This window comes from Styela clava, chromosome 9 (assembly GCF_964204865.1).
Source record: "Styela clava chromosome 9, kaStyClav1.hap1.2, whole genome shotgun sequence".
Lineage (NCBI taxonomy): Eukaryota > Metazoa > Chordata > Ascidiacea > Stolidobranchia > Styelidae > Styela > Styela clava.
Window position 1 is genome coordinate 23405266 of NC_135258.1, and position 72089 is coordinate 23477354.

The following is a 72089-nucleotide window of genomic DNA, read 5'->3' on the forward strand; positions in this document are numbered from 1 at the left end:
ATAATTGCGTTTCTTTGCTAAAAACTGTCAAAAATATAATCCTTTGGTAAATCTAATTATTCTCTCCCCCCTAGGAACCCAATGGTGATGTTTTCAGATTGCACTTCCTTTTACTTTATTCTTCAGTAACGGATTGCCGATATGGAGGCCCAGACTGTCTCGCAGGGTCATAACCCCCCCTTTGAAAACAATTTTTGATGCGAAATTTTTTCTACAAAAAAGCAACAGCGCCATTTAACGGTTGCGCATCATGGTTTTGCGGCCATACGATATTATTCTGTGTGTTATCACAGACCAGACTTTTTTCGTCTTTACATCATGCTATCTTTGAATTGGCGCTGATAATGATAAATAAGAAGGTGTAATCGTTGATTGCAATTCAGTAAGGCACATTTTCCCTCCTCTCCACGAAACAGACATGAAAAGAATTTAACCGCCGTTATGGGCGCTCAAAAGGAGAGAAGGGTGATCAACTAATTTAAGGACTCTCTTTTTCCGGCGCAATCACTCAAATCAATCACAGCGCATTGAAAAGAAAAATTGAATTTATTAGAGGGTAAGAATTTACCGACGGCTATCTCTAACAGGTAGAAACGATTAATGTGGAAATGTTTTCTTCCTTCCCTTTTTCACGCCCATCATATTTTTCAATTCCTAACTTTGCATAAAGCGCGTCAACATCGCAATGACAAAAAATTTACTGCAGCCTTCGATTATGACAAATTTAGGAAATAAAACATTGTTACTGGATTTTTCAGTCTTCCGAAAAAATTCCCAAAAAAAAAAAAATTATTGTCACGACGATCGTTTTGGCAGCCGACATCTCAATGATGTTGTTCAAAATGACAATACTCATTATTCGGTGTTCATTAAAATCATCGAATAACCCGATTAGAAAGTACGATTTTGCACGCCACTCTATCAAGACCATGGCACATGTAAAAAATCATTAAATGGCTATAAAAATTACCTTCATTAACATTAAATTTCAAGTAATAGTTTCACATTTCTTTAAAATTAATTTTAGCGATTTTTAATGTTTTTATTTCTAACTACAGTTGCCCACTGACTACGGATTAATGGTCGATGTTTGAAATAGGACTTGCAAAATATGCACCATACACCGCCAGGCAAAGAGAGGCGGGCTACACACGTAACGAATTTCGCTGTGAACGACGCATACCTTTCAGTTTATAAATGCATTACATCATCGTGAACTGCCCTTTTGATGCACTGTTTTGATTTCACCGTAACCCCCCGTTGAAAAATCCTGGCTGCGCCCCTGGTTCCTAGTACTAAAGCTCCTCTCACACAAATTTTTTCACAGCATTCGAACCTGCACAGGGTACTGTAATTCAGAATACAGTAATTAGAAGTGCGATGGTAGATTGGCAGGCGGGGGTCAGACCCAAACGATCCACCGAGCTTTTTTTTTGCTAATAACGTAAATCAGTTTACTACTCATACATTCATAAACACAATTAAAACATAGAATACACACGTAGACTAAGCCATATCCTATTACCTTTTTTAAATGAGGACCCATCTTGGAACATACAGTCAGGGTTGCCAGATTTCAGCGATCAAAAAAAGCCAAATCAAGACATAAAATAGCCAGAAATAGCCAAAAATTTTACTTTTACTAAATACAGAAGTACAAAAGCCCCATGATTTGTCAGATTTGAAGCCCTTGGCACAATACCGATGCTGATGTAGAGCCATCAGTTCATTTAGTGATCCGCACAAATGTCTTTTCCCATTTAAAGTTGTATTTTCGGTTGCTATCATGGCGATTTCCACTTCGGCTGGACGAAGTGTTTAAAAGTGAAAAAGATTAATTGAATGGCAGCACCAGAATCTACATTCGGCACAATCAGACAATACCGGTACAGCAGTAGACTGCAGTCGAGATCTACAGATCTAGGCTATATGAAAAAGTTAAAAAAAATATCAAAAAACCAAATAAAAAGAAATATCAAGCGAACAGCTATATTTTACAATTCAATACTGCAATATGGCCTAGCCTATACAATACAGGGTGTCGCTTCAGTACAGCAGTATGTGATATATGTACCCACATGTTTCTACCTAAACTTGTGATATACCGGTACCGTTACCTTAAAAATTTCTCCCTAGCTATCCTATATAGCTGTATACCGTACTTAACTATAGAAAAATTTTTCACTTTTTGAATTTTGAAACCATTAATTTCATTAAAAAATTATGTCAGAATGTTCACAATCCTATTTCTGTACTTGAATCCAGGAATCTGTCTGAGCGTCTGCAGAAACTGCAATTATTTCTTAATCGTTAAGGTAATAAACAAGGAAATTGATGCTCGGGAAATCCAAATTTTAAGTACCGGTAGTCTAGCTAAGCAATACAGCAATAGGCTATTGTTACACACTAAATATTGTATTTAATATGATTTTAAGAATAGACCAGTAGACACTAGAATTTGAGAATAGACGTAAAAAAGTCAAACAGAAATTCTGACGCCAAACGTGTTTGAAGAGCCAAAAATCTGAAAATGGCAAATTTAGCATTAAAAAACGTGCCTCTTAGCTCCTACAGCTGTACAGGTAGTTAATTTTAGCGTAATTAATCACATCGCTGGTGAAACTCAATTCTGATTACTGCAACTAAACTAAAGCCCTACATATGACATATTGAAAATTAAGTTATACAACTATTTTTTGGAAACAGAACTAAAAACTGACAAATAGCCTAACACACAAAACTATAAAAACGAGGCAATGTCAGAATGTTCACAACCCTACCCTACTTCTGTACTTGAATCTGTCTGAGTCTGCAGAAACAGCAATTATTTCTTATTGGTTAATCGTTAAGGTAAAAAACAAGGAAATCGATGCTCGGGGAAATCCAAATTTTAAGTAGTCTAGCTAAGCAATACAGCAATAGGCTATTGTTACACACTACTGCACTAAATATTGTATTTAATATGATTTTAAAAATAGACACTAGAATCTGAGAATAGACTTAAAAAAGTCAAAAAAAAGCCAAACGGAAATTCTGACGCCAAACGTGTTTGAAAAGAGCCAAAGATGGCAAATTTGGAGTTAAAAAAGCCAATATGACAACCCTGCATACGGTACGGTACAGTATAAAAGAGCGATGCTCAAATACATGAACGAAGCGAAGCAGAATACAGTACCGTAACGTACGGCACTAACGGCAGCACGGCGTACCTTTATCTTACGCAGTGGTTCCAAACTGTGGGTCGCGACCCCAGGCGTGGTCGCTACTCGTTTATTAAAGATTTTCCGGGGTCGCTGAACGTACAATACGGCACACAAAAGTCGCTCGAATTTAATAGCGGAAAAATGAAATTCGCTATTTTTAAAATAGGAAATGACATTTACATGCCAATCTTTTGCCTTCTTCAAGTTGTCTTTTGCTAGCTTGGCCTTTATCCATAATTTAGGTTTATTTAATAAATAAGGAAAATTTATTTTCTATGCTTCAACCAAATAGGTAGATGGGCGCCAACAATATGCTAACGACGCCATTTTGTGGCACTTTAGGCAATGCTGAACAATGGAATCGGTAATACGGGAATTTTCGGAACAAAATTTCAGCTACGGTCAAGATACATACATACAAAACGTCATGGCACCAGAAAATCCGACATCATAATACTTGTTTTTAGTGAGATCTGGCATAGTAAAAATTGTGTCTAATAATGCTTACATTCTTTGTTGCTTATATGAATCAGTATATATATATATTGAAATTGAAATACTTTGTTTTTAAGGTTAAATGGATAGATTTTTTTAAGTTAATCAGATTCATTTAATCGGTCGTATTTCAATTTTTTAAACGATAAATATTTGAAATTATTAACTTGATTAAATATCTGACATTATTCCTTCTGATTGTCAAGGCCCTCGAGGTTAGGGCCTCTAGGCTGTAGCCTACCTTCCCAATGGTGTATACCCGAGCCTCGTTCGAATCCCATGACTGATGACTGAAAAAACTTGATTTCAAACAATTGTTTTAATACAATTTTTATTGAACAAATTCCCATTTCTAAAGATAACGCAATGCACGAACTAATTTTGGTTTAGCCAGAATCATAAAATTTTATCTCAATTTTTTTTAAGCACAAATAGGTAATGAATATCATCTGTTGATTATGTCCGCAACCACACATGATGTACTTTAAGCTTCAAGCAAGAATTTCGATATATATATATAGGTCAAATTATATTAATTTATTTGAAATTTAGTGCATATGAGGAAACACCATACAATTTTATCACGAACCACGCTTTATAGCAGGGGTCACCAACGCGTTGCCCGCGGGCACCAAGTCGCCCGCGAAGATCATATGAGTCGCCCGGCGGTCTGTTCCAAACTAAGCTTAATAACGGCTCTTATAAGTAAGCTGGATCAATTAAATTTTTTCCTGCTATTTTAGTATAAATCACACTTATATGGGAACTGGAAATGACACTATATTAATATTTGTAACCATCAACCTTATTTTTGTTTGACCTCAGTAATGTGACGGGTCAATTTACGCTCTTCCAATTATGACATAACACCGATATCACTTTCCACGAACCCGCACTTTTTCTTGTCCGTTGGTTTGTGGAGCAGCAATAATACAATTATTGATTCCAAAGAAAAATGGCAGAAAAGCGATGAAAAACTCCTCATTTTCACAATAAAATCATTTTTACCACCATGAAAAAAGCCTGCGTGTGTCTCATTAGTGGAGCGATCGTAGCGACGGCAAAGCGGAGAGATATTTCACATCTTGTCACGCAATCTATTGTGGCGTACCAAAATTGATATCACCACTCAGGTTCTTTCTGCCAGCTTCTTGGACACTGAAGTTGCAATAGATGTCGATCACAAAATAATCTTCTTGCGGTTCCAACCACAGCAGAGTAACTAAGTTAACTAACTAGATTAATTATACACCTGTAAGAACTTAATACAACCAAATACTCCAATAAGAAATACAATAAACAAATAAAAACACAGTACAAATACCGTAGGATACATACGTAACACAAGATACGGAAATGGGTCTATGACGTCACAGTCATGAACTATTTACTTATAATGGGATACTAAAAACCGGGTAAAACATACCTAGATATACATAAAAATAACTAGTATGACACTAAAGATACAACACAAATCCTATCTTATCGACAAACACGTAATATACATGGAAATACGCATAGAAATCACACAGGAAATAAACTGCGAAAATAGACTAGTTACGGAAGTGTTAAATACAAGCTAACTAGTGAACAGAGCTATGCCAAACTGGAGAAATAGTAAACCTGTACTACTAATATCATTTTACAACAAGAATTACACAGATTAACGGCACTAAACACTATAATAATAACCTAAAACACAGAGGAAATATCTACACTGCCGGCAGTCTGACAAACCAGCAGAAAGAGAATGTTACACAGCTGCTCACTAGTGACTCAAGTGGTAAGAATAAATATGGGCGAACAGAATAAAACAGGGTTATAGACGTGGTCGTCTCACTATCCACTGGTCAGCGCAGTACGGGCAGAAAAAGCTCGCGATTCAAATCATACAGCAATCCTATTTTACGAGACCATCGTTTGGTTCAACCTATCTTCGTGAATCAACATTTTTGACATAAACTCAGGATAGGAGGAGATTTACATATTTATCCCGGGGGAGAAGATAGCCGATAAGACGACTCAACCATATGACGACCACGGCCTCTCGCCCAGTTACCAGTCCATGTCGGGTATGAGATTAGTTAGTTATTTGTTTGCGGATGCATGGACTTGATGGCGAATGAAGCCGTAATCGGCCAGCGGTTACGTGAACCACCCTACGGCGTCGAGGAGTCCAACAATCCTTTAGTACATAACTATTCCCGCATGGAATTCTAACCTGCGAACCTAACGCTTAACACGATGGGCCACAGCGCAGCGACTCATTCCACCAGGAACAAACACGGAACACGCCTCACTGATGAAAATCTGCAACACTTGCTCAGAGTTACGGTGTCAAGTTACACGTCGAAGTATGATACTCTGCAACATTTGATAGTATAACTGTTAAGTACATTTTATCTTAAACTTGCGCAGAGTGTTGAAAATCAATTTGAAAACACTCAGTCTCGAAATGCAAGCGTCATAGATAAAAATTTATCTGCTACGTTGTGATAATCGTTTGATTCCCTGAAGAATCCTAAAGTTTATTAGTGTCTCTACTTCACTAAATACCAGTAATTATACCAATAATTGAAGCTTAATCGGGCAACTGACTTTTTCAGAAGTGTACATTGAACTGGTAGCCCGCAGCTCAATCTGTACCCAAAAAGTAGCCATCGGCCTCGAAAAGGTTGGTGACCCCCGCTTTATAGTATCTTCATCTAGCGCGGCGGTGTGGCTCAACGGGCTAAGCGTTAGGAATACGCTCGCCACCGCACCTCTAATTACTCTGCGTGGATTCGCAGGTTCGAATCCCAGGCAGAGATGGTTATGTGCGATAAGATTGCTGGACTCCTCGCCGTCGTTGGGTGGTTCACGTAACCGCTGGTCGGTTACGGCTTCCTCCACCACCAAGTCCATGCTTCCGAAAACAAACAATATAACTAATCCCATACCCGACTTGGAATGGTAACCGGACGAGAGGCCGTGGTTCGCCATATGGATAAGCCGTCTTATCGGCTTTCCTCTCCCCCGGGATAAATATGTAAATCCTATCCTATTCTTCAGCACGCCAGTTATTGGAACAGCAGTCCGAATCAATGATTTGATGTAAAATTCCAGAGTTTTGGGCGAGTTTATTTGTCTGGTATGATTAGCGATACCGTGTTCTCTTCAGAAATTTCAAATGTACAACCAACAAGCTGAACCTTCGTTTACAATGCTTTAAAAACGGACTCGCTATGTGGGCAATTGGTGATATAACTATCACTTGAGTAGTTACTAGAGTAGGTGCCTGCCTCCAATGTATTCTGAAAACTGACTTGTCCCAGGAATTATGTCCCATAATTTGAAAGAATATTTGACCTAATTAATAACATATGTTATACATATTGTGGACGGAATGTATTTTATAGCATAGGAAAATAGTACACAGGTTCAGGTTGAATAGATAAGTTACGACATTATATTTATTAGAAATTGGCTATTAATAGGCATTATGTTAACTTTTCCAAGTATAATCTTTAATCGATTAAAAATCTAGAATGTTGATCCTATCATCAAGTGCTTTGAACAGTTTTGGTAGTAATGGTTCACAAATCTTTTTCAGGTAATTGTTTGTGACTGATTGTTTTTCGAAAATCTTAATCCTGTACTAGAGATATCAAGTTTCGAAGCCTTGTTGCTCAACTGCCTAATGTTTAATTTAGCTTTTCATTGACTCTAATCTCAGATAAAGCATATCGTTCCATTCTAACACATCAGTATACACCGGTCTTGGTTGGATTTGAATAGTGCCGAACTTTGGCCCTATGTAAATGAAGTCGTTGAACTGTCCCTCGCTGAAAGGCCTTCCAAGATATTAATCTCCAATAGGACTCGTGAAGATCGCTTTCTGAAGGGTATGGGTGTTCCTGTAAATTAACGGTGTGAAATCTGAGATTAACTTATCGATAGGCTTACAAAGAACATCATCAAATCTAACCACAGTTACAAGATTCACACATGCCTAATGCACGACCCATAATGCAAGCAGTCTTTTCCGAGAAAAAAAAAAAAAGATTTGAATAAATATCGATTGGAATATTATCGGGTCGAAGGCTCCGCGTTCAATAATACAATCCGTTAAATTAACAATGCGAGTTTTTTACTGGTGCAGTGAGCGATTCTCAGAAATAAAAGCAATATTTTAGATTTAATTAAACACATCGCGAGTTATCGATGATGCTCTTCCTTTTTCCAATTATACTGCGTCGCCAACATAGATAGAGATATATGATAAGATAACACACTATTTGACTTGAATGAAAACTCCATAAAAACAAAACGTTTTTTGAAAACAGTGATAAAATTTCAAAATATTATTTGTACACGAATGTACAAGCTGAACGACTCACATTAATTAGCAAGTAATTTAGGGATCAAGGTAACAAATTTTAAAATATCCTCATTTTGGTATTACGATTCGGTTTTTCATATCGATCATTCGAAAATTATGACAGCTTGTCACTATCGGCTCAGTCAATAACAATCAATATTATTTCAAGGGCTTCTATTGCTCAGGGTATATGATGTTAGCAATAATTAGGACCAGTTTGTCACCCGTGGGAATGCAACACAGATATGGAAAATTTTCAGTGTTTGCTTGGAATGTATTGTATACTCGTTTCCAACATATTGAACTTATAGTTTTCAAGTTCCAATCATCATAAGTGCGCAGTAAACGTTGTAGGTGTGTGCATCAAAAGCCACCCTGATAATCGATTTTATTTGGGCTGATGAAAAATGACATTTTTAATATGTATTAATAAAAACATACGGACCTCCTGTAGTATGCGCACCAAGATGGCGCACAAACTGGACTCAGGTTGTGTACCAGGTTAGGATTCAGGACCAGGTTATGCGACATCTTGGTGCGCATACTTCAGGAGTACCAAACATACACTATTCCCTAACCGCAAACATATGATTATATATTGATAAAAGAGTTGCGAATGACACGCTAGGTGCAATACATCTGATCTGATGTTTCAAGCGTGTCGGTAAATATCAGCAATAGTCGACAATAGAGAGACTTAATCAACCACAACAAAGTGCAGATAAATTTTGTATTAAACTACTTTGTAAACCAGCCAGTTTTGCAACAATCATACTTATTGGATATTTCATTCAGCGAGAAAGCTCAAATTAGCCGCAGATGCACCGACACAGTTACGGGAGAAATCAATGATTTCTACCGATAAATATGCATTCAGAGGAGCAATATCTAAGCTCGCGACTTCATTAAGGCATTTTGTGAACAGACATAAAATATTAGGTGATTCTGACAGCTCGTTTTTTGACATTTTAGTTAGTGCGTCGTTAACCTGCCTGTGTCGTTCCGATTGGTTCGTGGGTATTTTATAAAAATAAAAATAAAATGTTTGAGTTACTTACAGTATCGCGCAAATTCTTTAAAGACTCATCGGACATATTGTCAAGATAAAATTTCTTGTTGAGAACCAAACACTCCGCACCGTTGCTTATCAATGCCAAACTTGGCTGTTCGTTAAAAAGAACAGAACCAAGTCCGAAGCTGTTCCCTCTCGTCAGTTTTCGTATATTTACATACACCTTCTTTAACTTTCGATCGTCAGCAGCAGGCACATCTTCTTCAGAATCCGATGATGACTGTAAAATGAGGAGAAAATGCTTATGTCTTTTTTACTCGAATTGAAATTAGAAAAATGAATATCGTAGGTAAAAGCCTTACGTCCAACTTCGACAAAAAATCGTCTGCAGACAACGTGTCAACTACATATGCTGGCTTATTTGCTTCTTTTTCCGATTTTTCAGGCATCTGATGCAAAGTAGCTTCTAGGCCTGTTCCAGCGGAATGTTTGTTGTGATTTCGACGCGACCCGTCTTCTTGAGGTGAAGATATACCGGTTTGTAAATAGGCAGCTTTCATTGGGCTTGGTGTGCGTGGTGTACCCGCTCTGTCAGACACTCTGCTCATACGAAATTCTGTGTCTGTTTGTGCTGGAGCAACATAAGCATCTATGTCGCCCCCTGTTATATTCATTGTAACTGTATTTTCCTTTTTGTTGTTAAGAACATCTCGTTCATGAATATTTATTTTTCCTGACTCCCCTTCCTCATCATCCTCTTCACTGACAGGTGTAAGAAATCCCTCTTTAATGTCGATGTTGAGTTCTTTCAGTAGAGACGCTATAGAAGGGCAAAATGACGATTTTAGTCATAGTATAGACAAGTCGACGGACAATGATATGTAAATTGTATCTCACCCATTTCAATTTGTTTGTAAGATGTTGCAACACTCACTTGATCTGCTTTTACATTATCTTCAATATTCTGGATTTTATTTAAATGATCTGACAAAATAAAATAGATACAAACATGGGTACATATCGCTGGTTTGGTGGGAATACAATATATATGCTTTCTGGGGATATGTACGTACATGTATTTTCTGCACTAAAAAGTTGACTAATGTATAACCGCATGCAAATGAAACCCCGTATTCGAGATTAGAGGTTCTTTCCAATAATTCAGAGTTATCCCTTTCATTTCCTTACAGGTCACATGTCGTGATTTTCTATATAATTCATCTATATATATACCCAAATAATTGGTGAATATAACTTTACTCAGTCATTTTGTCTAATCATTTCATTCAAGAATGCTCAGAGCTATTTCTTTCATTGCCTTATAGGTCAGGTGTGGTTTTTTATATAAATATAATTTAAATATATACAACTAATTTGTGGATATAACTTTACTCAGTCATTTCGCAAAGTCTTTTCGTTTGAGAATACTTGCTAAACATCAACGTCCACGCCTATAAGTGTATGCACTACATTTTGAGTCACGTTAACATTATTAGCTTTTTTAAAATCAGGACGAAATATGGATTTATATCAAAATTACGGTCACCATAATGTATAGTCGATATTAAAATTTTAAGGTGGATTTCCAAATTTTCAGCGATGAATGCTGAGGCGATACCTTCTTCGTTGACTTCTTCTTGTTTTTCTACAAGATGCGTCATTAAATGTGATGGTAAAATAGCTGTTTGTTCTGCCATTTGTTTACGGAATATTTGGTGAAGTGTTAGATTCTGCACTTTTAGAGGTTTTAGAACAGAGCAGCTTCCCTGTAAACAATTTCAATATTAACAAGTTCAGAATAATTTTAAAAACTAAAGAGAATGAAATATGAGAAGTAGGTTTTTTGTTTTGATTTCTAAAAAACATTTTTTTTAACAAGAAGGGCTCATTTTAAATAAACTTCATTGAAATACCCCCTGCATTGCTGTGAAACTACGGCGAAATGGTGCGTTTTGGCAGCCTTACAACCTGTCGGAATAATATTTTCAAAATAGTGAAAAGAATTTGCTTCGCGTCGCATTATTGCCAACTTAGTAAATACTCCAAAGTCATAAGATAATAACTGCAACGTTTATTCGGGATATTAGAGAGACACTTCGAGTAGAAGGGTAAGAAAAAAACCATGAATTGCTCACGGGCTCGCTAAACACAATCTAAAATCAAGCGGATCGGATGCCCGCTCAACGTCTAAGTCTTGTAAAACCAGTGTGATGGAATAAAGGAGGTTATAATTGCATCGGTGGCACCCTACGCTACGTGTCCACGTGGCCCCAAATCCAATGACGTATATGACAACGTGCGAGAAAAGTGCTCTACCTCTCTAGGTCGCAAATCGGTTCACGTAATGGGTTATCGTTAACGGCTTTCTCCGCTAAACAAGTGTGAGGACGAATTGTGCCTGAAAGGACGAGTACGCGCAAGTCATCAATACCTGTGGCGTTTGGGAGGGTATACAGATGATGAGAATAGTTAGGCAAGTTTTAACACTCACTTTTTTGTAATCTATTTAACACAAAAAGAACAAATAAAACAACCAATTTAAACAAAACAGGTAAAAAAACGTGATTAATAAAATTGCCTCAAAACAAATCTTTTCAAACAATTCAAATATACGCAATTATATATATTACTATTGCTTTGGAAATAGCTTCTTCGCACTACAGCTTACAGTACGTGAAAGATCTGATTGCATGAAATGTATATTTAGGCAATAACGCCCATATTTGAATGAAGGCGCTATTGAATATAATTTGCAGTTTGACGGTTTTCTAAAAGTTGAGGCAGCACCCAATTTGAAGCTGGTCTTTGTCAATGAATAATACTAGTGTTTAGTATTCAAATATTAATTTACCGATTTAACTACAAATATCCAATCGCTTTCTGCGCTGTCTTTAGCAAGAAGTGTTCCTCTTTTGTAATACCTGAATAAGCATCTGTTTGGATTCGCATCAAGTTTTTGAGTCGGCCAACCTCGGAAAAGAGTCAAATTTCTGAAACAGAGTATGCGGTTCACATACAGTGTTGTTGCATTAGGGTTAGGGTTATGGTTAATTTCAATGAAAAAAATAACTGTGTTTGTTCCTGGGTATATACTTGGTTGAAATAAAGATACATTTTCAAATTAAATACATTTTCAGTTATTCATATTGTTATATTTTTCAATACCCACTCTTAATTATCGCATGATTTATACACAGACATATAATGTCAACGACGCTTCAAACAAAATATTAATAATTACCTGAGAAAAGATCCTCGGTCAGGATCATTGAGAATCCCACCACTCCCACCTGCTAAAAATATTCTCACGTATTCCTGTTTGTCAAGAAGTAAAAATTCACATGGATCTACAGTTACAACGCTCCAGCCCCAATTGCTGTTGTCGAGAATTTCATGTTCCTGAGAGATGAGATAAAAACACTTTCATCATTTCATACAAGTTATGTGCGAATCGGTCATTTTCACCACTAGGTCGTAATATGATTAATGTCACCATATACTCGAATTAAAATTGTTGAAAAAGTTACCCCAAATATATCGCCTCGTTTCAAGAAGGAAACGGGATTTGTGTTTCCATTTTCATCCTGCTTAATGACGACTGCAGACCCCGCAAGTAAAACATAAAAATTGAGAGGGCAACGATTCTCCAATACAACCACTCGTTTGCTTTCAAACCTGTTCAAAATTATATATTAAAATTTGGTTAAAACAAGATTCAGATACATTTTGTTTTCGGTTGCTAGATGTTTTTTAAAATAATTCGCATTCAAGTTTCAGCTCACTAGAAACGTTTATTGAAATCGATGTTAATTTATTGTTCATCTCTAGATTTTCAGCAACAATTTACGGTTTATGATCCATTTCACCGTGGTAAAACAATGGCCGCATTCACTACTTTTTTTTTACAAAATTTCACATCAAGTCCTCGTCAGCGTGTGACAATTATTTCAGATGAGTCTTTGATAGTAACTGTATTTTCTTTTTGATTTTTTCTATATATTCGCCCGAATGTTACACTTGTGTTTTTGTTGCAATTTACACACATTTTTCAGTAACTGACTCATGAATACGCCGGTGTTAGATTTTCAACCAGATTTCCATTCCCTTATAAAAAAAATAGTAAAAATAAAAAAATTTTGTGTGTACCTCAGTAAATCACATTTTTGGAGTTTATAACATTCGCTTGAGAAGTTTTTCCAGTTTTTATATTTGAGGATAAACTCAGTATGATACACTGTATCAAACTCTTGTTCTCCATCATACCCCTAAGGCTGACCATGGAATAAGCTTGCGATTGAAAGTTGTTGAATTCGGAAACGGTTGTTTATTTTTTTACACAAAGGGCAGACGAAGATGAATGAGTCTTTTTAACCAATAAAAGAAATGCGTAGGCTTCGACAAGACTGAACGGGACTATGCTTATATCAATAGAGTGGTAAAACCCTATTTTGTGCTCGTTCTGATGACAGAAAATGATTTACGAGTAATTACGACATTAGCTTGCTTACACGATCTGAGACTTTTGTATATTTCAATTTGAGAGAAAGAAATTAGAGAAAATTACAATGTTGTACATGTTAGCATAATAAATTTTGATACCTCAAGATTTATATGCCAATACCCAACCGCAGTCATATTTTTATTTATTTCTATCTCTCACAAAGCAGCGTTTAACACATGAATGATCGTGTGGGTTTTCAATCTCATCATGGCGGGACATGTTCTTGTCATCCTCAACGCAAGTTACGCCTATCGTATTTGATTTACGGTCACCATATAGTATAATATTAAAACATGCTTCACTCCAAACAATCATCTGCAAATATGATTTGAATAATAAATCGTTCACAAGTCAATAAGACATAGCCGTTCTTTGTGTGTATGTTTGTTGAATATTTATTTAATTATTAAGTCAATGTTTAATTTTAAATACGGATGTAACTTACGCTATCATTGAAAAGCTGCAAATTCACTTTCATCTAAAATTTATTTCAATGGAAGATATTAGAGTCAGAGATGGTAGTCAGAAAGAAATTTTGAAACGTCTCATTACCACTCACAAAAACGAAAGCGATTGAGATCTCAGCCTGGGAACTTTGGCGAGACCTGTCGTTTACTGATTTTTAATGGCACGTTGGCAAGTATGACTACTTACAAGTATTCGATTCTTACCTGATTCCCAAATTTTCGATTCCGATTCTCGACATATCTTACCGAGAAAACATACCCACCTAAGCAATACCATATGAAATCAAGCAAGAGAACGATGTTCAAATATATTGACGGATAAGAAGGCCGAAACTAAGTAGTATGGGTATCCATCTGTCCCTCAGAGGATAAAATTGAACAAAAAAAATACGAATCCCTCAGAACCCACAGAGATTTTAAAAATAAACTTTTAGCAAAATATAAAATAAATATAGTGAAGTTTGCGGCGTCGTATCAACTCAACATTGCAGTAAAGCAGTTTATACATATATATTTATGTGAAGAAATTGCCACAAAACGTTACACATTGTTTGCAATCCAAGTTTTAACCTCGAGAATCGATTCTTGTGCATCGGAATCGATTCTAGTCGATTCCGCGAAAAATCGATTCTGTAATCGAATCCGAACTCGATTCCGCCATCCCTAATCTTTGGAAGGGAATAAATTATTTCGAATGCATTCCACTTCCAGACAATGAAGCTACCGTTTTGCTCATTTGCCCAATTAAATTATGTCATAAATGGATTTGCATACGAACCCAACAAAGTATCCGCTTCTTGCAATGTTCTCCTGTACTGATGAGGAATGGTCTGAAATGGCTTTGACATTTCGTAAAGCGGTTTGAACCTATAATTGGAATAATTATTTCATTGGTATCCTAAAGCAATATATATGGGTAAAGCCTATGTACTTATAACGACCATACTACACGTATATCGACGTGGCAATCAAACAGTAGGCCTACGATATTATGGTCTGAAACAGGGGTGGCCAACACGTCGATCGTGATCGACCGGTTGATTGTCACGTCTCGAGTAGTCGATCGCGTCTGCTATTGAGTGAATTTAATAGCATGCCCCTGAAAATTGACTTCAAGCAGTTTCATGCAGTCCCTGCTTTGTGTTTTGAAACAGGAAGAATACAGTATTGTAGCCTACATGCGCAACCGCTATGCGCTATCGCTAACTACTTTAAAGATTTTAGTCAATCGCGGTCGAAAGCAGGTTGGCCGTCCCTGGTCTAAGATTTCAGTTTTATTAATCTCACCATTCGGACATCTTGATCTGTTCTGTTTTCAGACGGGATGGACAACGTCTTCCTTGTTGTATCAGAAAGTCTTTGCTGATTTTTAGTTTTATAGTCCATAACATCAAACAACACTTCTTGTTTTGTTTCAGGTCCGGCTATATTTTTTGCTGTTCGTCCGAAATGAATGTTGTAACTATCATCGGTCACTATGTAGTGATCATTACATAGGCGATCAAACATTATGGTAAGGCGAATGGCGGCTCTCCACTTGTCCATTAATTTTGCCTGTAAACAAATAAGCAACTACTACGTAATAGCAATATATATATAAAAAAATGAAATAAAAGTTAGTCAGCAGTATGGGCATGTTAACAGTGGGCTATTAATTTTTGCACCCTCGCGTCTAACACCATTGAAGTGCAAACGTCTGTACAGTGTTTGATATTGAATGTTAATATGATTATCATTTTTATTTTCCCCCAACACTTGTTTTCACATTGTGCACGTGCATAAGCGGGGAAAAACAGTATAATAACCTTAAACTTGAGTTTTTGTTATGTCACTTCAATTTTATTTATTTTTGTGCAGCGGGAGTGTATATAAAGACAATCTTAGATCTGTTAAATAGGAATTTGAGTAGTTTTGTAAATTCCCACGTCTTACGATATTTCAAAGCTCTTACTCTATGACATTGGCGCCTCAGGTTCGTCAGAAAACGCCAAAACTACCGTACTCAAGAGCACTTGAAAATTTGTTCACCGGGTCGAGTAGGCTCTGTTGCGCACCTTGACAAGTGCAATAACACTCGACAATATTATCTCTTGTTGCACTAGAAATTTCTGACATTTAAAAGTTGATTATCGTATAGCGGAGCGTCATTGGTGATTCATTCATGACGAAGTATAACTTTTACCGTTAATTTATATGCTGATCGCTGTGGCCATTCTGTCGATTTAAATGCCTAAAACAAAGCCTGTAGAAAAGCTGAATATAAATTTAGCTGAATGAGAAAGATTTATATATACATACCAGTTTTGTTTGTTTCTGTGCGCGGTAAAATTGAGGACTTCCTTTGCTGTCACTTCGTATACTTCTACGTCTCCATTTGTTTGATTTTCTCCTCCCTCCTGGAATTAATAAGCAATTGAGTGAAATATTTTTCACGTTAAAACGACTTGGCTTGGAGTTGAAATTTTGAATAATAATAATTACTGATTACCAGTGCTGCGGCTGCTGGTTGAATCTGCTGGAGTAGAAGACTGATCCTTTAATTGAAGACCCCCAGCAGCCGATGTGCGTGAAAGCGGCGAAGTTTTGTAGGATCGAGATGGCTTCTTTCTGTTTGGCGAGCTTCCGAGAGGAGAAATGACATCCGAAACTTCACTACCTAGGTGTAATATTTGTGATATGAGACAGGATTTGTAACACGTGTATCAACGACTACATGAAAATATATATAACCGGACAAGTTACAACATCTGAATTATACCTTCGTTTAATAATCTCGATCTGTTCCAAGTGTTTTGATTTGAGTATTCATTTATCACACCATGTTGACTCCGCAATGGAGGCAGGACTACCCTCTTTTTCATTTTTTGTGTGGTTTGTTGTTTGCCATTATTTTTTCGACTGAACATGAAATATTTCTCTTCGTTCTCCTTTTTTATGCTTTTTTTTAATTGATTGAAAACTGCTGCCCCGTTTTCAAATTTAGATTTTTCAAATCTGAGAAATTCTGGCAAAATTGGAAAGCGGCGTTTGGATGGACGATAATCTTGGTGATTGGGCGAGTGTGCCAAATATCTATTAATACCTTTAATCTTCGAGTATTCTGTTACATTGTCAGTACCAGTCACAATACTAATACTCTGAGGAAAGACGATCGCTGTGTTCGAGTCTGCTGGCACAGAGTTTTTACCATGCGAAAAATCTTCTGAAGCCTTACTAACAATAGTCACGGTCTCCTCGCTGGATGAATCCGCTATTATTTTATATTTTACAGCGTCCGTTTTCGATAGCAACACTTGTAAATTATTATCAGCAACATTGATATCTCTGTGGGAATCTGTTACAAACTTGCCATTCGCTAGTTGTCCGAAACCGTCTTGTCGAGAGACATTATGTGATCTGGATATTATCTTATCTGGCGACTCGAGATTTTCCGAAGTTTGGATAGCGGAAGACTTATGCCCAGGCTCATTGTGTGCAATTTGAAATGATGCAGCGCGTCGAAGAGCTTTTGTACGGCGCGTTTCCCGAAGTAATAACTTATGTGAATCTTGATCAGCTATTCCATTGAGTGTATCATATTTTGCTTCACTTTTACGTGATCTATTATTTTTCCAGCTGTTGTCGTGAAATCGACGTTCTAAATTTTCCATTGCAGCATTTCTTGAAAATGCAAAAGTAATTTCTCGACCATCATAAGCACCATTGTTCGATCTTTCCTGAATGCGGAGTGCTGGTAGCAAATTAACCGCGGGCAAAGGAATCATGGGCCTTTTGAAGCGGTCGTTATTGGTACTAACTCCAAAACCATGGCTATTATCTAAAGTCATTTTTCGCGGTTTTCTTTCGGCCTGATTTATTTTGGATGCTGTGGACAACGACTCCATTCCAGCATACTTCCTGCTGTTACTTTTGCGTCTCCACTTGTGTACTCGGCAATCACTAGATCTGGCATCTGGGACTCTTTGTCGGTGTAGATTGCTAAGAGAGTTGATGGGATCTTCTGGTATTTTATGACCCCCGGGTGTTAACTTCTGCTTAAAATTAATCAACGTATTTCTCGAAGAATCATTCGGAACACCTAGCATTGAACTTAGTGCAGCGGTCATCTCACGACGTTTATTGACTTCAGATTTCCCCGTGTAGTGAATATTCTCCGATTGGGGATATTTATTGTCTGTGTCTATCTTATTGGTTCTTGAGTTGAACTCAGGTGTTTTAGTGGAATGCGGTTTCCAAGTTAAGTTGGTCGTGCTATCAGTGTACGTTGATTTGAACTTTTTGCGAATGAATACTACTTCTTCCGCCCCAGAATGGAGCAATGATGCTCTGATATTACCGAGACGCCGTGAATCTAATACTGCATTCTTTCTTTGGAACTTTTGTTTTGGTTGTACACGAAGTTTTACATTTTCTTTAAAAAATTGAAACCCGGTAGGAGGAGCTGCTTTATTGACTTCACTTTCTATCAGATGGTGTGTTTTTGAGACGTCCTTTGTTCTGCTGCTTATTCGCCTGCCCAGACAAGGCGATACCATATTTCTAAACATTCGAATTAAATAAAACTTAGAAACCAAAATAAAGTTGTCTTTATATATATAATCTATTTTATATGTGTAAAATCGATCATTATTTTCAACACAAAGTGTGCCACTTAATGACAACTTTTGCGTACTCGACAATATTCAAAAAATTACACACAGCCATTTGAAGTATTACGTCATAGTTACATGAAATATATACAGATTTCTAGTGCGAGCCCATCATGCTGTTTGTGTGTCATCGCTTGTCTAAATTGGGCAATTTTACAAAGTCTCACGCTAATATTTTCTAAACACAACACCTACTCTTGAAAATCGCAGCGTTTATTGTTACAGTGCTTAACCTTCTTGTTTGTGGTCACTCGGCCACTGTTTAAATGTTATCAAGTATTGAAAAGAACATAGTGAGACATTTTCAGAAGAGTAATAGATATCATGTAAATGGCTAAACTCGGCAAAAGAGATTAGTAGTCACAATTGTTTTCCCAATTTGATTCGAGTAATATTATCCCTAATATATTGTTTTGTACAATACACGACACGTTGTCACCGTTACGCTCGTGCGAACTAATGTGAGCGATAACCTTACCGGTTATTCTTCCAACAGTACATCGACATCAGTCTGCGCTCGTCAAATATATCGAAGTGGCCATTCTTATTGGAGCAACGATTAATTTACATTGTCACTGTTAAGACAAAAATATTTGCTAATTTCACCAATACTTCACTATTCCAAATAATTAGAAGCTACGCCTGGCCACTCTACTATTATTATTTATACAAAAAATCAATGACTAAAACTAACAAATAAGATTTCCAATAACTTCGAAAAGACTAAAATTAAGATTTCCAAGTATCTGTAAATCGAAATGTCTCTATGCTGCTCTTTTCTAAAAAACATTTTCACATATTCTTCGATAAGAGGATTTATAAATAATAGTCTCAAAAGGAAGTCCATTTATTAAATATCACCTCTAGGATTATGAAATTGAAGATTCTGAAAAACATAATACAAGCTTTTCCGATAATTACCTTACCAAAATGCGCTTGGTAACAGGCGTCGTAGCATTCCAAAACCTAACGTTGACATACGCGCGCCATGGTTCATTCTAGTGAAATTTACAAATTATACGGTAAACCATAGCAGATCATTTGAATTGCCCAAAGCAAACAAACTACTTGGCCATAATTTCTAAATCCTGATAACGCCAAGACTATCGATCATTGATATCACGTTGTAGCAGTTGGCGAATTACAGGACACATATGGCCCGAATACTCGATTGAATGTAGTATACTAAGTCATAGCGATATTAGGAAAAATAGTTTTGTTGAAAGCGGAAGAATATACTTACGCTAATTCAGACAAAATTTAATTTAAACGCGGTTGTTATTACTCACAGTGCCAGAGAGAATATTGATGCAATACAAACAGTTTCTTTTCAAAAGCGCTGTTTGATTTCTTAAGCATGTATACCGGACTTATGTGATCAATTTGTGACGTTGCAGTTTATATTGCGAGTTGTTTTAAATAGTAACAAATAATATAATATAACATCAACATTCCTTTGGCTTTGTTCCGTAGAACAATAAAATGTCTATCCGATAAACTAGGAGCAAACGTCGAGTAAGTTGGAAAAAATGCGTCTTTGGCGACGTAAATCCCAAGCTTTAACTCGAAGACAATTTGAGTTTCGGTTCACGTCGTTACCTTATGAAGCAATTAACTGTCTGCCTCCATTGGGACGAAATAAATATATCACTGTGTTCTCTCGATTAATTAGATTCTTTTTCATAATTTTCTATTTCAATTCTGCTATTTGTAATCGATACCTTTAGTTTATTTATAGAATAAACATTTTTGATTTTTTTTGTGCCATGCACGCTGACCTATTAGGCTACTAAAATAGCTGAAATATTCTTTAGATAGGCCTACAGCTTTAAGTATTTCTCGTAACGGTAGGTCATCGGCCACTTTCAAAAACGATTTGAACAGATTCTGATGTTTAACATTGAACAATCAAATGCGCAATTTATTTTCATTCCAGGACCAATAAAACAGGAAAATGACAATTCTTGTAAACGTACATCAACACACTCCTGTGATCTTTGTTTGTCGTTGCCATTATAGTTGATACGTATTCGTGCCCTTCGAGTGTTACCCAGCTTAAATTTTTACTTGTTTGAATTGGAATATGGCTGATCTCAGGACGTTAAACTATACTTATTTATATGGTATATGACAAAACTACCTCCGGTCGGTGGGCCTTAACAGAAAATATCGTTAACAATTCAGACTGTTCTGTGGGTACTATAAACCGATCCAGAAAACACGTTGAGAATTTTTACTGATCCAGGATGGTCGATGAAACAAAAAGCTAGAACCGAAGAGGAAGAAGACGCACACAGTTCGAAAATGCTGGAAAATGCACACAAAACGTCTGTGTTGAAATTAAAGTCACCAAAATCATTCAGAGATGATACGACGACGCTGTGTTTTGACTTTTTCAGCTTGCGTACACTAACAACAAGATTAAAAAGTCGCGGCACGATTATTCCAAATCAGTTTTATTGAATCACTTATCCGTTAATATTATGCGTTTCGACAGTAAATAAAATTGAAACGAGATTTCGCGGGTCAATTGTAACAAGTCTTTATAGTTTTTAGCTTTTAATTTCTGTCAGCGCAGAACATTAATATATGAAAATGAAAAAAACATTTTGTTGTACTATAACATATATTGTATTATATCGCATATATATGTTGTTCTGATACACTGACAGAAAATCCGCATGGCGAAATTTGTGGTGGAATTGAGAACTCGAAATATTTCATGTAAAAACATGAAATGTGAAAAAGTAATATCAAAGTGTCTCTTCAATATCTTTACGGCTGACAGTTTGAAAAAGGTTGTCTAGTTAAATTCTAGCGACTTTGCATTACACAAACTTGCATTGTTGGGTTGGGGTCGAAAACGTATAACGCCTTATATATACCGGTATATATATATATATATATACCATATTACACCACCTATTGGTGGACATAGAATAATAAATCATTATACAGGGTGACCCAAAAAAACTGAACCCATACAATATGTTCCAAATAAACTGGGTTTCGTTTATTTGGGTCACCCAATATATATGTGTGGTACCGACTACACCCATTACTGATTGCAGGATTGCAATGTAATAAAGTTCATGTTGCAGTGTTGATTATTGTGAAATGATCTCAAAAATTTTGTGAAAATTCGATCTTGACACAGTTTGAGAAACCCTGGACTTAGACCACGCAGATATGGCGATTACAAGTGTAAAATGAAGTCAACGACGGAGTATATGTACGAGGCCCATTGATTTTCTATTGGGTAAACAGACATACTGAAATGAGTTTTATTCATTAAGTCACCTGCACTTCGTTCTAAGGACGTTCTGAGAGCAAATTACACAATAGAATGGGTTACTTTGAGGGCGGATATATAATTTGCTCTTAAATTCCGTCACCCCCACAGAGAATAGCAGTGATTCAAAATAAAGGCTTGGTGTGGAATTAAAGATTATGGGAGCAATTAATGAATAATTGAATGAAACGCTCGCCGTTTATATGACCAAACTAAAACAAGCTATACGAAAGGCGAAATATATATATACCAACTGTAAATACATTTTGGGTAACAAACACACAGGATTAGGTCAGTATACACGAAGTTGGATGCGAAATTTATTTTACGTCACTTTTTGTACACTTTCGTATTTTCAGTATGTGAAAAACTACTGACCAACCTCGGATTTTAGCAAATTGAAATGAAATAATGAAAAAAGTGTCTCTCCCAACATTTTCTGTTTGAAGTTCGTTACCTGTGGATCGATAATCTGATCTGGTCCACACCACCTTTATACGAACCGTAATCTCAACGCCTTCTTCCCCTTGGTAGTGCGGCATGATTATTGTATGGTTGGTGTTAACAAATTTCTGTTAGATCTGTCAGACTGGCTGCATATTCGTCAAAGACGCATAAACAATAACAAATATCGTATCAAATGTGGACCGTTCGCCCTATAATTCCCTCCCCTAAATTTACCCAGAGACTCCACTCCCACTTGGCAACTAAATATATACATGAAATTGTACTGAAGTCAACCGTCGGGGTTCTTCTAAATCCTGTACACTTTGTATGGAGATAAAATCCGGTTCAATACGACGATCGATTAATGGTTTCTAGATTATTGCTGCAACAAATTTCCATTCACTTTCATGCACGGACAAAAATGTGTGACGGGATCATTAACTATATCCACGCCTGTGATATATGAGTGAGTTTGATAGATGTAAGGAGCGAGCTTTAACGACAGGCGAGATTCACCAATTGATAATCCAATTCAATATCACCATAGAAACAGCTGGGATATGATTTGCACAAAGCCTTAGCAAGAGGTGCTTTTAAGATCAGTACATGAAGTATTCATAAGAGATATCTAAAATCCGACAAAAATCACCAATTAGAATAAATAATTTTTGAAATTTTAAATGAAGTGGTGTGAATTTTGAATAGAGCAATGATAGATGGATAGCTACAACACAGATTTTAAGAACCTTACTAATCCTGTTAGAAAAGGATAACATCAAGTGCTCTGCAAACTTATTTTTATTCAAACTCCAAACAAAATTTGAATTTGGAACCAGGAGTCTTTAATTTCGAAATGTGTCAATAAAAACAAACACTCCACGATATTTTTCTGATTGCAGTAAAATAAACACCACAAAACAACAAATCTCACCGAAGCTCGGGATTCTACAATATCCCAAAAAATGTAATTTATGATAACTAGGGTAGCCGAATGATTCCAATATGTAAAGTGGATGAAATCACGAATTGAGGGAACTTGGGCAACCACGAAAGGGCATGTTTTATAAATTGAAGTATCAATTTGCATATTCATTGATTTTTGATATTACCAATTAAATATCCACCTATTCCATGAAAAGATTAGCCTACTTGAAATATATTAGGATTCTTGCTAGTCCTAAGCCATAACCAAGAAAACTGTACAATGTAAAATAAAAGACCAATCATTAACCAAGTTAAGTTTAATTTTTTTTAAACAAAAGAATCCTTTTTCTCTAATATATCAACCAAAATATCAGACATTTCTGTTGTTTGTGATAATAGATGTATTTTTCTTTCTGAACAGACGTCTGGGTGTTGTATCAAAAAAGGCTATAATTGTAACATCGTCAGACATGTTTACCAATTTAATTCCTGCACATAGTTAGTTGATTTACACCGATTTTATCTAGTTGAAGGAACACATGTATATACTTATGACTTATACATATTTCAGTCCACCATTTATCGCAAAATTTGCTCCGTAATTACTCTGTTTCTGCAGTTGAAATTTCATTTCCATTTGACACACAATCATCATCCTCATCGTCTTCCAGTGCCAGTGCAGCAAACTTACTTTTTTGAACAAATTCAACTGCTGGTTCAGGTTCAAGTTCAATAGGTCCTCTTGGTGGTCGCCTCCCAGATCGATTCGTCCCTTTGTGAAAATCATGCTCTTGTCCAGCTAAAATTTATTGTAAGTTGAACATCAATGAAGAGTACCACAAACAAATTTAATGAATTATATTTTTTTTTTAAAAATAGGCAAAAAATGAAAGTAACAAAAGACAAAAGAATAAAGGGCATGAGCCCATGAATCACACAGGTAAAATTTGTTTGGTAAGTGGAGAAGAAACATTTAATCAGACAAAACAGTCCTGCGTGCAATATGATCAATAGTTTTCTGATAATGACATTATTTGTAAAAGCATTTTTTTTTCGCGAAAGAAAACGAACCTTTTCTGATAAGAAGGCACTTACGGTACATTCAATGAAAGAGTCCCCTATATATAGTCCCCCTAATTTTTTGCGATTTAGTGCTTCTTCTTGCCATTGATGGCTCCAAAGAAAAGTAGTGATAAAGCGAAGTAGAAGGGGTAAAAACAACCATAGATTTAAAAAAAGAAATTATTGTGAAATACGGGAATGGTGCTAGATTGTCTGATCACGCCTTGCAGTATGGCATGGTGAAGTCTACTATTTCCATTTTCCTTGTTTATATAAAATAAGAAAATCATAAAGAAAGCTAATGTTGTTCTGGGAGTGCAGCAATTGGTAAGCAAAGGCCTCAAGTAATTACGGATATGGAAAAGTTGCTGCTTATCTTATAATTATTGTTGTTCAGGTAGAAGTTTTATTAATATTTCGGAATGCGTAAGAACATATTAAAAATACTACCATTGTTTATGAAAAAAAAGTTTAGGTAACGAACAAACCGGTAAGTGAACACTAATCCCGAACGAATTAAGCTTGGCTACAGAGGTATCACTGTAATACTTGATATCAACTGAACAGTTATGGAAAACTTCTCAAAGAATACGCTACGTACCAGCTGCAGATCTATCGCATTCTGGCCTCGAATCTCTACTTGAATCTCTTTTTTTTTCTTGGCTGCTTGAAGTTTTCGCAGATTCATTCCTGCAAAGGAATAATAAGCACTTGCAGTGTATGCTGTGGCACGAAAAACCTAGACGTGAGCTACTTTCCCTTTTAACAGGACGAAAATGAGCATTACCCTCCAACCAACAAGATAGTTCTCCTGTACTGACAATATCCTACCATAGATACATGTCTGAACACCAAAGTTAGCTTCACATTATCACAAGATAATATTATGAGCGCAAGCATAAATCTCGTTAAAGGACAATCAAACTTTTATTCATTTCCTAATAAACATTTGAGGCCTAGTATGAGTCACACTGTGTGACCACACATGTTTCCCATAACAAGTTGTGTTTTTAAAATGAGGTGTTCACCCCCAAATCTTGGGGCATATGACTAGAAGTCATAACTTAGAGTGAGAGAGAAAATTCAAATAAAAAAATTTTTAGTCGAGGTTAAGCCTTTTAATTCAATTTGAATAACTAGCATATCATACGAAATTAAAATTTTACGTCTCAGGCATTATGAAGGTATTCACTGTATATGTATATGTCCAGTATATGTATATGTCCAGCGGTTCTCAAACTTTTTGTTCATTCCGCGCCAAATTATCAGGGAAAAAATCATGGCACACATACACAAAAAAATATACTAGTTATAGTAACACAATTCTGAGTCGCAAATCGTGTGTAGTGCGCAAATGCATAAATAACAAATAACGTAATACAGATTAAAAGGAAGTACTCGAACCTTGAACTACTTTCTTCATTTTTTCTATAATCAGATTGCTTATAGTTATCCTGATTTCTTCCATGACTTTGTTTCGAACGACCACTGCCACCATCTCCTCTTCGGCGGAAGTCTGATTCGTTTTCATAAGTATGACGCTGTGGTGGATCTCGACCAGCCCGATCATCTCGACGACCATCCCAATGTTGTCGGGGCTACAGTAAAAAACCATAATCTTTATTTATAACAAAACCTCATGTAATTTAAGTATTTAGACAGATACCTGCACTTTATTATGATTTATGTGTGATGTATTATATACACAACATTAAATTTGTAATCCAGGCATCTTGTACAGTATAGCCATTTTAAAATTCTCAACATAATTTTACCACAATCATCATTGTTTGGAATATTAGAAATTAACTTAAAGAAATACCCTTTCATTCTGTCGTGGTCCATTTGAGTCTGTTTGTTGATCACTACCATCACCAGCACTTCCGTTACTGTTACGAGATACATCATCTGATCCTTCAAGTATTCTAAAATAATATTATACAGTATACACATTGATAGATAAACCATTAATGATACACTAATAAAAAGTTTTCCAAAACTTGACCCCAACTATCAGTCCACACTGGTGATGAAGCCCATAAAATGTAATCAATGAATATACATGGATATATTCAATAAGTTTGTTTATAAATTTGTACCTCTCAGCCAGATCATCTTCTTTAGCATTTCCTTCAGCTTCTTCTCGTTCTCCCCGACTATCAATCTTCGGAGGACCTCTGCTCCATTGATTTGTTGGAGGCGGAGGAGCAGGAACAACTGTTTTTTTTTTACTGTCAGCATTATCCTGTATAAAATCCATGTTAAAGTAAGTGCCTCATATTGTATAGTTTTGAGTGCCAAACTTATGACTGCTTTAAAAATAGTTGCAATTCAAAAAGGAAAGCCAAAATACATTTCTTTCTTCATGGACATGGACAGTGGACAGTGTGAATTGTAAATAGATAAATAAACCAAACATGAAACAACAATGATGAATTCAGCAATGCTGTGGGACCAGAAGTGCCTAGAAAGACTGTAATTACCTCTGATGACGATGGTTTCCTAGGTGATCCTCTGTCATCTTTATCAGATGCGGAACGTTTTCCCCATGCTGATTGCTTAGGAGGGGGTGCTGGTCTATAATCTCGTTGCGACTCTTTGTCTTTGCTTACAGTTCCATCTTGTTGGTGACCAGGAGATGTACTTCGCCTTCTATGAGAATCTAGCAAAATAGTGTTTGAACAAATCGTTCAGGCTATTTCCCAGAATGACTCGTTTTGTTTAGCCGCATATTGTTACCCTTAAATTTAATCCATAAAATGATTGCATTTTCGTAATACAATTATAATATGTACATTGAAACCTCCTAACATGAGTCATATGGAATTATTAAGTCAAAAAAAGCGATGATTGTATTTGATAGATTTAAGATTTAGGTAAAAGAGGTCCAGAACAGTCACAAGTTCATCAACATTAAAGGTAGGCAACAGAATAGAATGTTGGCCTGGAATTTCCCTGTTTACCAAGACATAACAACAAACAAATTTGTGGAACTGAAAAACATTTTTCAAGGCATTTTAAATGCACCATTCACAAACCCTGCACATTTGAAACCCGATCAAAAACATTGCAGACCTTCATAATCTTTATCTGATAAAATTCGTTGAGGAATTCTTCTTGGAGATGTTGGATGACTGTCATCTGATCTTTCACTAGATCTTCTAGGTGCTCGTTTATAAGCGTTACTAAAAAGTAAAGATTGAATGTTATTTCATTCAAGCATCCACTAGATATTGGAAAATAAAAATGTTGACCCTTATTAGAGGATTGTTCTATTGAAAAATTAAGTTTTAAGGATACAATAGATCAGGGCTACTCAATTATTTTCACCAAGGTCTGTACACAATTTAAAAATTACTGGGGTCCGGTCATTCCCAAAAAATATATCTTAAAAACGCAGACAAAATTTGAAATGCATTGTTTGACAAAGTACAAGAGCAATGTTCAATATCGCGCTTCATTGCCGGTATGACAAGGGTTCAGTTCTGTAGCTGAGCGCCAACTTTGCTGAAAAGATCTCAAATATTCACCCCACATAGCACACATAAATATATATATATTTAAAAGTCTTCAAGCTACTTAAATTATATTTAGGACTGAATATTTGGAATATATTAGTCGCGGACAAAAACAATTGGTTCCAAGCACAATAAGGAGAACCACAGCGTCCACAAGAATTCTAGCAAACGATTCATTAATTGACTTCGTGTCCGATAGCAAAGTTATTTTTGAATCGTTAGTCTGTGAAATTACATTTATTCGGTTCTGCCAATTATTTTCATCCTGTTCCTAGGAAATGAGAGTATACCATTTTGCAAAAATCGGGTTATTTGATCTATTTTTAAATGTTGGAAATACAACTACCGTAAAAACTGACAAATAGCATGCAAAACTTCAAAAACAAGCTAATGTTTACCACCATTTTTAAAAACTGTGAAAATGAATCCAAACGGCCGGCCTAATCTTCAGTTTGCACGCCATCATTGACATTTTGCTGATTAGCCAATGCTAGGGAACAAAACAGTTTAGTCAATGTTCTGAGAAACTTATATTGCGACAATTTTTACCTCAGTGATTTGGCGAAAAATGCATTACGATCACGAAATAAAAAGAAACAATGCATTCGAAATCATGAAGCAGTCACGGTCCAAATTTAATACTCGAAAGGTTCGGATTCGGACCAAGGTCCGCCAGTTGAGTAGCCCATGTAATAGATCATTGTATATATATAGAGCTCAGATTCATGCAGTAGAATATACTCAAGCATGAATAATCAGTAAGACAAACATATATTCGTAAGAGCTTAGGCATTCAAAATCGCAGTAACAATGAATAAAATGAGAAATATCACCGTTCATCTTTAACTAGGAAAACATTCTCTTCATCTTTTTTCATTTTTTCTTCAATCTGTTTTTCTCGTGTTGCTGTGTCAACTGGTTTTGCTGATCCAAATATAGAAGATGACCGAGTACTGTAAACATGCCCAAACATTAGTCAGATCATTTAGTGAAATTTTAAGTTTGTCTTCTCTTCAATTGAGCTCATGAGAGCTTGTAGGAAATAAAATTAATGCCGGTGTTTCTTTGCACAAAATTCAAATATTATACGAGATATTTTGCAGCTTTATTACGAATCTCCTATCAATGATTCTTACGTTTCGGTCTTTTCTTCCAGTGGAATACTTCGAGGTTGAAGTTTTAGCTGTGGTCTGGATGGTGGCTCATCTCTACCTTCATTTGATCTTTGACGTTCCGGACCTTGCAAACTCTAAATATAATATAATAAGAGGTACTAGAACATTGTATATTGAAGTATAAATCCTTTTTCCTTGTCTACCTCCTACTGTGAATCCTTATGTGGGCACAAGGATAATCGAACAAGATATTAAAGTGATAAAGAGGAATACCATGATCTCATTTCAACCCAATAGCAACAGTATTTGTTAGCTTTTGTAAACAGGCAAAACAAGATATGACGGAGAAAAAAGATAAAAATAATTGTCAGGTCAAGTGACTACAACAAGATTCGAAACATATAGATCTCTCATTTTGGCTGTCTGGGCTACAGATTTTCATATATCCTGCAGTAATGTAATAATTCCGATATTTTATTTACCATGGCGAAGAAGCGACAATATGAAGAAGACTATTTGAAGTATGATTTTACATCCTTGGTCACCAGCGGCATTGAGAAGCCGCAGTGTGTATTGTGCAATGTTGTTCTCAGTGCTGAATCCATGAAACCGTCCAAATTGAAACGTCATTTGGAGAAAAGGATTACAAATACACCGCGAAGAACGACATGAAGCCGCTACCGCTATAAAACGTCAAAGACTTGATGTTTCAGTGAGCTTCTATCAAGAAAAACAGGCCTTAGTGCAAGCGTCCTATGAAGTTTCTCTGCAAATTGCAAAAAAAAGCCTCACACAATTGGAGAAACTCTTGTTAAGCCGTGCTTGTTGAAAACTGTGAAATTGATTCTCGGAGAAGAAAGCGTGGCAAAAGTAAAACAACTTTCCCTTTCCAACACTCCTGTTCAGAGGCACATCTCAGATATGTCCGAAGGCGAAGATTTGGTGAAATGAAATTAAAGCATCTTCAATGTTTTCCTTTCAGGTTGATAAATCAACAGACATTAGTTCATGCGCTCAACTGATGGTTTTTGCAAGATATTTTTATTCACGAGACATCAAAGAAGAATTCCTCTTTTGTCATGAGCTTGCCAGTACAACTACAAGCTCAGATATTATGGAGAAAATTAAAATATTTTTCGAATCCGTAAATCTAGAATGGAAACGTGTTTGTGGAGTTTGTACTGATGGAGCTCCTGCCATGCTAGGGTCACGTTCGGGGTTTCAAAAGAAAGTCGAAGAACTTGCTTCTGAAGCCAAAGGTACACACTGTGACATTCATAGATATGCGCTTGCAAGTAAAACTTTGCCAACCTCACTGCAAAATGTACTAGATTCGGTAGTCAAAATCGTAAAAATACATCCAAACCGGAAGCCTCAACACACGCCAGTTTAAAGAACTTTGCAAAGATATGGATTCAACCCACAATGTTGTATTCTTCCATACGGCTGTGCGATGGTTGTCCAGAGGAAATGTTCTGAACCGCATTTTTGAGATGGAGGAAGAATTGAAGTTTTTCTCTGCGATGAAAAAACCTGAATTTCCTTCCTACTTTAATGATCAATTGTGTGGATGAATTCTCTTGCCTATTTGGCCGATATTTTCGAAAAACTGAACATTTTAAATTACAAGGGAAGGGTGCAAACATATTCAGCATAATGATCATCTGGTAGCATTTGTCTTTAAGTTGAAAACCTGGCGCCGAAAAGTATCTGAAGGAAACATTGCAATGTTTGAGAGATTATCAAGCGTCAATGAAGATTCGGAAAACCTTCAAGAAGATTTGAAAAGCTGTATTGTAGAGCACCTTGATTAATTGCAGTCAGAATTTCGAAGGTACTTTCCAGACCTAGAAGAAAATGAATCTATTCTGACACGTAATCCCTTCTCTGGACGTAACCGATGTACCAGAGGATGTGCAAGATCAATTTCTTGATCTTCGTTGTGATTCAGTCGCACGTGACCTATTTTGTGAAAAATCACTAGCCCAATTCTGGTGCTCCATGTATGAATCCTATCCACAACTGGCTGAACTAGCTTCCCGAATTCTGCTACCTTCTTCAGCTCTTCTTCATATAAAAACAAAGGCACAAAATAGAATGAAAGTCGGGGATGATATGAGATTAGTTTTTTCAAAAACTCAACCACGAATTACGTGGTTTTCAATGCCAGCTGTCACATTTAGTAAAACTGCAGCTTGATGAAAAATTAAATTACACAATGTTCACTTTGCCGCTCATTTTATTGATAAGTATAGAAAGTGAGGCAGGGGGTCACGAAGTATGTGTAAACCACCAAAGGGGGGTCGCGAGCCAAAAAAGGTTGGGGACTACTGGTTTAGCACATATAGGCCAGTTCGTGTTTTCCCCTACACAATAGATTTAGAAAAATTATAAATAGAAAAAATGTTCCGAACATTCAAATCTAAATGTACAGATAATGCTATATTTAATTACTTCATTTCTCCATTTTGAACCCTCTTCACCTCTGCCATAATCATCTCGACGTTCATCCTACGAATAAAAAAGTAAGATGCGCTGAAATAAGCCTGAAAATAACATTGATAAAAACAAAAAAATTGCATCCATCAACAGAATGGTTAGGGTGACATGCTCCTTTTTATATAGATTGTTCACATGTACTTTCTTTTGTGCAATTCTTAGACAAACTATAATTTAAAAAAATGAGTTACCTGATATCTATCTCTACCATAATCGCCATCCCTGTTGTTATATTCATCTAAAAACAAGATTGAGATGAATAAGACTGGGATTAATATGAAGAGTCGTTCATTTCTCGTCTACTCAAATAAAGTCTTACTTCTATATCCTCCACTTCTAGTATAATATCCCGAGTCTTTTTCTCCACCATACATTCCACCACCGTAATCCCTGTCTCTCCCATAACGTCTGTCCCCACCATAGCCACGATCTTTATCATAACCATGATCGCTTCCGTATCCACGATCACCACCATAGCTTCTGTCATATCCCCTATCTTTGCTATATCCACTATACTCCCGATTTCCCTCATATCTTCGATCACCACCATATCCACGATCTTGATAATCACCTCCTCTGTTTTGATCATCTCGACCGTAAGAATCTGTTCTTTGATAATCTAGAAGATGAAATTGTACTCTGCCAGTTTTATCTATCCCCGAAACAAATCTACAATAACATTACATTGAGCAATACTAGAAAGTTCTCTATCAGGGAACTAAGCATACAATGACAATTATACAGAGGCCTATATAACAGTCATAGTTACATATGATGTAAGAGAAAATGTGCACATGTGAAGTATGAATGTGTTAAACAGAAGTTTATTATTAACAAATCATACTTGAGCATTATATGAGACCATATCACTAGATACTATTTTGAGGTACTTACTACCTCTATAAGAGCGTTGACCGTGTCCACTGTCATATCTGCCATAATCACGACGACCATAAGAGTCTCTTTCGCCATATCGGCGGTCTTCTCGGACTGAGCGATAGGCACTCTCGTCGTAACCTCACCAAAAAATGAACATGAAATTAACTATAAGAAAAAGTTGATATGCCAACAAATTCCTTGACTAAAGATTTTTAATCTCCTTTAAAAGAAAAAAAATTGCATACCCCTGTTAGACTGCGGTGGTCTGAAATCTTCATTTGGTTTTCTTCTCCACTCTCCCTCAGTTACATCTGGTCCCTCAAAACCACCTCCCATTCCAAAGCTTTGGTTACCATATCTATTATTGCCACGTCGACCATCTAAATACAGATCATCATACCATTTTTTATATTCAAATAAGTATGAGGCAGGGATGGCCAATACCAAATAATTCACTCTTTCGAATACATTCGAAATTATTATTTCCGAATATGAAATTTTGAATACCTCGAAAATAAATTCAAGTAAAGGAAGCTTATTTCAGTGTATGAAGGAATTAGCATACGATAAACAATGGAATCACTGTTACCTACAAGCTGGCTACCAGAAAATTTATATCCGCTGATTGCCGTGATATTTTATAGTAGCATGCCCTTTTTATTTTCGTAAGTAGGAGAGTAGAATCAAAATTAATTACAATCAGGCAGTATGCTTCATGTTCACAGATTGCTGTGGGATTGATTTTACAGTTATTTTAAAAAAAGTTATTCATTTATTTTTCCGTAGGACGACGCCACCATGAGTTACGTCAAAAATTAAAATCGGGCAGTTTACCTCACATTTTATGTCCAAAGATTGTCACTTATTTAAAGTTGTAATGTTATTGTTTTTCGTAAGAGCGAACCTCGGAATCAAAAATTAATTATAATCGATCAGTTAACCACAAATTTTATGTCCACACTCCACAGATTGCCATCGCCGTATAAATGTAGAAGTGCATTAATTTATTCGCGAGTCCATGCAGCCATGAGGTATGTTAAACACAATTACATTAATAATACGGAAGGCATATTTTAAATGCTGTTATCGGTCATGGATTTGAATATTTTGCCTCAACAGAAAATCATCCCAGTTAAAAGTCCATACTTTTAACTATCATTCTCAGAATTATTTTTCTAAAGCGGGAAATAATATAAATTATTTTTCCATGGGTACAAAAATTTAAATCAAAAATTGATTGTAATCGGGCAGTTTACCACGCATGTCCACAGATTGGAATTATCGAAAATCATCCAAAAAAGTATTCGAATACTTTGATATTCGAATATTTGATTCGTTTTGGACAGCCCTGGTATGACGCGAAGTTGTGCTTGTGAGCTCACTTCAAGAGTTGTCCAAAAAGAATCGAATATTCACAATATTCGAATACCATCTCAGCTAATGTTGAAATAATTCTGAATACTGGCGACTTTGTGCCGTCAGCAAGGTGTTTTATTGGTGAGGGAAATCAAACGATTTTCCGTGCTTTGTTACTTGTTATTATGACGATGAAATAGAATCGGAAATTTGATTGTTTTTTTATTTTCTGTGCAAACGCCTAACGCGCAGCGCATATTGTTGTGACATTCCCGCAAGGCTGCATTGTGGACGTTGATTGTTTGTTATCTTCTGCGTGAACGCGCGGAGCATAATGAGGCGACATTCCTGTAACGCTACGCTGTGGACATTGTTGCTATTCCTTGCAGGGCTACCACTTCATTTACGCATTCATTCCCAGTTACATTAGAAAATTGATAAAAAACGTAAAGCCGTATTTAATAACCAAACACACTCACTTTTAGAAAGCCGCCCCGCAGAGCGTTCCAGCCAATTCCAAATTTGATAAAATATTTTGTACTCTTATTTAAATTTGACATAATCCAGTATTTCTTGAAAATGGTTGGTCAAATTAATGGAGAGCAATATTTAAAATGATGGCGGTTCACGCGTCTCGTATAGATCCAACAAAGGTCAGATATTATTAATAAATAAGTTCATGCGCTTTGTTACGATACCCAATAAATTGTCGCAAGTAAGAAAAACAAATTGAATCATTTGGACGGTTAGGAAAAAATAATTTATCCCTTTTTCACTTTTTGGCAAATAATTTTGATAATAATAGTTAAAAGAATAGACTTTTCCAAAGGATGATTTTCTGTTGCGCAAGATATTTAATCCATTACTGAAATCAGCATTCAAAATGCCTTGCCATATCAACTTAATTCTGTTTAATGTAACTCATGGTTGAGCCGACTTACGTAAAAATAAAAGCATACTAGCACTAGAGATGCGCTTTTTTTGACTCTGATTCGAGTCCACGTCATTTTTACCGAGTTTATAATCAATTCTGTTTTTACCAATTTACGCTTATGTTTGTACTTTTACCTCTATAAATCTCACTACATACCTTAATAACTAGTTGAAATTCAAGGTTAGATTTGTAACAATATCCCTCGTGTGCATTATAAACACTCCTAATAGAAACGACGACAGATATCCAGATAATATAACGCGAGTTAAAAACTATCGATAGCTTATAAAAATGATGCGCAAATCGCCTTCAAACTATCTATCTTTTTTGGTATACATGTGGCACACAACAAAATATGTGTTAGCGCAATATTTTGAGTTTTCGATACGCGTAAATAAATATGTAACATGATCAGGATCAACCCAAATGGGAATCTCATCAATACCTCTTTTAAATCGAGTTTATTACATGCAATCCTTTCTCTAAAAGGGAGCAATGGAAAGCATGGAGCGTTTTAGAATGTTTACATAAACTACTAAATTGCAAGCATTGTATTGACGATGAGTGGCAACTCTCTACCAATTGCGCACGCGATATAGTAAATTTAAGGCTAGAAATATCTGGAATTATGGGAAAGCACCGAGTCAAAATATTTTTCATTTTCCATATTGACATGTAAGAATTTCTAAATAGCCGCCCAGAATTGACGCAAGGTGGTGGGCTAAAAATCCAGTTCACAGCCAAGGCGCACATTGACCCACGTTTACGCTTGTATTATAACCGCCAAAAAAAAAATAAATATATTTTTAAATTGATTCAACAGCTATCTGCGTAACCATTAGGCAAAAAATATGAGCTACGACGTATGTTCGTGAGCGCACAATGCTGTAGTATGGTCAAAAACGTGTTTTTCTACTTTAACATTGTGACGTCACCGACGAGTCCCTGATCTAATACTCGGATTCGTCCAATCTCTGTAATGTCGGACTCGTCCCATCCCTAATAACTACACTAAAATACCAAGGCAATCTGCAGACATAAAATCTGTGGCAAACTGCCCAATTATAATCAAATCTTGATACTTATTATCATACTTACTAAGATCCGCAATAGAATTCCAAGGAATTAGAAATTACTAGAAACCACTTGTTATTGCAAACTGTAGCCAGCAATTTCACACTGATGTACAGTACCTTGATTTTTTGATCCAGCAACATCCACTCTTATTTGTCGTTTGTTAAAAGTTTCTTCATTATGTTGCAAAGCCTGAGCAAGAGAATGCCTATCTTCAAACTCAACATATCCATAGCCCTTGAAACGACCATTTTCTTCGGGAAGACGAACTGAGATGAGCTGGAAATCGTGAATAGTATTTGATTAATTACTTCAACAAGAAACTTTTCTTTAAAATTATCAGCTACCAATTCAGATACCAGTAGATAGAGATTAGGAGGAAACTTTATAAGAAGTCAACACTGTCAAAGAAAAAACTGAAACGAAGTGAATTTCATACCTACATGAGGTCCTTGGGAGAAAAACAATGGCAGAGTGGTTTTCTTTACAAGCAAAAAACCTTTATGGTGTATCAATAACTAACAAAATCTGTTATATTTAATATATAATATGTTATATTCATAACTGGACTGAGAACCCGGCAACCACGAGGAATAAACATAAAAGACTCAAGTTTAAAGGAAAAGATTTTAAACAAACACAAACAAAAAAGTTCAAAAACAAACACTGGAACATACAAATAGACAAACCTGGAAACCCCCAACATCAATCTTTTAGACAGCACAGTAGAGACAGACCTATCCCACCCCTCTCTAATATTTACATAATTTTTATTATAATATTTTAAACTGACTATTGATCTTTATTATTTGCAGCCAGTTCTTGTTTTGTCTGAAGAAGTTAAACTATAATCTAACGAAAGCTCACAAATATACTTGATATTTCGTGGAAAGAGATGATGTTATTCCTAATATTTATAACTTCGGATTATTCATGACCCTTGTCATTAATGGGCAAGACTTCATAGAAAGACAATGAACAAGCAGCCAAAGCAGGGGTGTCCGATTCGAATTTAATATTCGAATACCGTTTTTGTGACCATAAGAATACCTAATATCGCTCACACATCCTAGCGCCGACGTCCACATTAAGATTGATAACATTGATTTTTTTCGTAATGGGAGGCCGATATGTTCAGTGCGGCAATAAATTACTGCCGACATTAAAGATTTCAATTAGCGCCGACTTGAAGTGCTTATAACATGTGGATGTTATAATTAAAAATATTTTACAATTATTATCGTATATTTCAACTTAGCCGAGATAGTTTGTGAGGCCACGGCAATAAATCTGATAGCAAATTGTGTCATAATTAATTGTCCCCATCCTCAGTTTCAATATTAATCAGGCATAACGAGAAATTTTTGTATTTCTTGCAATTTAAAAAAGCGTATAAAATAGCTTTTAAATATTATTTAGTATCTGTCGCGGATTTTATCATCATCCCAGCATCGTTGATTAAATATGGGTAAATATGAAAGCATAACATCTAATATGAAATATTTTTCGGTCTTAAATAAAAATTAAAACCTGTGGTAGCACATCAATTAATTCTTGTGTAGCGGGATAATTGTGGCGGAATTTAGCTAAACCATGTCAATGGGCTAAATAACACTCACTCTGACAATAAACAGTCAAAATTTATAACAAAAAAGTTTGTGCTGTTATTAAGTATTTTTCTGTAGATTTTAAAAAATTTCACTCATTGCATAGTTGCCCTTTTTCTATGCTTGCCAAGATACCCTACATTCCATAGGTGCGAATACTGTACGTTATTTAAGTCTCTTTTCTCACAAGCAAAAAAACCCACTAATTTCAATCTTATCACACATGCCACTTGTATTTACAGCGGCTTTACAATGATAACATTCCTATGTCCCTGGATTTCAGAAAAGTGAATAAAATTTATGTGGGCAATTTTAAAAGGTGTTCAACATGGTTTTGAAAAATATATAAAAATTTTCATAGATGACAAAAAGTTCTTATTTTAATATTTGAGCAGATAATATAAACCATGTAGGCCTATGTGCAGTAGTTGTTAAGTGTCTGTAAATAACCTTTAATGAATATTCAAAGCTGAAAAGCTAAAAAGTTTTTCAATTATATGTACCGTGAGAATTTATTGCAAAAATGACCTAAAATAGGGCCAGAAGGCCCTTTTTAGGTAGAATTAGCATTAAAGAAGAAAAGAAACAAAAGGAGGTTTCAAAAAAGGATATTTCTCAATCTCAAAATAGTATAAACAATGTATATTTGTCAGTCCACAATACAAAAAGTATATTTATAATGACTAATACCTTCAAATCTTGGAAAAACTCAGCTAACATTTCTTCATCAGCTTCATATGGCAAGTTTCCAACAAATGCAGTATATGGTGGTTCGTTAGGAAGCTTACTCATATCAACCTCAATAGTTCTTGAAGCTCTGGGGCCAGTGGGAAGACTGGATAATATTTTTTTATTGTTGTATGAGCTCTGATAGTTGAGATCTGTGAAAAGCAGATGTTATTTCCAAAATTGAGAACGGAATCAAATAATTCAACATCACCATTTGAATCCCAAATATTTTAATAATATTAGTGTATTACAGAAATGCAAAATTTACTAAATAGACACCTTGAGTCTTGAGTAGTATCAACGAACTTATTAGGGATATCCTCATCGTTTCCATTTAGCGTTATATTCGAATATTTTTCTTTTTACTATAGTTGATTGTAATTTAAACAGTGCGCAAAGCTTGTGACGACGGTCGCTCAAATATTTTTTTGTTAGGCCGCATAGTTCAAAATTAGAATTTCTCATAAAACAGTCGCCGCTAACATGGTGCTTGAAACAGCCAATTTTTTCAGCAAATAATGATTTTTCTGTTGCGCAAATTATTCATTCCGTGACCGATACGAGCATTTGAAATGTCTTTCCATATTAATTTTGCTAATGGTAACTCGAAGTTGCGACGACAAAATAAAAGCACTCCACTCTAATAAAACATCAAGGCAATCTGCTGACATAATAATGTTAAATAAACTGCCCGATTATATTTAGTTTTATTAATACATATTTTAGCAATCTCGCGAATTCGTTATCGTAGTTAAAAAAATTTCCAATATTTCCTATAAAATCCCAGGGAGTACAATTTAATCCAGAAGTCTACAATAAAAATATATATGACGTATATTAGTATATCAAAAAATACATATCCATCGCTTCGAAATCCCCATGGAAGGTTTCTGAAACAGTAGTCGATTACGCTATTCGTTACTAGTTGGTTTATTCAACAGAAATATGATTTTTCGGTTGTATAAAATATTCAATTCAATTACGCTATTTGTTAACAGTCGGCTTATTCAACAGAAATATGATTTTTCGGTTGTATAAAATATTCAATTCATGACTGATATGAGTCAGTTTAAAATGACTTTTAATATTTATTGCTCTAAACTCGCAGTTGCGACGACAACTTCAAAATCAAAGCACTCTACTCCAATATATCACGAACGATAATCTGCACATCAGTGTTAACTATTAGTGAATTTTTTTGCGAAAACTGCGAGGCACCTTCGCAGTTATTTTTAGAGACCGCGAAATCAACATTTTTTTCTTTTTTTGGAGCGAAAAAGTTGACATATAATTTGCCTGTGAGTAGAAAGTTGACTAATAAACTGTGTACGAGTAATTTTGTAAGCCAATTTTGCTTTACATAATGATATTTGAGGAAATTATAACTATGAGGTGCAGACATGGGAGATAAAGCTATCTGAATTTGGCATTAACGGCAAAATTCATGTTTATAATATAATGTTTTATACAAGCACTCCACTTCCACTTCTCCCGCAAAAATGCTCGACGACATTGGCTTGAAATTAGAATGCAAGGCCTTGGTGTTTCTATGAACGAGAGTATTCATTTGACCAAAGTGCACAATTTGCTAGTGCAAAAATATCTGAATGAAAATGCATTAAATTAAAAGTGAAAGTTTTTCAGGTACTCGTTCCCCTGCCATTCAGAAAGTTCTGATGCCACACATGGCATAGTTTGGTGATGTAATGTTAATTTAGCCCATAATTTTTTGAATTAAAAGAGAAATATTCAATTAACAGCATCCCACAAATTTGCGAAATCACCAAATTTACACAAAATATGGTTTTGTCGTATTAACATCCGTTTTAATGCAACCACACATGATAACAGCACAGGAGGTCCTCGACTCACAACGTTGTTCCGTTCTTGAGATGCGATGTAACCCGAATTTCCATGTCAGTCGGAAAATTATACATAAATTACAGTCACAGTCGAACGACTAAGGCCAAGCGAGTGTTTCACCATTTTAGATCACTTAATAATGTCTGATTTCACTTCCATGCTGATGGCCTTTATTTTCTTTGATGCACTAACATTAGTAACATCTCTTTACGCTTTGAGTCCATAACAAAGGGCAAAAAGTTAAAAAAAACGATCAAACAAGCTACGAAAAAACAAGCTTAAACAACCAAAAAGGCGTATCACTGAAACTGTGTACCATGTGACTGGAACTTAGTGCAGTGGCGCAGCCAGGGGGGGGGGAAACGCCTTTACATTGGTGTTTATTTTCTCTAAATCACAAATTTGTGCCACGGTAACAATGATAATTATTTTCTTATTTTTGTGCTCGCACAGAATAGTGAAAACTGAAAAAGTCAATAACGCGTGCAATTGCCTTCTGCTAAAATCGTCGATCGTTCCATCAGTGTGTTATTTAGGCCGTAAATGCCTTTACATTGGTTAATTATTTTATTTTTGTACCTGCACAGAATTGTGAATTCGGTGAGAGTTATTATACGTTCATCGGCGGCAAGGTTCTAAATCAGAGGTGACGAACCTGCGGCCCGCCAAGGACTTCCGTGCGGCCCACGAAGCATTCAGACAATTCAGTGTATGTTTGGCGTAAAGTCACAAACCTTCAAGAACTGTACATAGAGAAGGGAAGCGCAAGTGTTACCGTATTCATATTACTGGCAACAACACTATTTCCAACACATCTATTTTTTTGGATCATCGATACCTCTAACAATGGATCAAAATGACCATTGTCGTAGCATAGTTACGCTCTCTTATCGGCAAACGCATACGGTTTAATGGAGGAGTAATCTCACTTTATGAAATGTGATATTTTTGTGCACGATACACGTGATATTTGAAAGTAATAAAAAGTTTATAACTTCTGCTCAATGATTAAAACAATGGTAGATCCCAAAAAAATGACTATGTTTTAAAAATCAGTTAATGTGATTAGAGGGATTCGTTTACAATTTTTGTATCCGAAGGCCTGCGAAATACAGATCTTTTGTACAAAGCCTCCATCACTAATGCAAAAATGTGTAATTAAAAAAAACAAACTACGTTCTGAAATAACAAATTAGTAACTATCCAGTTGCGGTTCGGGTTAGGAGTGATTTGAGGTTTTGAATTTCCGACGCAATCTGGATTCTTAGCCCCCACCCACTCTAAAAATGTAATTGAATTATTTATAATTCACATTCAATTTTGAGCGGAGGCGCTGGTTTTTTATAAGGAATCTTTGTACAAAGGATCCCGAAATACTTTTCTGAGGCATTATCAACTAGAATTTTCCTTATTAACGCGACACAAAATGTCATGAATTAAGATTCGATAATGCGTAGGTTGATATTATCATTGGGGGAAAAGGGTAAATCGTAACGAATCCTTAAATTTTTATGCAACTGTCGACGCAATTAGGCAGGTTACTCGTGAAAAGAGCCCACTTTTTCGACGGATAATGTTTTTTACTGTTATGTTATGTTGTCGTTTAGCGATTTTGCAGTTGTGCAAAATATTTCATTGGCGACAAATAGGAGTATATTTTTAATTTATTGCTTTCTAACTTTAATTCTGTGTTTAATGTAACATGCAGCTGCGTCTACAAATTAAGAACATTACTACAATGAAATATTACATCAATCCACGGCTATAAAAAGTGTTTCCAACTGCCAGATTATATTTAGTTTTGATTCATATTTTTGCGATGTTACGAATTAGTTATACAAATATTATGATGTTCTTGCATCACTGACTGTCTCTATCACTAGATATTTATATCAACGTCCGAGAAATCCCTAGATCTGCTATAAAATATCAAAGACTATTTCAATCAGTACATTAAAAATTGATTTTGCATTAACATGCAGGTAGTAGACTCAAACTTTCGTGTTAAAAATGCTGTGGTATTCGAATGGAAATTCGGATTTCAAACATCCGAGCCGAGCGTTTATATTGCCTTATATAATTGAATAACATCAGCTGTATGGATGCCGTTGTTCGTTTTGTAGATGAAAATCAACAGGTATCATACGGTAGTACAACTAAAAATTGTGCGGCCCGCTCACTCACGGTGACTGATAAAGTGGCCCGCAACCGCAAATGGGTTCGTCACCCCTGTTCTAAATACATATGCAGGAGTAAATCCGCGATCTAAATTAGAATATAGAATACTGAATATAAAACCGTAAACGATATGTTTTGTTGAGTCCCAGGATCGCCTAAAAATGCTTTTCTGGGCCTACGGCACACATTATATTTGGTCACCGTTTAGAAACATGTCACTAAAATCACGTAACCGCTAGATGGTTATGGCTTCTTCAACCATCAAGTCCATGCTCCCGAAAACAAAAAACTGGCTAACTAATCCCATACCCGACATGAACTGGTATCTGGATGAGAGGCTGTGGTTTGCCATATGATTAAGCCGTCTTATCGGATTTCCCATCTCCCAGGATAAAAATGTAAATCCTTTATCCTTTATTTTTTTAAAGACAAAACAATTGTAATTTTAGCTTTAGATGGGGGTGGTTCTCAACCTCCGATCCACTGAATATATAACAATAGGCTAGTGGCGCAACCAGCGGGGGGGTTACGGGGGTCGTGTCCCCCCCGTTTGACATTCGTTTTTTTTTATTATTGTTCTATGTTCAAACAACGTCGTTCTACGGTCATAACAATCCGGTGGAAACTACTCTTTTTCCAGTGCTTTATCACCTCGACGTAATTTAACACCGTCCGAATTCAATCATACTTTTTGCTGTTAGTTACGTAATAATCGCTATCCCCGCGTATATGTTTGTATTCGAAAATGAGATATGTTACCTCAAAAAAGTAGAAATCGCGCGCTGTCGATGCGAATTGAAAGCGACAATAGCATAATGCTATCACTCTCTCTCTTGTGACGGATACTCTCGTGCTTCATCATCTTGACGCAATGTAACGCCGCCCGTCTTCATGTTATAATAATGCAGTAGAAACTCTGAAAATCTGGATACGAAAATTAATTTTGGAAAAATATTGCTTCGATTAACCTAAGATTTTCTACATATGAAAGGCCGAAAACCGAAAACGCCGTACACATCCTACCGCCCCCGTTTTTTATCGCAATCGAAAGCAGTCATGTGTGGCACGGCAATAACTAACAGTCGTCGTGAAAGGTTTTCAATAAACTTCGACTTGAAGTGCTTATGAGACGTCAAGGACGTTTTTGGTTGAAAATTTTTTACATTTGTTATCGTATATTTCAATTTAGTCAAGATATGTTGTGTGCCTCGGCAATAAACTTAAAAGCAAATCCTGCCCTAATTAATTGTTTTCATCCTCAGTTTCGATAGTTATCGAACTTAACGGAAAATTTTTTAATTTCTTTCAATCTATAAAATAGCTTCTAAATATTATTTGGTTTCTATCGGAGATTTTATCGTTATCCCGACGTCGTAGATAACAATATCGTTCATTTTAGGTTGGAGGTATTGGTTTATAATCAAAAAATAACATGAAAAATTTAAATCAACGCCGACTCAAAAAGTAAAACACGTTTTTCCATCTTTATTCTCCACTATTGGCGGACGGAAATTTGGGAATCGGGTTTAGCTAATTTGATTATGATGACGATGGTAAACAAAAGTACACAAACATACCATACCGTTCTTAGTCGTTATTTCTCTGTCCTTTCTTCTTTCTATGTGCATATTAAGACCATAAAACGTGTTTTATTTTTGAACTCTGCGCTGATTTGAATATTTCATGTCGGCTGTTATGTATTTTTGTTTGTAAATGAATACCGCTAACTTAAACGGAACGATGTTGTCATCAACGCCGGATGCCGACGAAATCCGCGATAGGTATTATTAAATAAGATTTGAGAGCTATTTTATACGCGCTAAATTACAAAAAATGAAAAAATTTCCTGTTATGTTCGGTCACTATCGAAACTGAGGATGAAATCAACTAATTAAGACACAATTTGCCGAGGACGCCTAAACCATCTCGACTAAGTTAAAATACACGATAAGAAAATATTTTCAATCACAAAAGTCCTCGAAGTCTTATAAGTTCTTCAAGTCGGCGTTTATCGAAATTCTTTCATGTCAGCTGTAATATATTGCCGAACCACACATGGACGACGACGCTAGGATATGTGTGCCATATTCGGGATTAAATATAAACACAAAAAAACAGTATTTGAAGTTTGCGATATTTGAATTTAAATTCGATTTGGACATCCCTGCATTAAATTAGTCAGTTTTTAGTTGTGTTTCCAAAAATTAGTTAGTAGTGAATCAATTATTTTAATTGTCATTATGCCTTCCGGTGAGCTTCAGTTTAGTTTAGAATTTTTCTGGGGTTAGGGTCGGGAAAAGGTCTATTCGCAAGAAGTGCATTTTGTTTTTAGTCTTGACGAATTCACCCAACGAGCAAGACGCGGCACGAGGGAAACACTGGAATTTATTCAAGCCGTGTTTCATTATCCACGAGGCGCAAAGCGAGGTAAACGTTGAAAATAATTAACAGCTTTTCGTTAGCAATTCGCTGGAATGTAATGAACGGCTACCCACGAGGTGCAAGACATAGCGAAGCGCCGTTAATGAACGGGGGCAAGGTAAGCGAAAGGCTGGGATTTAATCAATGGCGTTTCCCTTTTAACCACGAGCAATTTATCGTGTTTCAGCAGGGTGACACCTAGTGGCGTTGCGACTTAAGTCGTGGTTGCACTGTGTAAATTCCGGTCGGACCCCCCCGTTGAAAATGGCCTGGTTGCGCCACTGCAATAGGCTATTATATCTCAAATGCAAAATGCAAGGCATTGATCGCCTCCCATTTATTGTGTTTCATTGTTGAGTCAAATTTGGTCAGAGGTCCTACGCCCATTTCAAGCGCTGAACAGGATACTTTTGCCACAGTTTTAGATATCACTAGAAAAATAAAATCTGGAGCTCAGTGACAGAGCCATTAAATTACTGCTGATTTTTGTGAAAATTACTTATGTGAGAAAAGCTTTTCATCTTCATCTGTCATTAAGACCAAAAAGAGAAATTGTGTGAAGTCAACGCCCTACTTCAGCTTGCAGAGATTTCATTAAAACTGCGTTTAACCCGTATTATGTCAAAAGTACAGCAGCAATTTTTTCATTCGTTTATTAATTATGTTTTTGACATTTTGGGTTAATTTTGAAGGTTCATCGGTCCGCAAAATTCGTTTTGAAATTTTACCGGTTCAAAATTTAAAAAAGGTTAAGAACCACTGAATAGGATAACATTATTTTTGACATGATAGTCAAATATAAGTGAGCAAAATATAGGACATAGATACCTGCTCCATCAAAATCATCAGCTTCATCAGCCCAATCAAGATTTTTACTAACTGGTGCAGGTGCAGAATCTCCAAGAAAATCTATCAAAGAAATTGTTGTTCCCTTCTTCTTTTTTCCTTTTTTACCTACAAATATAACAATAACACAATTTAGGGATATATAAAATGAGAGTATAAACAACCTACATAAAATAAGAATATTGCTATTTATTCATCCTCAGCATTGCTTCACTACTCCAAACTGCAAACCCCTCTTTTAATTAAAAGACATTCTGGGCCTCCATATCAGCGCTGCACAATAAACTAAAAAAAAGCACAACCTAAAAACATTACCATTGGGCTATCTGAAAAAAATAATCCTGATTTACCGAAGTAAATAAAAATTTACGGTAGCACTATAGCATTCAGGAATAAGAAATAAATTTCCTATAAAAAGTATTTCTCATGCGCCCGCATGAACGGTATAATCCTGAAAATTACTGATTCTCATATATCAGACGTCCAGCCGCGATATAATCGTTTGTACACAAAGCAATCTAACGTGTCTGCGTGTAGCATCGGTCAGATATCCAAGAAAGAAAACTCCTATTTGTATGGGCCTATTTCTATGTTAATAAAATGAATATTTTTGTGCCATGCTTCCTAACTAGTATTATTAAGAGTGATTGCGTTCTCAGTTTATAAACCTCTTATATATGTATATTACACTTCTTCGAAGCGGCCAAAGTAAAGACGACACATAAACGCTTTGATAATTTCTCAAAGTTGCAAGGCATCCGAAGTTAGCCGGTTTTACAGTATTGGGAGTCATAGAGACATAACTGACATGGTGCTGCTATTTTTGGGTTAAGATTGAATTTTAAAACAGATCAAGTTAAATAGTCATCCTGTCATCTGATTGTAGAGTGGACTAGATTGGCAGACACTAAAACTGGCCAAGTTACCACTGTACCATAAGGTACAACACAAGGTACGGTACTATATCAACAATTGACAATAAAGTCAGAAAGTAGCATAGTGGTAGTCATAACGTAACCACATCAAATTCATGCTCCAATGCTACAGTTTAATTATGGGCAGAAGAGTGTAAAAAATGAGAGAGCTTATTTTTGTGGGCTTACCTGTCGGCTGTGATGGCACTTGCTGAGCAGACATGGTTATGAGAAGACGCCTAACTGGTTATATTCCAAATAAACTTAAGATTTTCTTCACTGAAACCCAATGAAAGATTAACTCAGTTACTGGTTACTGTATACCATACTGGTTTAGGTATAACAAAGAGCTCGAGGGCTAGGGCGAATAACAATGCAGAAAGTCATGCTCCAAATAGGAGCATTGACAAATCTACTTTCAGTATGACACAGTTCTCTGATTCTGAGAATAGCTCCCATATCTGCATATTGAAGAACATCAATTAAAACAGTAAGTGCAAACCCCTCTATTACGAGACAATTTGGGCCTCCATAATCGACAATAATTCAAAACTGGCACTGCACAATGAATTAAAAGGAAGCCCAAGGGATTCCTCAGAAAAAAATAATCTGATTTACCAAAGGAAAAAAATTACCGCAGCTCTTTAGAGTTTCTAGCCAAAAATCAGAGAACTGTGCCCTACTGAACACTGCCGAAACTATGCAATGTCTGAATATAGGCAGAGATGTCAAAAAAGATTTAAAACTAGTTTTAGTCCCTAAATGCATGTGTCATCGAATTTCTGGGTACTGTCTGCATATTTGTAATGCCAACCTTGAAATTATGTGATTTTAACAAATATCATTCCTGACATCGGAATTGTGATAAAGACTTAAATCTCAAGATCCCAATCCCAGTTGTAATAGATAAAAAAATATTTTGCTAATAAATACAAATATCTGCCAATGGTTTGGTGTACGCTAAAATTGTTCAGCGGGCCGCATGCGTCGGTGTGGGGTCTTACTACTTACTGAATACAGCGCGAAACACCGCAAAGAATGCAAAACAGCGCGAAACAGCGCGAAACCAGCGCAAAACAGAGGGAAACAGCGCAAAACAGGAGACGCAGTCATTACCACCTCCTGCCACGAAAGAACCACGGCGCTTCTCGCCATGGTTTTATGGCGCTATTTCCGGTATATTTACAAGGTTATGTACCGGATTATAGGTCATCATGCGAAATTTTATCTACCTTTTTGGTGCTCCAGAAGTATGTGCAACAATATGTCGCACAACCTGAATCCGCTACACACACACACACATACTATTTTCAGGTTGTGCGCCATCTTGGTGCACATACTTCTGGAGGACCCTTTTTACCTAACCCTAACCCCAAAGTCAACCATATCCATATGGAAAATGTTCTAATTATGGTACCTAAAATGTGTCACCAGCAGGGGCAGACCTGCCATTACAGCATTACTGGCTACATACGTTGGTTTGTGTTTTTAATTTGCTGCCGTGGTACTCCAACTCAAAACAAGGTGCCTCGAACTCATTGCAAAATTTTTTTCTGCTTCACACTGTTTCCCTCTGTTTTGCGCTCTTTCGCGCTGTTTCCCCACTGTTTAGCGCTGTTTCCCTCTGTTTTCCGCTGTTTCGCGCTCTTTGTGGTGTTTCGCGCTGTATTCAGTAAGTAGTAAGACCGGTCGGTGTGTGCCATAGTTTGGACCACCCTGTACTAACTCATTGAGTGGACATTCATTGGCGGTTAAAAATATGCCCAATTTGAAACATAGGCTATTTGATAATCCTGTAATCCAGGATGGCACACTATATGATGGCGTGTTGACGATAATACATGAAAATCACATTTTGATAACAACATATATGATATCATACTTTATTTGAATTTGGACACCAACAATCTAGACTAAAACAGTAAACTTAATAACCCGATGAGGCATTAGATGATTTAATTTATAAAAACAATAACTTGAGCCAATGCCACAACGAGGCATTCCTATGCCGCAAATGTTCAACTTTATGATTTATACAAGAATAGATCGAAGAAAACGAGAATCAAATTAGCAGAATCATTTATTCCAATGCTGCATCGAAGCATTCATTTGCCACAAATGTTCAACTTGCGTAATTTATACTGTTATACGAGAATAACTCAATTCAATGCCACATTGAGAAATTCACCAGACTGGATTCCATGGCAGGTGCAAGGCCGAGGGCACTAGCGCTCCAGTAATAGAAAGATGCCGACAAATTGCAGAATTGTAGCTCCACAACTGTTGACTATACTCTAGCTTCCAAGATTTGGCCTAATTGAAAAATGCATAGCAAAAAAGACCTTATAACTTATCGATCTTGATCGGTAAGTACAGAAGTATGTTGATAGGTATTTGTCTGTTAGATACAAGCGATATCTCGCAAAAGCGAGGTAAATCTGCTCCAAATTTTGCATGTGCATTCATCATATCTCGGACCAGAAGCCTATTAATTTTGGATGAATTATGTCATAGCGTATATGGAATGGAATTTCTGATTGCACCCCCAATTTCTTGTTGGAAAAGATCATGAAATCCAGACTGCTGGACTGGGGCATTCAAGACATCAGACTGCTCACGCATCGAGCTTCCAGTCGGCTCGAAGTCCCTGGTTTCAGAGACACACATGCATTTCTTCGATGTTTCAGAATACAGCCGCAAATCCGGAATCGGATGCTGTACTGACAGCCGCATCACACTGTCACAACACTTTAAAAAGTACAGTACGGTATATTCTGAAACACTATTGAAAACAAATACCCATCAGTCAGTCAGTAGGATTTACATATTTATCCCGGGGGAGAGGAAAGCCGATAAGACGGCTTATCCATATGGCGAACCATGGCCTCTCGTCCGGTTACCAAGTCGGGTATGGGATTACAGGATTAGTTATATTGTTTGTTTTTCGGAAGCATGGACTTGGTGGTGGAGAAAGCCGTAACCGACCAGCGGTTACGTGAACCACCCAACGACAGTGAGGAGTCCAGCAATCCTCTCGCACATAACCATCCCTGCATGGGATTCGAAACCACGCAGAGTAATTAGAGGTGCGGTGGCGAGCGTATTCCTAACGCTTAGCCCGTTGAGCCACACCGCCGCGCCAGTACCCTACTGAGGTACAGGTATGCTCAGATGCTGATGTATAACTCGTCCTACTCTCCTAACAGCCTAACACTGTAACATACCGGTACCGTAATAGGAGATAATTACCGTTATGCCTATATTTTAATGACTAGGCTACGATATGATACGCACGGTACGGTACCCCTGTGGTGGCGGTACTGTACCTCTGTTATCGGTACTGTTACGGTACCCAAGCCAAGCAGTCATTTTGAAAATGTTATTGAATCAGATTAGAGAAAGCATCCCAGATTTAGCCGGGAGTCCTCGAAACCGAAAACAACAACAAACAAAATGCAGGTGACCTGAGAGATGAGCTTTAGATGTTTGTCGAAAACCCAGCCAGATGGCCATTTTCGGAGTTCCAAACATGTTTGTGCCTAACACCAACGTGCTCACACCACTGTGAAGCAAAGTGACTATAAACCAAGTGCGGAGACACCGAGTGCAAAATTTTACCCTGGTTTGCATTTTATTCGGGTAATTTCATTATTTTTCTTTTGCTATTTGCCTCGTGGAATCATACTGGTCGTGAAAGTTACGATAGTTATCTTATCATCTCGTGTGAGTTATGCAACTTTAAAACCTCATATCTCACGAACCTTATATTATATGCAGATAAGTTTTATATTGTTTGAGAGACAATCTAAGAGACTAATTATGAGATGGAGATAAAATGTAGAGATTATCATACAAAAATTGAAAAGCGTGGATTTTTTTTTGAAAAGCTTTCAAATTAAATAACAAAAACTTCGATTTGTTCCTTTTTTAACCTAATATGACATCGACACATTTGCGGAGGTTAAAAATAGCTTTCGAAATTAGATAGAATTTATCGTGCACCAGTAAAATTGTATAAGTTATTCCATTCAATGTTCTCCAATTCTTGTCATGTCCACTGCGCCAACTTGAGTTAAACAACAACGTTCCCTAATTACTTCGTTACGCAATTACGTAGCAACGTTCCGTATCAAAAACACTTATCGCTTTCCTTCGCAAGTGTGAAACGTCATTAACCTAATGCATACGTTTAAATCAGGTAGGCCTACTATTTGAACTGGTATTATGATACCTGTTCACACCATGCCGAAAGTTTGAAGCCTGTGTTTCACATTAATCATTCCAGAAACCGATGAAATGAATTTTCTCGGGAAAATTTTTCTTAATTCAACGAGCTGTTGCAACAGTTGCTCCAAAAATTATAGAATGTAAACGATCTCATGGCTAGCACATTGTGCGGCCTAATGAATTTCATCGAAGCATGTACATTATAAGGTACAAAATTTAAAAACCAGCCGCCGCGACTGGTGTTGCAGCTCTTATCAACCTATTATTGGCAGGATATTTCGATTCTTTTGCGTCGGAAAATGTAAAATATTTACTAGGTGATCTAGCGACGCCATCATGTCTTCTACGTTCTCGTTGATAGAACTTGATCGTAATTTTATCGATATCCAACAGTGAAAAAATAGCCTTGATGTTTCCGGGGGAACCCCATAGAGACACGGGCTTCGAATTGTTTGTTTGTTTCTAGGGAAAGTGTCAATCCCGATGAATGCCCACAATCGTTACTAGATCTTTTTAGGTCTTACACACATGATAAATATTTGAAAATTGATAGTTTTACCCAATATTTATGCCACCCATCCAAAAAAGCAATCGTCTTTTTGCAAGAAGCATAAACTATATTTCGCGCCAATAATAATGCCTTTCATAATATATGTTCGCCTGTTACTTTTCTGACAAATAAAGTTGCTTGAAATATAATTTCCCATCTTGCCACAATATCGCTTTTAAAACTTTGAAACGTTTTCTTAATTTAAGGTTAAATATTCACGCGAAAGAGGAGACAAATAAAATTATTGAAAAACGGTATGCTAGTAGACCTGCGGCAAGAGCTCAAGTCAGATATATAGCTAATATACTATTTTATACACTCCAAATTATTAGATGTTCTTGTAAACTTGATATACGCCGTTATCCTTCATTCCATGCATGTAGTATATTTTTTTAATATTATTTTGGCAAAGTACACCTTGTTGAAAATTTGCGATACGCATACATTAATATCATGACATGTAACCGCAAAAATAGTGCAAGTTTCTGTAGTATAATTTATATTGTAGTTCTGTCAGTTTGTTAAAATAGGTTTTGTGCAAGTAGCGATACTTACATCAGGAATTTTATATTAATTTTATAATAAAATGTGTATCTTTCGTTTAATATTTAGGTCTTATTGGGTGTTGATTTATCGAGTGAAGTTGGATGACTTTAACCTTAACTTCGTATATGCTGACCATACCGCCGAGCCGAGTTATCCGAGAAACATCTGCGGACAGTTAATTTTTCAGAAGAATGTTCATTCGTTTTGCCGCTGCGAAAGTTTGGTCCAAATTATTGAGCATCGTTTTTTTTATTCAGCTGTTTAACGATCGCAGGTTTAAATCACTTAGTTGGGATCATATAGGCCGCGAGCCGAGGCCCTGAAAAACGCCTAGAAAGTGAGTTTCGTAGCGCACATCAGGTAACTACCTGAAAATGATTTTAAAATGTTCCTTAAAAATTTAGTAACGAATATTGCCTTGTTCCCTTTTCCAAAAGTTGCACGTTTCACGGAAAAGACGCTTTTACTACAAGAAATATGTGCTACGATCTGTGCTATATTCTCTACATTTTCGGCAATGAACAATAACTTCTGCATAACGTAACAATTGAATCGAATCAGCTGTTAGCGAGCGGATGAATATCAGTTATTACTGCTCGACCTTGCGTTGAGTTGGGCAGCCTTTCCATAGCACTGTTTAGTTATTATTAGTTAAGTTATTCTAAGACATTGTTGAAAAATGTACAAGTGAGTTATTAATTAAACACTTGTAGATTCTTACCACGGATATGAACCGTGAGACGAAGCCTTGAAAACGCCCAGAAAATGAGTTTCGTAGCGCACATCTGGTAACTAAATAAATTCTTCAGTTTTGTGTGAAAATGAGCATACTGAAAGCATTACAGCTTGTTGCACAATCCTGATGCGAAATTGAATATAAGAGGTTCCCGGAAATTCAATAACCATCAGTTTACAACACATACATAAGAACTATGTAATTCGACAGCCCTACAGCACACTAACGCAGATGTATTCCTGTAATGTTTTCCCTGACCAAAATCGGACTTCCTCAGTCAATCATAATTTATTAGGTAGATTACGAAAAATATGGCATACATGTAATCGACAACAAAATACTTTAATTGTGTGACAGGAGTCGCGAGTGACCTCGAAAGCAGCGACACCAACAACGTTGATTCACATTAGCGAATAAATTTTATGTAATAACCACAAGCAGTTTACAACAAGAACAGCATAAAAAGCTACATCCATTTTATAGAAGCTATCAAACGTAATTATTTTAAGCAAGGAATTCACAAATTAACATCGTGAGCACGAAAACACAAATAAATCAGTTACTTCTCACTTAAAAATTTACCGGAAAAGTCAAGAAAATTAAATGAATGTACATAACATAGTGAACAGAAATATTACAATTGGTCTTTTTTAGTTTAAGTGGTTATGTATTTGAACAAAGGCAATATTATTTCTAGAAACAGGACTACGACACTAACGAATGTCCGAAAAAAAAACAAATAAATGATACTTATTAAATCAATTGCAACATCTAATTCACTTCCTTCTGAATTGTTTTCGAAATCCACTATCTCGAAAATCGACTTTTCTTCTATGAGTGTACTGTGATTTTTGCAGTCAATACAAAAACAAAAATCTGTGCAATTTAAGTTGATTTTGGCACACTTGCATAAATTATTTTGATCATTTTTCTTACACTTGCAGTTTGCCAAATCAAGAACTGATTTGAGGGCCACATGCTTCTTCAGTGAATTATTGTTGGGTGGGAAGAGTATAATCCTTATGTTTGCCATTGTTAAATAGACGTGCCCTGGTATCATTTACATTCTTCATATCCTCTTCATACAGTGAACAAACAAATTCCTCAGCTTTATTTATTAATGCCTCGTTATCCTCAAAAGATCTTCATAGTTGAGAAAAATGAATTGAAAACCTCAACGAAGTCTCCAACATGAGTTTGATGGGCAGTTCCAATTGCAGAAAAGTGCTATAGTATTTCAATATGAATAGGCCATCTAAGCTGTTTGCAACTATTATGATTCTCATATACCTTTACGCTTCAAGACTTCTTGTTTAATCCATTTTATAGCACTGATAGCAGCAAGGATTAGAGCCTGCGTTAGGTCGGATTGGTGGAACATTGCCGTTTTCTTTTTTTGTGGTACAGTATCTAAAATGAGGAAGAAAATCATATTTGGAACAGCATGAGTGTAAAAATACCACTAAATACTAACTAATACCTTGAATACATAATGCATTTTATCTAATGTACTCAATGAGCGTATATATGCTCATTGCATGTACTACAGTCCAGCAGTGTTTGCATATCATTACTAGACTATATCTACACTAAATTTTGATATATCACAGTCTGAAATGCTCTATGACAGTATGAGTATGGACCACAGACTATATTTTAAAACATCAACTGTCTGTCTACAATACAATACAATTGATTTCTCACCTCTCAATCGTTTCCAGTGCTACTTTCTTCCCACTCCTGCATAACTTATCATTGCTTCCCAGGTTCTTGTCGACTCTATGAATTCAGATTTAGACCAACCGACATTGGTAAAATTGATTATTTTCTTCTCTTTCACACAAACGTGCATTACAGAAATAGCCATTAATTTATATTTCCAAATATGCTGTGGCCTATATAGTAGTATAAGTCTGCTGAATAGTCAAGAAGAGTCATTAAATTAATCACAAACATTTCATGCAAGCCAGAAAATATCGTTGTTTGTGACATATTATTTTAGGTCTAGCCCTCCTCGGAGTTACCGCACCGTACCTATTTAACAACGTCTTATGAGCTAGTGCTCAACTAAAATTGCTATTTATGGTAAGGATATACAAGTGTTTAATATCTTACTTATACTTTTCAACACGTCCTTAGAATAACTGAACTAATAATAACTGAAAAAACTATGGAAAACTACTCAACGCAAAAGCGAGCAGTAGTAGTACATCTGATATTCATCCGACCACTGGGGATCCACCTACAGCTGACTAATTTGATTGTTACGTCATGCAGAAGTCTGCGTTCATTGGCCCATGATACCGGAAAAGCAGAGAAAATAGGACAAATGGTAACACATATTCATTGTAGTAAAAGCGTCTTTTCTGTAAAACGTGCAACTTTTGATAGTGGGAACAAGGCAATATTTGTTACTAAATTTCTACGGAACATTTTAAAATCATTTTCAGGTAGTTACCTTATGTGCGCTACGAAACTGAAAGATAAATGGCCTCGGCTCGCGGCCTAATACAGAGATAGAATTCTGGACACAAAATGGCTGGTGTGACGTCACACGAGCGCTTATAACGTTACCAATGCATGTCCTCACTTGTGTTATAGTCACTTTGCTGTGAAGTGACTCGCACGGTGACGGTGACCTGTGTGTGCGACCATAATTACCTTAATATAGTTCGCTCACGTTTTTCTCGTCTTCGTTTATTTATGTTAGACAGTTCTCTCGTTACGCTTGAGAGATGCGTCATGGTATTCTCTCAGCGCGATATTATGGCGCTTGTAGTCCTCAGTTATCTGGCTGTAGCCGATGTCTGACGAGGATGTGGGCTATCGGACTTGTATGATATCGTTATATATTGTTTGAATGTCTTGTGCCTTTGACAGAAAACGATTTCTTCTGAGGGAAAAACTCATAAAATAACAACTTGAGATAAATTCATTTCTGTTACCAAATTTTAATTTCCAGTTGTCATCGCAACTTTTTAATTCATCGTGACTAAAATACCACCCGACACTCGACCAGGCTTGTGTCGCGCTTAAGCGATAGGAACGGATTCATCAGCAACTTGAAATCCGGTTCATATATATTTATTTGGGAGCGCAAAATAAATGTGACAAAGCGCATTGTTTTGAGTTATACCTTCGTATTTTCGGAAACCGGGTGTCGTGAAAATTAAAAGTAAAATTTTATCTAAATTAATCGCAAATAATGTTTTATCATCTAACTTCGGGTACTCATCATTTTCCAGGAGAACTCGAAAAGTCATTTAATATAAATTAAAGAATGTTTCACTATTCCAAAAAATTAAGATTGTTGCAATCGGAAAATCGCCTGTGAGATGGCAGTAGGCAAGAATGCTAATAAATAAAATAGTGCAATACCGCCGTCTTCGCGTTCTGAATATTCAAGCTGGGATTACGGTGTTTGATATTGTTTGCGGGCTCTTTGCGAGAAAACACAAGTATAATCACGCGAGACAGATTTTGTCGCGAGAGAATAACGCTCGTCCCTAAATAATAAATTATAAAAATCATAAAAAATTGACGCACAGCGCCGAAGAGACGGAAACAGAGTCCTAAGGATTCAAATGCTCCGGATTCGGTATTCTATATCGCCCACACTTGGGAGTATCTGAATTCTCGCTTTTGTGCTATATTCCTGGTATACCCTTTAATTAGCACCCAATAAATGCAATCACAGAACGGCAGAATTACTCTGCCCCTACTCCACTCTGATAACTCATGGTACCGACGCAGAGATGATTGGCAGATGCCACGACCACCTACTTTATCCTAATGCGTCAGTATATCTTTTGAGTTATTTCAACCAACAAAACCATTTCAAATACCCAAATTAATTCAAACGGAAATCCTCTTCCGAAAGCTTCAAAATATAGCAAACTGATGACGTGTAACGCATCACTCATGCGTAGCGAACCGGACGTGAGCGAACTATATTCAGTAAAGTGAACTATGGTGCGACCAAGCGATAGTTCAAATATCATGGCAGAATTGAGGGTGGGTCTAAATTCCCATACGCAATATACAGGCAAATAAAAATACAAGAAGAAATAGTCCGGCAGATAAGGGGCTTTTTTGGGCCCAACCTTGTTTTCAGACATAATGTTTTTTATATTTGTGATAAATCATCTTGGGGTCATTGCCCATCATTTCTACATGGGTGTGGAGTTTGCAGCCTTGGGCAATTTTTTTACGGCTTGATATTTGTATGAGTGTTTTTCGTCAAATCTGTGCACCATAATAGCGCACAAACTGAACCCTAACCTGGTACACATACTATGTTCAGGTTGTGCGTCATCTTTGTGCACAAACTACGGAAGCACCAAATTTACTAGGAAATAAAATCAATAATTTTTAAGTATTTGTTGAACCCAGCTTTGGGTCGCGACCGACCCATATATAGGGAAATACTGTTGAAACATACGCATGAAATAAAGAGTACCATCTCAAAATACCCGCTATTGTTGCAATTAACAATACAAGCCTGCTAATGCAGTCGGCAGTGGTTTAGGTGGATATACACCCGATGGAGAACAGTTAATTATTTGCTAGCAAGGATTGTTATGCAGTGGGATGATCACGACGATGCAGTGTAAGATAATGCTATCACGAGAACACAAATAAGAAAATTGCTACGTCTTATAGTATATCCCAGGGAAAGAATGTAGTTCATCCCTCTGTTCCATGCCAATGCTTTTCAAATTACCAAAGAATCTCAGTACTTTTGTTTCATCTCTTCTATAAAAATACACTGTTATTATATATTCGCATTTCCATCTATTTGTTTGTGCTTCCAGATAACCGATCCGTAGCCTCCAAAGAGGCCGGGGTCCCCTATTAAGAATCCTTCAAACCGGTGGTTCTCAACCGCCGGTCAGCGGACCGGTGCCGGTCCGCGGCAACCTTGCTGTCGGTCGGCGAAATATATTCCAGTGCTCCTGACGTATGCGCACCAAAATGTCGCACAACCTGAACCTTCACCTGGTACACAACCTGAGTTCAGGTTGATATTTCAATATAAATATGTTAATAGCAAATTGCAAAATACAAAGTATTGACGGCGTGTCCATTCATTTTATAACCAAACTTTGTGAGAGGTCCTCTGCCCATTTTAGGCCCCGAACGGCTGGATGTTTGTTGAGTCTATGAACTCATAACGGCGGCTAACGTCATAACGAAGAAGTTTGATAGCACATAGCACTAGGGTTGGCATTTCGCAGCCAGTTTTTGAAATTTGGGTATTGAGCCGTATAATCCCAGGATTTTATCGGGATTAAGTAAAAGTTCGAAACAACTTGCAAGACAATAAAATCACGTATTTATTTCCTGTAATATCGACACAGAAATATTAGAGCATCTAGGCCAGTGGTTGTTCGTAACCTTTTTTTTTTATCGCGGCACACTATTTAGCTACTTAAATATTCGCGCCACACCTATCACAAAACACGAACATTTCCTACTCATAAAAAGTGCGATAGTCGAACGCGAACAAATGGTTAATAGTTCCCGATATTTCAACTATTTCCTTGGGTTAATGTAAATCAGTAATTTAATGTAAACGAAAGCGTTTTCGGAGCACCTCACATTATTGTAAAATACATGGCCTTCAAACGCTCCGCCGATCACGCGCTTCGGTTTTGCTCGCCGTTCCACGTTCCGCGCTTTGCTAGATTGCTGGCGTGCTTACAGATAGATCGGGCGGGCAAAATAATATATTTCCATCGAATCGAATAATTTTAACGAATTGTCGAATACCAGGTTGAATTCGGGATTTTATTCCGATGTGTATATTTTTTAGGTCGGCTTTGATCTTTTTGTCACCGTTTGTAAATTACCTCTCTTAAATTTAAACTAAAAATATTATCATTTCTGACGCGTAATGTGGATATTTTTGAAGACGATAGTTGATCTTCTTGATTTTACTTTTCTATTGTGGATGTTTTATTTTTGTATTAAATAATGAATAAAAACCCTGCAAAGTCATTGCATAAATCCTAAATGCTATTTTGAGTTCAAATTATGATTAAATAAGTCGGCAATAATGGCAATTTTACTAGTCAAATAATAATTTTATGGTAAAATTTCGCACAATAATTCCACTTTGTCTGGCTGACTCAAACTGTAAGCGTGGATGGAAAACAGTTCAAACCCGGGATTTCTGGATCGGGATTTCCTGGGGTCCCAACCCAACATAGTACGGTACGTGATTGAAAAATTCTCAGTTTGCACGTTCCGTAATTTGACAGTAGGCCTAAAATTTAGCGAGGTTTGATAATAAAATGAAGGCAAACAAACAGCAAAATATTATTCAGTTCAAACAGCTCTATTTTGCCTTGCATAAACTTCATTAGAACAGCGTTTAACACGTTTAATATAAAAAAAAACAGCAGCCAATTTCTCATTAAATTAGATTGTCCTTTTCTGCACCGACTACTTTTGTCCTAATTGCATTCTTTTAAATATGTTTTGTGTTCATGATATTTTTTGTTAATTTTGAAGGTTCGCCGAACTGAAAAGGGTAAGAACCACTGCATTAAAGTACATTAAATGTACTTTTTTTTCGACTATAGAACATAATGAGCATTCATATCAGTATAAAAGATAGAATACAAACAATGTCATTACTTAGCAAAAAATGTGAAAAAGGGCGTTTCGAAACTATTTAATTGCGATTTTCTAAAATATCCTACATCAGGAGTAGAAATATTTTTATTGTACTTTGAAGTATATTAAATTTACTTTTTGTTAGAATGTAGAAAAGAATGAGCATCCTTATTAGTTTCAAAGATATAAAGCAAACAATGTTGATACTTAGCGAAAAATGTGAAAAAGGGCGTTTCGAAGAAGCTATTTAAATGCGATTTTCTAAAATATCCCCCATTTGGAGTAGATATATATAATTATTGTACACTGAAATACATTAAATATACTTTTTAGAACATAGGAAATATTGCGCATGAACATTATTTTGAAAGATATAAAACAAACAATGTCGATACTTAGCGAAAAATGTGAAAAAGGGAATTTCGGTGCTATTTAATTGCGATTTTCTAAAATATCACACATTAGGAGTTGAGATATTTTTATTGAACATTAAACCTTACTTGACATAAAGTATGCACAAGTAAGATGATTCAGACCTATTACCAAATGAAATCCAAGTAAATTATAGTATTAACTAGCAATAAATTCGTGGTTAGAATGATGGAGAAGTGTCTTGGATTGATTCAGATTTCTTATTTGTAAATATATACATTCAACTAACTCCAGTTAATGCTTGAACAAATGTTATTCTGTAATTTTTCTTGTGATTTCAATATCTGTCTTCTCTTTCCAGGGTATTGGAAATTTATAAATTGATATATTAGGGCTTTGAAAATTGAAATTTCAAAAACTCTCAATACCTTATTTAGTCAATTATCATGAATTCGGGTGTTTTTGTGTAATTCTCAGCAAAATGATAAACAACCATTAATATAGATAAAACTGTTGCCCGAGAATTTCAAAATTGCATCTAGGGAGGTCACTATTCAATTTCAGCTTTGAGTTATCTTTTTTTGGACACGTAGTGGACCTATGAATCGTTTCAATATTATGTTGTTGGACACGTAGTGGACATAGCGATCGTTTCAATATTATGTTGTTGTTGTTGTTCTTTGACACGTTTTTAAAAAGTCGCTTTTCTCTTTGATTACTGGACCAATTGCTTTGAAATTTTCAGTGGTTAAAGATAATTTTTTTTTTCAAAAGGCTATTACTTTTTTGTTGTTGCTATGACGTCATCAAAATTATTGCCTATAGGTGGCGCTACGTGTCCATATATTTGAGCATAGCCCTCTTGTTGTTCTTGTTTTTTGACACGTTTTTAGGCATCTAGTGAAAAACCTAAAAGGTCGCTTTTCTCATTGAATACTTGACCAATTGCTTTGAAATTGTTAGTGGTTAAAGATGTAAATTTTCTCCAGAAGGGTATTACTTCTATTTATTTCAAATATTTCTGTTAGCCCTGTGAGATTTGTTTTTGTTTTCTATGACGTCACCGAACGTTCTGCGGACGCATATGATGGCACTCCTCTTCATGTTCTTTTGAACATGTGCCATCGAACGTCGAAATCCTTGCTTTGCTAAGATTTGAGAAATGGTGAAGGATGACGGCTAACTCGCCATGGAGGCTGACTCGCCATGGACCACTCGCCATGCAATTTTTATCTAAGCATGCTAAATATATCATCATATTAATTGATTGCACTAAAATAATCAACAGTATAGCGAATAGTGCCGTACTTGGTGTTATATTACAGTAGTGACTCGGATCGTTGGTATTACTACAGTTGTGAGTCGGACCATCTTGCAATTTCAATTCACGCTGTCACAAGACAGGAACTGCTAAAGATAGGGCAGTTCCGGTACCGTAACACAGCGCAGTGATGCTGAACTGACTCGTAGCTGTCTGGTAAAAGCGGGGCTTGTATTTTAAATTTTGTTCCAATAAAGGAGAAGGTAATGAAACGGATTACTTAGTATTTATATTCATGTTGCAATTGAATGGAGAAGAATAAATCATTGCCACTGGGCATGTGAACTGGGAGGCAGACAACTCGACTACGCACGAACAACTCGACTACAGATAGGCCTGGTGAGTTGTCCGTGTAGTCGAATTGTCCATCAGCCCTAAACGGCTATGACAGTCACTGTACCGAAATTTGTACCCCAATTCAGGTGGTGTTAAGTTGACGCATGTTATATTGTAACGTTTTTATGTGAAATGTGACTGTGGTTCGGTACCTCATAAGGTAATACGGTACATAATTGACTCATATCACGAGATATTTCAATTGATGTTTCAATATAATCAAGAATAATGAATCATTGTCACAGGACCTAAAATATCTATGACAGTCACTGTACCGCCACAGTACACCGAGGTTACTCTAGCCCACAATTTGCCAGCCCACAATTACATGGTGATCAGAGGGTTAATCATATATATATATATATATATACAGCGATTACGGTATTCTAAGCAAGGTTCCCCTAATGAATTTAGTTACGGGACTAATAACATGTTCTTTTACATCAAAACCAATCCCCACAATCAAATGTGCCGACCGCTAAACAGAAATGTCGGTTGGCATAACCGAAATTGTGGGCTAGGGTAATCAAAATAGTGGGCTAGAGTAACCCTGCTCTACAACAAAATTCAACTGTTTCTAAATGCCCTACTTATTTCCACGTTAACTTTTTACCCTTTTTTATTCATTCTGAAGCAAAGTTGTAAAAGAAACTTTGCGATACATTAATACCGGAACTAAACAAAAGCCTCCAAAACTCGAAACTGAAATTGTGCGCTAGACTAGAGCATAGGTTCTCAAAGTGCTCCGTACGGAGCCCCAGGGCTCCGCGAGAGAAAATCCAGGGGCTCCGCGAGCTATTCGATTACTTTTCAAAATACTGACTAATTTTGTAACTGTTCAAAGAAGCAATAACAGCTTTGATAAAATCTGACAACAATATAGCCTCGAAATATGGCAAAGAGGCGGAACTAAAAAATGACATTAATTATAAGCAGAAACCCAAACCTGGTACACATCCTACGTTCCGGTGTCCGCCATTTTGGTGCACATACTACGGAGCGCCTTTACTTCATCGTTTTTGTAAGGGCTACATGTAGCTCACGATGAAATGATGAAAATCAGCCAGGCGCGCAGTTCAGAGTTTTTCAGCGTATAACAACTTTTCTTTCCAGTAAAATATTCATTTCATGACAGCTACGAGAATCTAAAACTTTCTTCTATATTGATATAATTTTGTGTCCAACGTAACTCGCGGTTACGTCTTCTCGTTCTTCTCCAATATTTTGATGTAAAAATATGATATAAACATGCCTAATTGTATTTAGTTTCGATTGATTGTATAACAACTCTCAGTGAATTTCAATTCTGGGCAAAAATAAAGCAATTATTATCGTTGTCGTGAAATAATTGTTGTGATTCAGGGAGAATAAGCACCAACTAAAAGTGTTTACGGCCTAAGTAACACGTCACGCTGATAAAAACAATCAGGAATTTTAGCAAAAAGCAATCGCACGCGTTATTTGCGACTTTTTCAGTTTTCCAAAAATTTGAAAGAAGGGGGATAATCGACTGCACACGCTTACCCACACCGATTTTGGCTACAGATTTCGGCCTATCGTCGATTGCAGTTAAATATTGCATGTTTTTTAAATGAATTTGTCGATTTGTTATTTTTTTGTTTAATTGTAGAATGTTTTCCGCACTACGAAAATATATATCTGAATATGGCTCAAATCGCTTGGCGTGCCATGAGAAATCCTCTCGCGTGCCACAATTGGCACGCGTGCCAGGGGTTTCCGAGCCCTGACATAGACCATAGGTGACGAACCCGCGACCCGACAAGGAGTTTCGTGTGGCCCGCGAAGCATTCAGGCGATTCAGTGTATGTTTGGCTTAAGTATAAAACTTTGGGGATTGTACATGGAAATCGGGAGCGCTAGTAATACATCTTGTTTTGTTGGGTGAGCAATGGATCAAAACAACGATTGTCGTAGTCTAGTTATGCTGTCTTATCGGCAAACGCATAGGGATTAATGGAGGAAGGTTAGACTTACTTTGTGAAAATGTAATAAATACTTTGGCGCATGACACACGGGAAATCAGAAAGAATGTTCATAAGTTCCGCTCAATGATTGAAACAATGGAAAATCTTGAAAAATTGCCTACATTTCAAACTCGGTTAGTCGATGATAGGATTGTTTCGTTTTTAATTTCTGTAACCGAAAGCATGCGAAGTACAGATCTTTTGTACAAAGCCCTCGCCAATTGATTTGATAATTTGAATTTCCGCCGCAATCTGCATTCCTAGCCCTCACCCTGAAACCGTAATTGGATTAGATTGAAATACGTTCAAGGGCTCTGTCAGAATTACCTAAGAAGGGGGGTGTAAATTGGGGAATTTTTCCTTAAAATTGTCGCTGCAATTAATCAGGCAACAAATGGCCCATATTTTCGGCGGATATTGTTTTTTTTTATGTTATGTTATCGACGTTGTGCGCCGGCTTACTTAGCGGTGCCTGATAAATAGCCCACGATGATGACACAGTACATGGTTTATCGCTGGACATTAAAATAAAAAAGTCTTCTGGCAATTGTGATAGAGAGGTTACTGGCGTTATTCAGTTTGTTAACAAACTCGCAGGTGACATTACGGGTTACCGTTGTCATTATTGGGCAAGCTCTATTTCGTTATTGTGAAGTCGCATTGACGTAATTTTTGGATGCTAAAGGCAGGTGAGGGTCAGGAATATTACATGCAAAAATTGTTACGCTAAGATAAGTATAAATTATTGAGGTAAGAAACTACATCCATAGGTGGCATTACTAGTAATCTTCGCTATTATTGGGCAAGCGTTATTTCGTTATTGTGACGTCGCATTGACGTAATTTTCAGATGATGAAGTCAGGTGAGGTTCATGAATATTATATGCAAAAATTGTTACGCTAAGTTAACTAGAAGTTATTGAGGTACGAAACTACATCCATAGCGGACACACAGGCGTATTTATCACGATTGCATTATGGTCGCTATTATTAGGCAAGCTCTATTTCGTTATTGTGAATTCGCATTGACTTAATTTTGGATGATGAAGTCAGGTGAGGGTTAGGAATATTATATGCAAAAATTGGGCTATTATTGGGCAAGCGTTATTTCGTTATTGTGATGTCGCATTGACGTAATGTTCAGATGATGAAGTCAGGTGAGGGTCATGAATATTATATGCAAAAAGTGTTACGCTAAGTCAACTAGAAGTTATTGAGGTACGAAACTTAACCCATAGCGGACACACAGGCGTATTTATCACGATTGCATTATGGTCGCTATTATTAGGCAAGCTCTATTTCGTTATTGTGAAGTCGCATTGACGTAATTTTTGGATGATGAAGTCAGGTGAAGGTCAGGAATATTATATGCAAAAATTGTTACGCTAAGATAAGTATTAAGTTATTGAGATAAGAAACTACATCCATTGCGCTAAGGCAAATTAATATGTCGGTTTCTGCTTGTCTTAAAGCCTTGCATAGCGTGAAAGCGTTCCACGTCCTATTAATAAAATGTGGCACAATACATGATCAGTCTCTGGATATTAAATACCAAGTCTTTATGTCTGCGGTAACCAACCTCATTCATTGCGTGAATTAAATGTTCTTTCTGTTTGTCTAAAGTCATGCTTAGAGCGGTATCGTATACCACCCTATTAATAGATCGTAGCACAATACATGAGCTATTGCTGGAGCTGGACATAAAATAACAAGTCTCTATGTGTGTGGTACCCAACTTCAACCATTGCGTAAAATAACATGTATTTTCTGCTTGTCTAAAGCCTTGGTTAGAGTTGTATCGCATAACGCTCTATTTCAGATTGTAGCACGATACATGAGCTATTGGTACAGAAATATGGTCATAATGGGATATCGCCACGCCCACTAGAAGTTATTCATGTAAGAAAGTACATGAGACCCCGTGTTTCTTACATCTAGCCTACTTCGATATTTCGTTTTTGTAGTTACCAATATTGAAAACCAGGCCTCACATTAATAAAATTTCGGGAAAGTTAACAATGCCTGTATAATTCTGTTGGGGAGATATTATTCGGACTGATGAGAGAGATTCTTCTACGGGCTTTCTTATTGCGACATACTGACATGGCAGTTGTTTATGAAGTCAGACATGCTTCTCAATAGTGTTGTGCAGTGGTCGGCAAACTCCATGTATTTGCGGGACAAATATACACATTTCCGGTAGCGCGCGGGCCGCTTTATTTCCGCCTTCAACAATAGCTACATTAATTAAACTTCAAATTACTGAAATATGGCACATTCGCATTGCTCCCCTTCTATCTGTGTGCTGAGAGCCTGTCCCAATGAGATGTATGTGGCATTTTTTTAATATAGCCTATTATCCAACAATACATTGTTTTTATTTACTCATTATCAATGTGAAAAATGATGTTTTTATGGCAACTTGTCGTCCAAATAATGATCTGACAAGCGAGTACAAAATTTAATGTAGGTGTAATGCATTTTAGATAAAGCTGCTCAAGGCCATATGTTCTTCCGAACGTGCACATTTCACGTATTGCACTGTCGCACATATGAGCTGTAGCGCAGTCCGGGTTCTCGAGGTCGAATTTTCGACGACTCGTTTCGTAACGAGTTTTTAACATTAAAACCCTTAACAACTGCGATGCTGGGCATATCGAGCAAACCCGTTTTGAAATGCGCAAGAAAGAAAAATATTTTTCTGTTTAAGCACTTTGGAATGTTCGACCCCATCGCTCCGTTTCCCAGACATTTTTAAATTTCAAAAATCAAAATTAACTTGAACGACATACAACTGACGCTACTTGTTACATAAAAAGCGCCGTACAGCATTTGTCACCACATAAATCCGTGTAAAGACAATAATAAATTTAGGATCAATTTTTGTTTCATGTATTAAATGTCGGGTCGTTCGAGGGCCGCAACAAATTAGCTCGCGGGCGCATTTGGCTTGCAGTTTGCCGACCCCTGGTGTTGTGTTTGTCTGGTTTACCGTTTGGTGCTTTTTTTTAGTCGTAGGGTTTGGGTTAGATTGTAGACCAAAGTTACTCTAGCCCACAATTTCCCAGCCCACAATTACTTGGAGATCAGAGATCAATCATGCCGGAACCGGAATTGTGGGCTGGAGTAACCTTGCTCTACAACAAAATGCCACTGTGTCCACGTGTAATAATTATATTCCTGATAACTTCTTACCTTTTTTTAGTTAATCTGAAGCAAAGTTTTGAACGATACTTCGCGTTACAGAAATACTTGAACTGAACTAGAGCCTCTAAAACTGGAAATTGAAATTGTGGGCTAGAGTAATTTTTTGCAGCAACAGAAGACCTACAAATTATCCGAAAACACTAGATGTCAGTAAATAACCACGGGCAAGAACTTGGATTTTCGATGGAAATTGACAATATTACCTATATTTAAAATTGTACATTGCAATTAAGTGAATAAATAAATTACACAACGAGTGCAACCTTGAATTCGAATTCAACACAAAGGTAAAAATAAGGGATTGTGGAATTGTTGAAGTAATCCTTTTCTACTTCTGAAATAATTTATTTTCGGTCAATATTCAATAATAGAAATAGATATTTTGGAGCAATTGCCACGCATGGGTATATAACAGTTGAGTAAAGTATAAAAATACCTTTCAGAAAATGATAAAACAAACTTGTTCTCTTTGAGGAGTTAATATGCAAATTAGCTTTGAAATAATCCTCTTCTGCGTCTGAAATAATTTTATTTCGGTCGATATTCAGTATTAGTTATTACTACCTTCTCAAGACTTGCCACGCATAAGTTTATTATAGTTGGATAGAGTATAAAAATACCTTTCAGAAAATGATAAAATAAACTTGACCTCTTTGGGGAGTTAATATGGAAATTAGCTATGAAATAATTCTCTTTTATGTCCGAAATAATTTTATTTCGGTCGATATTCAGTATTAGTTATTACTACTTTCTCAAGACTTGCCACGCATAAGTTTATTATAGTTAGATAGAGCATAAAAATACCTTTCAGGAAATAATGAAATAAACTTGACCTCTTTGGGGAGTTAATATGCAAATTAGCTATGAAATAATCCTCTTCTACTTCTGAAATTATTTATTTTCGGTCGATATTCAGAATTAGTTGTTACTACTTTCAAAAGACTTGCCACGCATAAGTTTATCATAGTTGTATAGAGCATAAAAATACCTTTCAGAAAATGATAAAATAAACGTAACCTCTTTGGGGAGTTAATATGCAAATTAGCTATGAAATTATCCTCTTCTACGCTTGAAATAAATTATTTTCGGTCGATATTCAGTATTAGTTATTACTACTTTCTCAAGACTTGCCACGCATAAGTTTATCATAGTTGGATAGAGTATAAAAATACCTTTCAGAAAATGATAAAATAAACTTGACCTCGTTGGGGAGTTAATATGCAAATTAGCTTTGAAATAATCCTATGCTACGTATAAACTGATTTTTTGATCATTATTCAGTATGAGTTATTACTACTTTCTCAAGATTTGCCACGCATAAGTTTATCATAGTTAAATAGAATATAAAAATACCTTTCAGAAAATGATGAAATAAACGTTACCTCTTTGGGGAGTTAATATGCAAATTAGCTATGAAATTATCCTCTTCTACGTGTGAAATAAATTATTTTCGGTCGATATTCAGTATTAGTTATTACTACTTTTTCAAGACTTGCCACGCATAAATTTATCATAGTTGGATATAGTATAAACATACCTTTCAGAAAATGATAAAATACACTTGACCTCTTTGGGGAGTCAATATGCAAATTAGCTATGAAATTATCCTCTTCTACGTGTAAAATAATTTATTTTCTGTCAATATTCAGTATTAGATATTTCTACTTTCTCAAGATTTGCCACGCATAAGCTTATCATAGTTGGATAGAGCATAAAAATACCTTTCAGAAAATAATAAAATAAACTCGACCTCTTTGAGGAGTTAATATCCAAATTAGCTATGAAATTATACTCTTCTATGTGTGAAATAATTTATTTTCGGTCGATATTCAGTATTAGTTATTACTATTTTCTCAAGACTTGCCACGCATAAGTTTATTATAGTTGGATAAAGTATAAAAATACCTTTCAGAAAATGATAAAATAAACTTGACCTCTTTGGGGAGTTAATATGCAAATTAGCTATGAAATTATCCTCTTCTACATGTAAAATAATTTATTTTCGGTCAATATTCAGTATTAGTTATTACTACTTTCTCAAGATTTGCCACGCATAAGTTTATCATAGTTGGATAGAGCATAAAAATACCTTTCAGAAAATAATAAAATAAACTTAACCTCTTTGAGGAGTTAATATCCAAATTAGCTATGAAATTATACTCTTCTATGTATGAAATAATTTATTTTCGGTCGATATTCAGTATTAGTTATTACTATTTTCTCAAGACTTGCCACGCATAAGTTTATCATAGTTGTATAGAGCATAAAAATACCTTTCAGAAAATGATAAAATAAACTTAACCTCTTTGGGGAGTTATTATGCAAATTAGCTTTGAAATAATCCTCTTCTACGTCTGAAATAATTTTATTTCGGTCGATATTCAGTATTAGTTATTATGTGAGAGTTTCTGTCACAAAATTCAATAATGTTGTTAGACCTCGTCACCCCCTTCTTCCATATTACATTGATTACTTATCGTTCTTGATCGGTGAATATGTTGATACGTATATTTGTCTGTCTGTATGTCTGTTTGTTAGACACTTTCGTATGTTACGCGATATCTCACGAACGCGAGGTTGAATCTGCTCCAAATTTTGCATCTGCATTCATATCTTGGATGATTGATCTATAGATTTTGGATGATTTATGTGGTATAATCAGCGAGTTATTAATTAATTAGTGATATGACATATGGTGTCGCTATGGAGTCAGAATCTAAACCGCGCTTTCGATCGATAAGTGTTCGGTCTCCGACCGATAATCTCGTTTTATATCATTGATGAGTATAATAAATTTAACATTTGTGGTTGATTCTTCAGATATCATCAGGTGCAGTCAATGGAGCCTAACGCACAAAAGCATCGACGAATCTAAGGATTCAACGATTATTTCACATATGGGTCATAGACCATAATTTAATCCTAATTTTTATTATTTTGGTACTATTGCGAATTTCAGACTAGCGAAATGACTCCGGTGGTATTTGTACCAGAAATTATAGCCTGACCCTAACTCATGGGTTTAACCACCCGCATATTGATTGAACCCGCGGGTGATATACGGGTGCAAATGTATGGGTTCAAATGTACAGTCACCTAATTTAACCTTTGGTTGTCGATTAGGCATTATTGCACGAAATGCAGATTGTGCAATTCAGTTGACTGGTACAGTTACAAAACGAGAGTCTGCGTCTCCAAGACGAGAGCGCGGTGATCAAAGGATTTAACCGACTGGTCCCCGTCGAATAAATGCAAATTCACATTGCAATTCGTTCCATTTCCACGTTTCATGCTACAGTGTTGCGTCTCAAATACTATACAAATACGAATTTTTGGAGTTTACTGCGGTAAAAAATATATCAAGAACTTCCAAGGGTTGTATCACGATGAGAGGTTATCGTACCAGGCCAATTCAATATGCGAGGGGGGTATCTGGAAAGCAAACTGCGTACTTGAGAGCTAAGCCCGATGGAAGAAAAAGACTGCTGCTGTTTTCGGACAGCAATGCAAGAAATCTAGTGCATCCCCGGGTATGTTGTTATAACTATCTAACTATAAAACTCGAATATCTGTCGGAGACCAAACACTTATCGATCGAAAGTGCGGTTTCGATTCTTTATCTATAGTGACACCATGTGGCATATCACTAATTAATTAATAACTCGCTAATTATACGACATAAATCATCCAAAATTTATAGGTCACTGGTCCGAGATATGATGAATGCACATGCGCAATTTGGAGCAGATTCAACCTCGCGTTCGTGAGATATCGCGTAACATACGAAAGTGTCTAACAAACAGACATACAAATATACCTATCAACATACTCACTGATCACGATCGATAAGTAATCAATGTAATATGGAAGAAGGGGGTGACGAGGTCTAACAACATTATTGAATTTTGTGACAGAAACTCTCACATACAAAGTTATACATTCGAAGTGCTTCTATAATAATTTAAATCGGGCCGCAGGCGAACGATTGCTATATAACTTTCCATGATTAGGTAACCATTGATTCAAGCGATTTTGGTAAATTGGAACATTAATGTATGGTAATTGTTACGAAATAGGTAAGATTTAACAGCATTAATACGTTTATTTACCATAAATATCGATATCTGCATGAACGGAACGAAATAACTCGTCATATTATTACGAAGCTTGAAATATTTTTAATATCAAGACTATTTAATTACGACTGGACACTTATGCAGGTCACTTTTATAAATCTATCTTTTCATAAAGAATCATTTATTTATTTAACGGAACAACAATATTCTATAGCAGTAAACTTATATGCTGCATTTAGAATGTTCGACAAAAGCAAATTTTCGATTTCTTAATTCCGCAGTTATCATGAAACCATTTTTGATAATAATACACGCTCAAACTTGTATTGCAGGTAATCTTTCCCTCACGCTCTTGTCAGTTCGCATTTTCTGCCAACTGCTTGCCGGGTGCGGATATGTTGGCTGGAGGAAGAGAATTGAGGTCTACGCCATTCCCCAGCATTGACTACCTGGTAGTTGCGCTGGGGACGAATGACGTCGCCAACTACAATGGGCCTTCAGGATCGTTTTCAAGGAACTCTCACAGAGTTGCAGTGAACTTCCTAGAAAAGTGCAGGAAAGCTTATCCGGATTTCAAGGTGAGGTTAACGACATATTTAGAAGCTCGAATGCAAGTTTAGTCATATGAGCAGTGTCGGATTTAAACGATTATAAGCCCTAGGACAGTGGTTCTCACTCGCGGGCACGAAGCAGTTCATGGGGGGTAACGGTACAAGGCTAATAATTGATCATAAAGCGACTTCGATTGCATACTTTCCTTATAAAATAAAATTCAGTGCTCAAGCGTTCATCGCAGTTTTATTGCATGAATAGATTATTTGGGATCACCGTATCTATCACTTTTTTGTGCGCGAATTGTTTAATCATAATGAAATTTGAAATCTACCAATCAAAATAGTTCGCCGGTTGGCCGTCTATTCTGTGCAGGTTCACTAAACTGCGTCTTCGAGATAACCTTCGCTATCATATTATAACGCAAGGCAAAAACGTATTTGTAAATTCCTAATGCGCAAAATACGAAAATGGAACGACAGTTGCGTTGATTTTGGCTTTACGAAAATAAAATCGAGATGATAATAGACTAAATGCCTGAATTGCTCTTATGTAATGAGTGGTGAATCATTACTTTCATTTAAATTCTAAAACCTCAGTCACAAAAAATCACCTCCCGGCGAAAGACGTCGCCATCCAGCCATCGGTTTCTTGACTGCGAAGCGAGTTAGATTTGACAAGGAAGCAACATTGAGCAAACATAATTTAAATTTTCGAAATCGGGGTTTGGCGATATAAAACATCGTAAAACTTTCAATGTATAACATAACCTGGTGCTCTTTAGTATTTTTGATATTTCAGATATGTGTGTCGTGTATTCTATGTAAAAAATATTGGAGGAATTAATACTAACTGACTCTTAACATTTTTCAAAAAAGGATATTTTTATTGTGAATTTCCAACCACGATGGTTGAACCGGTATTTAAAAAATTTACGTTTTTTTCCTTCAGTTTCCGGGCGTAACTAATCAGAAAATAGTAATTAGAAGCCAGAAAAATGTATTTCACCCAGTATCAGCAGTTTCGGTCGTATTGGTCGTATGTAGGCAAATTACAATATGATGCTTTTTCAATTCACAAAAAAGATACACTTTAAAATCGTTTTTTTTTGTTAATCACCTGCTAATATTTGATTTTTTCCCCAGATTTTGTTGGCAAAAATCTTGCCCCAGACCGGACGTCATTATCTTGTTCACCTGGCCAACGTTGTTCTTGG

General features: G+C 36.3%; 3 protein-coding genes across 6 annotated transcripts in view; 1 reads left to right on the forward strand and 2 right to left on the reverse strand.

The window, feature by feature from the left end:
* Positions 1–7049: 7049 nt before the first annotated feature.
* Positions 7050–19671, reverse strand: LOC120339850 (uncharacterized). The gene is made up of 15 exons (XM_039408061.2): positions 19609–19671; positions 19166–19262; positions 16797–18577; positions 16527–16694; positions 16337–16434; positions 15326–15592; positions 14817–14905; positions 12598–12745; positions 12312–12469; positions 11922–12060; positions 10689–10836; positions 9968–10054; positions 9433–9890; positions 9117–9350; positions 7050–7594 (listed from the first exon to the last, which is right to left on the reverse strand). Exons 2-15 carry the CDS (start codon positions 19192–19194, stop codon positions 7442–7444), a joined length of 3957 nt encoding a protein of 1318 aa, XP_039263995.2. The 5' UTR covers positions 19195–19262; positions 19609–19671; the 3' UTR covers positions 7050–7441.
* A 3537-nt stretch (positions 19672–23208) lies between these two features.
* LOC120338787 (uncharacterized) lies at positions 23209–49891 on the reverse strand. Of its 4 annotated transcripts, none has more exons than XM_078115841.1 (18): positions 49810–49891; positions 45414–45539; positions 38085–38275; positions 35907–36066; positions 32669–32803; positions 32442–32561; positions 31864–32163; positions 31736–31782; positions 31500–31556; positions 29067–29179; positions 28764–28883; positions 27488–27597; positions 26896–27074; positions 26512–26657; positions 26235–26337; positions 25817–26010; positions 25014–25102; positions 23209–24149 (listed from the first exon to the last, which is right to left on the reverse strand). In XM_078115841.1, exons 1-18 carry the CDS (start codon positions 49874–49876, stop codon positions 23953–23955), a joined length of 2454 nt encoding a protein of 817 aa, XP_077971967.1. In that variant the 5' UTR covers positions 49877–49891; the 3' UTR covers positions 23209–23952. The 4 variants fall into 4 exon arrangements, with proteins under 4 accessions (XP_077971967.1, XP_077971966.1, XP_039262669.2 ...); XM_078115840.1 differs by having other exon boundaries at positions 32439–32561; XM_039406735.2 differs by lacking the exon at positions 49810–49891 and adding an exon at positions 46535–46670 and having other exon boundaries at positions 32439–32561.
* Positions 49892–69487: 19596 nt separating this feature from the next.
* The window catches only part of LOC120335056 (uncharacterized), a 2774-nt gene continuing 172 nt past the window's right edge, over positions 69488–72089 (forward strand). The window contains exons 1-3 of the mRNA XM_039402559.2: positions 69488–69775; positions 70654–70899; positions 72019–72089. The exon at positions 72019–72089 is cut by the window's right edge and continues 172 nt beyond it. Coding sequence (XP_039258493.2) covers positions 69632–69775; positions 70654–70899; positions 72019–72089 — 461 coding nt within the window. The 5' untranslated portion in view covers positions 69488–69631. The remainder of the gene's footprint in view (positions 69776–70653; positions 70900–72018) is intronic.

What these genes read in the sequence shown, in the direction of transcription:
- LOC120339850 (XM_039408061.2), bottom strand. Translation starts at nt 19,194, where the DNA reads ATGTCGATGTACTGTTGGAAGAATAACCG. An exon ending in AACCAGCAGCCGCAGCACTG is followed by an intron (nt 16,435 to 16,526) that starts GTAATCAGTAAT and finishes TATTAATTCCAG; the next exon opens with GAGGGAGGAGAAAATCAAAC. An exon ending in TTACAAACAAATTGAAATGG is followed by an intron (nt 9,891 to 9,967) that starts GTGAGATACAAT and finishes GCCCTTCTATAG; the next exon opens with CGTCTCTACTGAAAGAACTC.
- LOC120338787 (XM_078115840.1), bottom strand. Translation starts at nt 49,876, where the DNA reads ATGTTTGGAACTCCGAAAATGGCCATCTGGCTGGGTTTTCGACAAACA. An exon ending in GTTCAAAATGGAGAAATGAA is followed by an intron (nt 29,180 to 31,499) that starts GTAATTAAATAT and finishes TATTATATTTAG; the next exon opens with AGTTTGCAAGGTCCGGAACG. An exon ending in ATGCGATAGATCTGCAGCTG is followed by an intron (nt 24,150 to 25,013) that starts GTACGTAGCGTA and finishes AATAAATTTTAG; the next exon opens with CTGGACAAGAGCATGATTTT.